The sequence below is a fragment of the Megalops cyprinoides genome, chromosome 14 (genome assembly GCF_013368585.1).
Source record: "Megalops cyprinoides isolate fMegCyp1 chromosome 14, fMegCyp1.pri, whole genome shotgun sequence".
In the NCBI taxonomy this organism is placed as follows: Eukaryota; Metazoa; Chordata; class Actinopteri; order Elopiformes; family Megalopidae; genus Megalops; species Megalops cyprinoides.
In genome coordinates, this window is record NC_050596.1 from 21,798,053 (window position 1) to 21,859,000 (window position 60,948).

The 60,948-nt window shown below is 40.7% G+C and overlaps 1 protein-coding gene across 1 annotated transcript; it reads right to left on the reverse strand.

Annotated features, from left to right (window-relative positions):
- Positions 1–12,192: 12,192 nt before the first annotated feature.
- gtdc1 (glycosyltransferase-like domain containing 1) lies at positions 12,193–60,472 on the reverse strand. Its single transcript, XM_036545581.1, has 9 exons — positions 60,287–60,472; positions 50,971–51,138; positions 48,490–48,663; positions 35,392–35,751; positions 25,693–25,802; positions 23,811–23,955; positions 18,023–18,093; positions 17,345–17,436; positions 12,193–12,582 (listed from the first exon to the last, which is right to left on the reverse strand). The coding sequence occupies exons 1-9, from the start codon at positions 60,463–60,465 to the stop codon at positions 12,499–12,501; spliced, it is 1,383 nt and encodes a 460-aa protein (XP_036401474.1). The 5' UTR covers positions 60,466–60,472; the 3' UTR covers positions 12,193–12,498.
- Positions 60,473–60,948: the final 476 nt, after the last annotated feature.

Sequence of the window (60,948 nt, forward strand, 5' to 3'; positions counted from 1 at the left end):
CAGCTAATCTCTGGCTCGCAGCCAGACAAGGGTGCACCTCTGAGCCAGGGAGAAGGTGAGGGCAGTGATGAAAGCTATCCTTCCTTTCTGCTCAGATCAATACCCGGCTCTCCTTCTCGCCTATGGGGGATCAGGACCGTGAATCACAAAGGCCTTTTCTGCATAAAGATCCAAACAATGGCTCACAAGAATATTCCTACTTTACATAAACCCCGACTCCCCTTCTCTCCCTCCCCCCCGCCTCTTTTCCGGGAGTCTCGCCACAATAAGAAACGGGAGTTTAATGAAACCGGGGCGCTTTGATGAAGTTTTCATGCGAGCATTACCGCACATTTCCAAAGTTGGAATCAATTAGAGGAGATCAATGGAGGCACCTGCGGCTCGCCATTACCGCCTCATCGCTCTTAACCCCCGACGGCACGGGGGGAAACTCGAGCACATCACGGTGCAAGGCTCCTTACGCCCCTGCCAAAGCAAGGAGCTCTCCTAGTCGGGGAATAGGTGGAACAGCGCACCACCGGAGTCCTAATAATTCGTCTCATAATCTTGAATCACCAAACTCTTTACAGATATTTGAGTGAAGCTGAAATGCCCTTTGGCACAGGACCATGTTTGAAGTGTGGAATTAAAAGAGTTGTAATGTCACATTGTGCTGGAGAGCTGCTGAGATGTTGATCTCTATTTCAGAATGTTTCATGGTGCTTTGTTTCAGGCAGTCTCCCTACCTGAAACAGTCATTACAAGTGCCTGTAGGCCTACAGGCATATTCCATTTAATGAACCTGGATGAACTCAGGACTTACCTAAAACACAGTGAACCATCTAACTTAACCTATCAACTGTGTTTTTTTCCGTAATGCCTTTAAGCAAGAACTGTCTTTTAATGATTAATTAAATATTACTTTTTTCTTTAATTTCTATGAAGGTTGAGCCTGTGATGACACGGATGAATGACAACTTCAGGACAAAATGCACTGCAGTTAAACTGAATTTCCCATAGGAAGAAATAGATAATTATGACAAGAAAACAAATCGCATTTCTACCGCTTCCATTACACTCAAAATGTCTGTTCAGTCTCAGCAATAATACTTAATGAGGGCATAAAAGGAATCACCGCAGATGGGGAAAGTTCTCATACCGGTTTCCTTCTAGGAGGCCCTGATTCAGCTTTCCTCACTTTCATGAGTCTTTTCACCTCAGGCTTTTAATACATCAGGTCCAGCTTCAGTAAATACACACATCAAGCCAACATACATTAAGTGGGATCCATTAAACCCTTCAGAACCTATTAAAGGCCTATTTCTAAATAATGTAATAAAAAGTGTAAAGGAAACACATTTCCAAGCCACGCCCTCCAATCTGAGCTCAATGCACAACACGGCATCTGCTTCAATATGACAGTACAATGGAGGATACTGCTCACAACAGCTCAGATAAATAAATGAAACCAGGGACTCTCCAGTGAGGAATTTGCATTAAAAACCATACACAACCTGCCATTGACTTAAAAATACATCATGTGATTTACACTTCTTTCTCTGATCCATAAAACACAACCTGTTTTAAAGTTGGGGGTACAGCTATATGCACACACATCTGACAGCACTGCTCCCACTTGCTTCCATAAGACACTGGACGGTGCCTTTCACAGTCTCTTTCCACATTCAGCCCCCCACCCCCCTCCACAACACAGGGTGGGTGGGGAGCGACTAAAGGATATATCCGGAGAGCGACAGAGAGTGTGAGAGGATCATACAAGCTGAAACATGGCAGGCTCACCAGAGAAATGAAAAGGAATTCACTTTCCTGTCACTCTCACACTCTTTGCAGTGATTACACGGCCCTTTTCTGCAAGTAATTTCCCTGGATTAGACAAAGCAATCAGTCCAATGAGGAAGGAGAAAAAAAAAGACAGAATATGAATATCTCTGCAGAGGTGCAGAAGTTCAGGGGGTTTTCAGGAAAAAGGAGAAAGCCGCATACTTAAGAGGACAGATACAGTTCCCTCTCAAGCTACTAGTTCAACTCTTCAACACCACTTCAGAGAAGTACTATGCTGTGTCTTTGTTGCACTTAGAAGACTTATCCCATCCTTAGGCCTGCCATAAAGGTTATGACAGCACATTATAAAAAAAAGTGAGTGGCACCATTCATAATGATTAGCAAATGAAGACACTGACCTACGGGTCAGATTAATGGCAATCGCGGTGCCCTGGCTTCAAAAGTAATAAACGTTCTCTAAACGTCCCGGAAGCACTGACGGGCTGTGTGAGGCCAGAGATGACAAAACACTGTTGTTTTTTTATTTGTATGCAAATTCACCTGTTACACAAATTAACCTTTTAACCCAGAGTCAATTCTCATCTGCTGGTAGCCTCCCCCCGGCCTTCCAATCCCTCCACACTCCTTGAGCCAGCCTCCATGTTGTGAATCCCCCCCAGATCATCCCGGGCTCTCCCGCCTTGTTTAAGAGGAGGGCTGAAGTCACAATGCCAGCTCTTTGTTTTCCCCTGGTTGTGGGAGTGTGGGTGGTGCTGGGGGGGGGGTCAACCAAATAAATCCCTGAAAGTCATAAAACGCACATCTCAGCTGTGCCCCTCGTACATGCAGGCGGCCATTGAAATGCAAAGTGCGACTGTATCTCCTTAAAGGAGCAACCACCACTAATCACTTCCAGTAGCTTTAAGGTCACCCTCCGGGACAATATACAAATCCTGTAACTTGTTTCTCTCCGCTAAGAAGTCCCCCACATCCTTTAAAAACAGTCTCTTTGTAGCTTGTCACCTCAGACAAATGCCACTATCTGCATGAGAAGGCAATGAAAGGGGTAGTGATTGAGCGTTCTAATTGATGTGGATTTAATTATGCTAATGAGAGCTCCAGTGTTTCTCTTTGGCCTCATTCACTGTGTTCTCTGTGGGAGATGCAAAGTGGAACCCGCACACACAGGTGTTTCTTTAATAAGTCTCTTGTTATTTTCCCCTTTCTTTCACAGCCAATGACCGTCAACCAGACAAGGACCATGTATTTGAGCAGTTTTCATGAAAACGAACAGCTGTATGAGAATTTAATGGGGGGAAAACACTTTCCAAGGGAACACACTTTTAATAAGACTCCAAAAGCAATGCCGAAGAAAAAGACCCAGGTGGGGGCAGGTTTGTGGGTGGACTTTCGAGGGCGCTTTTGAGTGTTGAACAGGAAGCAATAAACGCCAAGCTCTAAACGGCATTGAGAAAGAAGCACCGGCACCAAACTGTGAGTGAATGAAACTGCCACGGACAAACACACGGAACACACGCCCAACGGCTGCAGGTTTCCTTCAAAGGTCTCTCCCAGTGTGCACTGCATGGGAACATAAACCAGCCTGCTTTGAAGAAAACACCCAGAACATCCTCTAGCTTCATGACCGCAAGTGACACCTGGCAGCTCTGAGTACTGCACACTAAAGAACAGCATCCAGGCACTTTCTATCCTTCTATCCCTGACAACTGATCCAGGATCTGATCCTACTCCCAACAACCAACCATTGTATATTAAAAGGTGCACACTGATCAAGGAACAGCACCACTTGATAAGATGATAGAGCAGTGTTTCTCAGTCCTGCTCCTGGAGCCCCCATCCTTGCTGCTTGATTAAATCAGGTGGGCTCAGCTAATCAAAAGTGCCACTGATGGAGTTCAGTCAGGTAGGTAGAGCAGGGAAAGATGGAAAACGTGCAGAGCAGGGGGGCCCCAGGAGCAGGACTGAGAATCAGTGTGATACAGTATTAACAGCAGAGGAGCAACACGTAATTAAAAGGTTGACCCCAAAGGCATAGTAGTGACTTAACACATATGTAATATGATGCACTTCAAATCAGAACGAACCACTTTATCTTACATAGGATAATTGCTGATTGGCTACAGAGTTTTCTCTGGTCAGCAAGTCCAGAACATCTGACGGTTTCCACAGCATCAGCAGCAGTGAGAAGCAGCCAAAAGACAAACCATAATGATTCCTAATGTCACTGTTAGTCACATCTCACCCTTTCATATTGCCCTCGCAATCTATTATATTTCAAGAACAAGGGACAAATTTCCCGTTTTATCAACTCAGATACATAGTGCTCCCAGTAATACTCGATCCTCAGAGTATGGTCTGTGATTGCTTTAATAACTAGTATCCCTGATGTGAAATGAGCAGAATGTAGAAGTCTGACAGATGTATGCAAAGAATGCACAACAGAGCATGATGGGAAAGGTCACAGTTCTGGTTATGTGCAGATTTTATTTATGCTTTTTGCTTAACATATTATCCTTTTAAATGGCTGGATATTTACTGTGGTAATGCAGTTTCAGACTCACTCCAGGGTATACAAGAACAGTATCACCCAAGATTTGAACCTGCAACCTCTTTAACCACACCGCCCTCTTTCCAACCTCCCTAAAGAAATTGCTTGCAGCTTGCAGCGTGCAATGAGAAGTCTGACCAAAATGAGCTGTTTTTTAAAAGTGAACAGCACTTATTATTACTAAAACTCCCAAAAAAACTGCTCCCTGTGACACTAAGAGCAAGATTCTAATGACTTCTGATAATAACACACAGCCAAGAACTCCTCCCTTTGGTGAGGACGCAGATACGAATTACCAGTTCTAGAGATTAACGACCTCAAATGCACTGAGTGCATCGGTTGTCTCAAGCAGCCCGAATTGCTGAACGTCAGCCCAGAGTGGTTACCCATACGCTAAGGCTGTTGAGGCAAGCAAAAAACATGATTAGACCCAGCGTTTGAGCCAGGGCATGTATGCCACGGCAGGATCTGCATGCCTCAGGTACCCTGTAAACACATCCAGCCACCAAAACCCACAGAGGGAGGGGACACGGTTACATAAAAGCCAGACACAATGAGGCTGAATATGCGCTGCGCTTGTTTGGAGACACTGCGGTTACAGAGTTTATGAGTGGGATGGCGTTGGAGATGAAGAGCAGCGGGTACTATTTGAGTTTTATAGAGTCATTAGTTCATTGCCCAGCTCTGCTGCGGTACTCTTTTTTGAGTAACTTGAACAGAGGCCATGGAGAAGAGAGGGCGGTGGGTTGTGGGAAGGTGTCCCTCAATTAGGGGTCATGGGGTTCCTCTAAAGGGGCAAAAGCAGAGCACCACAGAGCAGATTGAAACTGTAGCCATGCCAATTGGCCAGGGGGTAAGCTGTGGGACCATGTGACCCATTCTGCTAAACACTGCTTTTTATAAATGTGCATGCTTTACCATAACAGGCAAGGAAAGATGGGGAAAACATGTGCATGTATGGTGTGTGAACAATCACATGATCACATGAGAGTGTGATGTCACAAAGATCAGAAGTGTTCAGCTATATCAGCGTATGACTCATCATAAAATGAGCTGTACCACAGATGCCTGCCACATTTACAAAATCGCATCAGTATCACTTTAGAAATCAGTGCAGTCTTGTAGGGTCCTGTGTTAAAGACATTTCTGCAGATAAATATGTGGCTAATTTGGAGTGAATTTTTGTCAGCAGAATTATGAATCCCAACTGCAATCTGTCAGGGAGATCGTTTTCTGAGCCATTGGAATGCTGCAGTATCTGGCTTTGTTTACGCTAATAGGTTTTATAGCCTGGGTGAGCGCACAGCTCATTTATGTAAGAGTGTGATTCATATTTTCAAAAAATGTTTAACATTGTTACATCACTGCAGTTTTGCTTGTGTGGCACCATGATCTGCTGTCAAATGGTGATACAAGACATACACAAATCTCCACTGTAGCCTGAATGGGTGGGTAGTAGATGTAATCTTTTGACACACACATAGGAGCACTTTAAAGGGGGCGGGGTGTGCGTAATGTTACTGAGGCATGTGTTGTTGGGTTTGATGATTCACCCTCTGTGACCTTTCCCATGAATGTTAAACCCCCGCCCCCCCCCCCTCAACTCTGACTAAAATATCTTTCCAGCTAACTCCTGTTATCCCAATACAAAAATGTGGCGGTACATGGGAATTTTGACCAAATGTTTTATCTTTAAAATTATCCAGACAGCAAGCGGGCAGCTCTTAATTCATCTCAACTGGCGAACGTAACGATGACTGCAGATGCAATATTTTTGACATTTTTCTGTGGAAAAGCATTTGAAGGACTCTATTTGATATGGAGTGTGCTAATTCCACAAATGATGGCAGTTGATGAGGAGCTTGATTTTGATTGCTGTGAACCAACACAGAAGGACCAGCAAATAAATAATAATTGATGATACAATGAATTCTTGGAAAATGAAGTATATGCGTAATTTAGCGAAAAGGTAGTGAAAAGATAACATATGAACTCAACATAGTGTAAAGCCCCCTTGGTAGAGACTGGTAGACAGAGGGTATAGTGACAGCAGTAGCTGTGGCATCAAGGGCGGGAAGCTAGTTGTGAAACACTGATTGTGCCATGGTCACATGACGGTTCAGAAATCTCAACACTCGGTTGTGAGGGAAAAAAAGAGACTGGGTGATCCAAAAGCACAGCTGAACATGGAAAGGGCATGTTGAATTGGAGGCGTACAGGTGTATCTTTAACGATGGCTGATAATACATGTGTGTGAAGCGCCAATTTATTGGAATTGGAGGATTTCAACCACAAATGAACAACTGCAAAGATCATCAGAAAAATAATTAGATGATGCCAGAGATCACTTCAAATGTTTCATCAATACAGCGATACATCAACAGAGCAATGTATGAATTACAGATGGAATTTCTGCAATAGATCAGCAAGACAACACCTTTACAAAATGACATTCAAGGGTAAAGCATTGTCATGTGTGTCTGCATACTCCACTATTCCAGGTTTCAAAAGGCACATATAATTGCTCTGTGAGAAAATAAAACCAAGGAAAAGTGCTGGGTTGGCCACACACTTATGAATCTGCCCAGCGAGTCTGTCTACTTCCTGACTTTCATCTAGAGGATGCTAATTTCAAGCTCCGGCTAAATACACAGGTTAAATTATAATCGTGTGGTACAACTGGAGAAAATTCTTCAGGGGACGGCCTGATGTGCTCTTTAACACACTTGATTTACCATAATGATACCTGTGTGATTTCAACTATCTTAACTACAGTCAAATTTTGTGCTAATGCTTTTAATTTAATGCTCGAGGTTGCCATAATTGCTGTTATGGAGCAGTTTAATGTGTTATATGTAACCCTGGCATTGGCATTAAATTGAAATTTTAAATCAAATAGTAAAAGATGACTGTGGGGGAAATAAGCCTGTATTAAATCTAATATCTAATATACTAAGCAGGGAAGTGGTGGAAATGGATGCACTGGAAGTTTCTTTATTAAGTTCTCATGTCCAAGAGGCATTTAAATACCATGGTGCATTAGGTTCTCCCCCTATTGTGTGCTTTTTTTCTCTCTCTTTCCTCTCTCTCTGACAGTAGCAGGAAATAAGGTCCAAATGTTACTATACCCTTTTTATAACCATTTCCTTTCAAGAATGGCGGGTGCCTTAACTCCCCCTCCCCATAGTAGGCTGCCAGCCCGGTCTAACCACGGTTTCTCCCCAGCAGTCAGGCTATGGCAAAGGTCTAGATCAGATGAGCCTCAGCTGAATTTTTGGAGCAGGACCCTCGCCAGGTGGGGCTCCCTATTCTCCCCGGAGTGTTACTGCCGGGAAGGCAGCGACGCTTCTCTCAGAAACATCCAGCAGGCCTGTGGGCCGCTGGGCAGAGCCTCATGCAGGGAACTCACTCGGGAGGGTGTCAGTGTGCTTCGGCCGTAGGAAGGAATTCAATCTCACCGCCACATCGTAACATGTCCTCCTTGAGTTGCAAAAAAAAGCAAGCTTTATTTTTTTTTTAAAAGTTGTACAGCACATTTGTAGTTGATCTTGATGGGCACTGTGATGACAGGACAAAACAAATAATGTACCGTAGGAACAGTTGCTTAAACTGTTGTCTTAAAACATATGATGTGGTAGTTAGACAGACCGGAGCGTCAGTTACAGCATGCAATGAGAGGAGAGCCACATGAGATTGGTGGGGTGGGGAGGTGGTGGGTATATTCAGTGCAGTAACACTTTCAATATTTGGACAGTCTCTTTTCTTTGGTTTACAGGTCAAACAGAATCCGGGTTTGTCTTTTTATGGATCTGTTTGAGTTTCAACGCCTGATGAAGCTGGCTCCTGTTCAGGCTTAACAATGTCTGTTTTGTCAAGAATTTAATTGCCTCTGTGAGTGTTCTGGCAGCCCTGCGCAGTGAGTACAGCACCCAGCTCTGCGGAGGCCAGGGTCTGGCCTGGGTTCGATCCGCTGGGGGGGGTGCATGTCTGATGAGCAAAAAAAGCCAGCAGATATAAGACCGAGGGGTTGAATTTCTGTCAGAAAAAAATATGAAATATTAATAAAACTTTAACTTTCTACAGCTTCCAGGTTCACCAGTGCATATTTCATATATCGTTGCTTTCCTGTCAAGACCCACTTTCGTAGCTTTTTCATCATCAAGAACACATCGGTCACAAGTTTCACTCTGGGTAAAAATCAAGATGCCAATGGAATTTTATCACAACCAAAGTGTATGCATTTAATAATGTTTTAGTACAGCTTTTCATTTCAATGTATTACCCTTGACTGGAAATTATAATATAAGCTGTATCAAAGTCAGTCCCATTAAAGAAAAAAAAAAAACAGGAATCGGAAATCTAATGCCCCATCCAAAATGCACTCTGCATTCCAGCAAGCTTCCCTTATAATTTTAACACTTCTTAAATTTCAATGAAGCTTTAACGTCTCTAAAAAGTCCCATACATAACTGATAAACACTGGCATCGAGTGCAATGATCTCAGCCTTCTTGCAGGAACATTAAAAGAAAGCAAATGGAAAATGGAAAAGAAACCCTGCAATTAAAGCCTGTGATTGCTATTAATAAGCACAGGCACAATCAAAGAGTTAAGTATCCTAAAATGACTAGAGTTGATCAAACAAACCTTTTCTCACATCTTTAACAGACACACATGCCCACTCTCACACACGCACACAGACAAGCACACACACGAATATACGCGCGCGCGCACACACACAAACCTGATGCTAAGAAAAAATCACCAGCTTGTGTAAACTCTGCATGGTGTTTGGAGGGATATGGAGTCATTTTAGTATAACACATGATCTGATTTTTATGTTTTTTTCCCCTTCTGGAATAGCAAGATGTACATTTGGCCTGCCTCACTGCAACATTCTCTACATTCACTTAAGAGTGCTTGGGTACAGCAAACACAATCCTCAATACATTCACAGGCAAACAATGACTACTTTTCACACTGCAAGTCTCACACTACACCATCACAGCAAATGGCAAACAGAGGATAGGTGCATCTCCCTGACATCATCTAAGGAGCTTGATGAATTTCAGGGTGTCAAGAGCAGTGTTATGAAGCCACCCGGGACAATGAGACCCACCTAACCCTGGCAGAACGAGCACAATCATGTTCCACTGTTGTGGATTCCTGGTCTTTGTCGGCAGATGACACAGCTCAGGCTTGAACTTGAAATATCTGGATATTTCCTTCAACAGAATTATTCTGCTACAATATAGCATGATTATCTACATGAAAATACAATTTAAATTCAAACTAGAACTAAATAACAAAACATTATTCCTACAATTACAGAAACCTTATTAAGAAATCACACAGAATTATTATCGATACCAGTGCTGCTAGCAGATAGTTTTTTTTTTTTTTTTCTTCACAATTTACCATCATGTACTTAAATCGTTTCTAAAACTTTTTGGCAGAGGTACAACTTGAACTCCACGGGTTGTGAAAAAAAAGAGAAACTGGAATTTGCCAGTCTCCCCCAAGACAAAAGCTCAAAGGGACAATGGCAGGGTTCAAATCTGGGCTGTTTATCATTCGAATGACGCCGAAAAGCGCCTTAGTAACATAATTATTCTGGCTTCGGCGGTGAGCGACCACGATCCCTTACTAATATTTGTCAATTGGAAAGGCAGCCACAATGCAGAGGCCCAGTACACAGAATCCCTAATTACAGATTAGAGGCAAACAAAACCCTGCACTACAGTTTCCATGTGTCAGCTGACACAGGGTACAAAGGGAACAAAGATAGCAAAGACCCCCTCTCCCCTCCGCCCCCCTCCCTCCCTCCCTCCGCCTTTTTCATCTGGGAAAATGTAAAATACATTAGATAGTGACTGTGGGTAGGTGTGCCTGGGGCTAAACTGCAGCTGCGCTCAGCTGTGTAGGAGGACAGTTTTTTTGCAATGTACCCAGCTGCCCACGTAACCTCAGCAAAGTCTATAAATATCACCACTAAACAACCCCCCCCCACCAGACCCCACATCCCCCACCTTCCAACAAAGTGTTACACATAAATATTAACATTTTTTAAATGACTTGAACTGAAGTAAATCATTATGTTGTATCAAGCCAAGATTCTGCCTTTCACTCATTCTCTCTTGACTGGCCTTATATTGCTTATATTGCTTATATTTTCCTGGCCTGGTGTCACACTATTAGCGGTCCGAGCAGGAAAACAGACAAGTGTAAAAGAAAGCAAGACAGGACAGCAGCAAGCGACAAGGAGATTAGGTGCTGAGAGCAGAGCTAAGCCTCACACAACAATGTCAACTGACTCGTCTCTCCTTAAAATGACACCCCAGTGAAGTATTCAGCAACGCCCTGTCTCGATTGTGGCTCGCTGTAGAGTCCCGTGTTAATTAGTCCTAAAAATGGTGCAGCGCAGGTCCTGGACCCAGACCCAACAGCCACAGTGACACACCTTTGTGCCCTGATTCAGCTGGGTAGATTGGAAACCCAGCATTTCAGATCAGCTGTTGTTCACAGTTACAAAAGGACACAACACCTCCTGTCAGAAATAAAAAAGACAAGAACTCTGTATTTGGGATTATCTTTCTGAGGTAGCACTGTGATTTCAATCAGTCTACATAAAAAACAACACATATATCCATCTTTGGAGGCAAGTATTTTATAAACACCATTTATACAAAATTAGACATTTGAAAATAGGCATTATTAAATCTCTCCATAATCTTGAAAATAAATATGGAGCATCAATTCCATCCTGCTTGGAAAAACTGGGGACATTTACGGTCTTACACGGTGACATCATAAGTTTGAGTTTTTCTTAAGATGGAACTTGTAGGGCTGACACAAACGGGCAAAATTAACTGACTGCTGGAAACGAATTGAGAAGTGTTTGGTTCCCTCTGTCCAGTTAGCAACATAACAAACGACAAGGTAATAAACAGGGTGTAGTCAAATTTTGCAGCGTGTCACTTCTGTCATGACTGCCGCAGCCTTGCGTTAAATGAAATGCCACACAGTGATTTACTTTCGCAGTCTGAATTACCTCATGAAGCGTGTATTTAATTTCAAGATTGTAATTACGCTAGTTCATTAATCCTCCGACTTTCACGAAAAGGCCTCACGGTGTTAATAGTAAATAAATTATGAATCATTACTTGCTTGTTGTGGTGACTGTGTTTCTTTTTTTATTATTATTATTATTATTGACTTCCCAACAGTAAGAGGGAGGGGGCAGCAGAAAAAATGGCAAACACGTTGGATCTGATTTCATCAGATAGGCGGCCCTGTGCACCATATTCCCAGCCCCTATCTGCATTACAGCTGTTTATCTTGCCGCTTTCTTCAGAGTTAATTAAATGCTAATGTTACACTGCGGAGCGAGGGAATACCTGCCAAAGTCCTTATTATTAATACCTCCCCTTAAAGCCCTCTCTGCAGTCATTCATTCATAAAAGAGGGTGTGTGCCAGCACACCTGAAAAACAACTGGTGCAGGTTTACCCAATAAATGCGGAGGTGCTCTTGTCCTCCCCAAGGCCCCTGTGGTCCTTCGAGGACGCAGCGGTGACCTGGCAACCTGGGCGGCATGGCGGCCAAGCGCGCAAGCCTCTGAAGCTGCGAGTTTGGCCGCCGTTGAGTCGGGAAGGAGAGAGAGAGAGAGAGAGATTCCAGCACCGTGGCATCCGGCGCAAAGGATAAAAACAGATTCAACCGGAAATTCGATGTGGCACCACATGTGGGATACATGAGTGTGGTTATGCCTTTTCTATTTTTTTCCCCTGCCGTGTACCAAAAAAAAAAAAAAAAGAATAAAAAAAAAAAAAATAGAAAAATGTCTCCTGCATGGGAATCTGGGGACATGTGCAGGCAGGGTAACGTCTGCGTGAGTATGGGTTTAATTTAGGCCGGGGTGGTGGCAGGGAGGGGAGATCTGAGGCCACCACAGGTTTGTGGCAGCTGGCTCGGTGTCAGCTATGACAGCTATGGCAGCCAGGCAATGGCTTCCTCCACGGTTTTTCCCTCCTGTCCCCATTCTGTCCCCCTCCTTGCCCCAGCCCACTCCACCCCACCATGCTCCTCTCTGATCAGGTAAATATGGGCCTGCTATGGAACGTTCTGTAGATTCCACTGCGGGCAGCAAGTTTGTGACTTCACCCCATCTGTCACAAAACCTCGCTGGCCTCGGCTGCCAGAAGAGACCCGAATTTCCTCCTCAGAGCGTCCCAGGAAAACGCAGCTGTATCAACCTATAAAGGAGTGAGAGAAGGAGGGAAAGGCAGAGAGACAGACAGACAGAGAAGGACAAAGAAAGAGAGAGAGACAGACAGAGAGAGAGTTGGGGTGGGGTGGTGGGGAGGTGAAGAGAACAGCACATTTGTACAGTCCTTAGGTGGCATAAATGATTCAAGGAATTTTTCTTAAGGCTAGAAGGCTGGAATATTCCCTTCATTACTGGCAAAGCTCACCACTTTCACAACCTTAAAATCAAACCTCTGGTCTTTAACAAAGTCATTTTCAATTTTTGTCAAAGAAATGTTTTAGTTATCTGAGGATTTTAAAAAACGTTTTGCTGTGGGCAGAATATGCCTACAATGGGGTGTGAATCTTAACTGCAAGCATCCCAAACCCTTTCTCCGGGATTAGGTTTCAAATTATTATTGACTTGTTTCCCCTGAAAACAGCAGACAAAACCTTACATGAAAATTGTAAAATAGTGAAGTTAACCCCTGGCCACTTTAAAAGAATGAGAGCACCTGAAAAGACACCTCAGGTGGCTATACGAGAAAATAAAACCCCAGGTAAATTTTTGGTTGAGAGTACACAGTAATTGTGAATCTGCCTTGTAGGGGCCCTTCAGTGTGCGCTGTGAACAACCAACTAAGCAATTTCCCTGGGGCTAATTTTCAAGTACATAAATATTTTTCCAAAGAGCCATAAGCTCTATCTCAATACATGTTGAACAATAACTGTAAGATACACTACGGTGAGTTAATATTTCCCAAAGAGCAGCCCTCAGTTTCCTTTAATACAAAATATTGCCTACTGCAGAAACCTATGTCCTGGGGGCCCTTGACAAAAATGCTGTCAATACCTCTGTTTTGTATTCAGGTCAGTGCAAACACCAAACACTTCAAAGAGGAGATCTCAACATTGAAATCCAAACTTAAAGCTCAGAAGCTGAGCATATGCTGAGAAGATCTGTTTTTCTATGTACAGAGTAGGAGAGGTGATGTTTCCCTCTAAACTGGCATGAATAACACTGCTAAAATCGAACAGTGCCTGACTGACAATCCAAAAAGAACAGATATACAATATATCATATACACAGCAGCATACAAGATCTTGCAGGTTACACAACACTACACAGGGCATAGACCTGAGTTCTGTAAAAGACAACTGTCTTGTAAGGACCATGGACTTGCATGCTTGCGCTTAAGTAAACTTCATAACAACTTTTTATCCAAGTTAACTCTTTCCATGACATTCATCTTTCCATGACAAAAAATCTTGACTTCCTCCAGAAAGCTTGTTTTGACTACTTATATTATTTTTAAGGGAACATATTGATCATTTTTAAGAGAACAGCCTTTTAAAATATACAGGACAGCAGAGATTGTAATCACTTGTCTTTCCTAAGAAATCTATGATCTGAGGACCTTTGGTCACAATGCACAATTTAAAAAGGGAGAGTGTGCTGGGTTCAATGAAAAAAATACATTTGTTTTCAATATGCTACACAATCAAAATAAAGCGGCAAACCTGCTGGCAATGCATAGCAATGGATCTTGTAGCAACGGATCTTAAGAAAGTGAACAACTCCAATTCGTAATTCATTCACAAGACCTAATTAATATACAAGTTCAAAAAACACATTTAAGCAGAAAGACATGAGAGTGGATGAAGCCAATGGGAAAGCTGGAAAGGTTCACAGGAAATACCTGTGGAAAGACTTCTTTCTCTAAAGCTTTTGTTCTGTCCAAAGCTATTTCCCGTTCTGAAACTATGCAGTCAGAAGTCATCCTTCTTGTTACTGCGTGATATGCATCTAAAAGACCAAATCTCTTTGTAAAGGCAAATTAAGACAAGAAAAAAAGTTGAAAATCAATACTTTGAGAATGACCACAAAAAAACTAAAAGTAATACAGGGCTTCAGGATTGTGTATTCTGCTCACACGGCAATCTGTATTTTTTTGAATGGGAGAAGAAAATGTTCAATGCAGTGCAGGAATGGTATTTGTAAAATATAACATATCAGACGCATGGTTACCAAGTGAATGATGGATGCTTACAAGGTTTGCTGGCATGTATTTCAATCAATTAATGAGAGCCAGGATAAAGGGGACTTTACAGCCCTGGCACAGCATACGGGATTGGTTAAGTTCTTGTTACCTTTAATGGAAATCACGCGGCTTCAATAGAAGTTCAAGAGCTGCCATAAACACGTTACACCCCCCCTCATTAAGCATCGTTTCATCGCCGTGGCAAGGCTGAAACATTCTAGAACGCGCAGAGTCAAGATGGAATCAATATTCGTTTGTCTCATAAGATTCTCACATTTCAAATCCAATGTCTGCAAAAAAATAGCCTTTGAATGGAACACGCAAGGGTCTGTTTTGTTTCGTATGGGTTGGGTGGTGGTGGTGGGGGTGTCTTTTTAAATACAAAACGTAAAACAAAAATATCGGACGCGTTTCAAGAGTAGGAAACGGTTGTCAGCAGGGAGCAGTTTGGCCCACTTTTGGAAGATACAAATTTCATAAACCTGACAATACTCACGCTCAATAGAAAAACTTTTGTCAGCAAACATCTCCCTCGGACTTTGGGTTGAGAGAGTGTGTGGGTGGACTGGTGATGTGCATGATTAATTAGTGGGTGGCTTTTCACTTTCAACAGTCTTCTTTTCATTATCAGTTAAAAAGCAGCAGTTGTCTCTAAGGTGGGCTCGCTTCTCTCTGCCTATCCTGTATCACCAAGGAGGGGCCCTGAAATGAGGAGATCCCCTTTAAATATCAATCAGGTTAAAGTGCTGATGCATATTTACATGTGTTTAATAGTATTGGACAAATTATTTTTCCTCTTAACTGAAGACAAAAAAAACTGGTTATATAACAAGGGCCTACAATGCCTTTATGCTACAATGGAAAATTCCAGCATTTGGTGTTCATGTGCATGCGGCAAGCTGCTCGGTGCGAATTATCTAACGTGTGGGATTTACTTACAGCTGGATATATTTACCGAAGCAATTCAGGTCAAGCACACAACTCAAGAGTACAACGGCAGTACCCCACCATGGCTTTGAACCTGCAGCCCTCAGGTTAGAAGCCCGGTTTCCAGACCTCTAGCCGCTTCTGCGTATGTATTTCTCCTTGCTGACATTTCTTGTATCTGCTTTCTGAAAGCAATCAATTATTCAGTCCCAGAAGCCAGCTGAAGGGTTGAGCTGTTTCCTTCATTTACCTCCCTCCACCTCCCTCTTGGCCAGACCATTTTAAAGCTCTTTAGTGAATTCAAATATAATGCTTGCATGCATATATCAATGAATCTGTATTTCCTTTAGTACAGCCCCCCCCACACACACAGAGTGGAATTAGAAATGCCATGAAACCTTAACCAAGAACGATCCTGACTGAATCTCCCTTTACCGTTCTCTCTCCTGTCAGTGAGCACTATGCTCTCATGCCCCATGAATTAAACACAACATTTAGGAATACAATTTCTGTGCAACCTTTTCATTTTGCAGTGTCAGTAAACTACAAAATATCAGCTGAGTATTTATTTGATTTTATTTACACACACACACTCACACACACACACACACACACATAAAGACTGTGTTGATTTAATTTCACCCCCTTTTTTATTTCCACATTTCAATAATGAAAAAAATCACAATAATTTAAGAGATTAGACTGAAGTCTTGTCAAAGTTGCAGCTCAGCCTGCAATGTTCTTTGAAGTGAAAGCCTAGAAAAACAAGCCTGCTGTACAGACACAGGGTTACAGGGACGTGCTGGGGGCTTTTTGAACTGTTATGGTCCCTTTTGTGTGGCAGTACATAGTGAAACACAGTGATACTATTTAAACAGTAAAACTGACACTAAAACATTTTTTTTTGTTTTGTTCATCTTGATTTGGCAACTTTAATGGTTACCACAGATTTAAAAAAAAAAATCATTAAGGCATTATTACGTATGAAATAACAAAAAAAACAAAAAGTGTGAAACAAAAGGTGTGTTGGGACATAATGCGACTGACACATCACAAGCTTACTGAATATAACTGTGCCTTGGAATACATCATCTTTTAATTTTTTTTTTTTTTTTTGCTCAAATATTATCGTATTGTTTGCAATGCATCATGAAATTGCTTTCAAACATTGAATTATTTCATGGTTCTAATGATGGAGCTGACAGTAAACGGGGTCAGTGAATAATCTGGGCCACCGAAAGGGGACCCAGATGTGAATATTAGCTGTGCGCTAATCATTGGAATATTGGAGATTACATGGTGTCACTGGCATTTGACACTGGCACTCTCACTCTGGCTTTTCAACAGCTGTATTTATCACTCTTCCCTCTTAAGGTCAGACAGATCATTTCTGTTTTGTACTCTGGAAAAGTGTTAGAAACAAATTCATTTTTTCAGGTCCTAAATGATACTCCTACGAGTGTTTGTTTGACATTTTGGAACACGACCACAATGTTGACAAGGGAAAATAATGCCCACAATGAACGATCTGTCATTTTTACATTCGACTGCATGTAGACTTTGGTGATTATACGCATTTATTACTCTTTGCATAGCCATTTCAACAATCAGCAGAAAGAGAGAGGAATTGCTATAACTCCTTTCCTATCAGCTCACTTCATCTGTTTCCCTTCACTTTACAAAGAAGCATTGTTCACCTAATTTACAGAAAGAGCAGCGACCTTATTTGTTTCCTTTAAATATTAACCTCCTCTATTACTGTAATATGAAAGAGATGCATATGTTTTTGTGCAATAGTTACCTTGACAGAATGTCTTCGTGCGACATCTGGCCTCCTGCAAAAAGCCTGTAGTCTCTTAAAGAGCTGCTCAGGTGTCGAGTACAGATATTCAGCTGCCGGGAAAAAAGTAACCAAATACATATTTAATGAAACAAAACCTCAAAGCAGAACCTAGATATTAGTCACTTTAGCAATTAAAAATGCACATTGCTCTGCGCCGTCTCGTGTTGTACATTATTAAAGCGTGATTTTTTCGCAGTTACCTCGACTCAAAAGGATTTTTTAATGCAAAACAGTCCAGCGCCGTGTCAGTTAGTATTCTGCTTATTTCCTTCGGATAAATTAACAGTCTTGTATCGAATGGAAAACACAGAAATCCTATACGTGCAAAATATAATGATCAGTTCTTTAGACTGAAAATAACAGCAAGAAATAAATTTCAGTGAATCCAAACAGGCAGATGCTTTCCCTGACAACTGGTGCTCAGGTTTTTTGTTTTGACTGGGATCCATTTGGAACGCCTTGGTCAAAATATCTAGCATTTCTAAAACAGTTTACTCATTCCCTCTAGATAAACATGTAAAACACCATCTCTTGGATATGACATTACATGCATTTACAGCATGTCAACAAATTTAGACAGATAACAGTGTGATGTACTGACAATCAACTTATATAACTTATCAACAAAATATTCACCAGGAAATATTTCAGGATAAACCAAAGTCTTTGGGCACAGTGGATAGCAGCCACAATGAACAGCTTCCAACCTGAAACGAAACAAAATATTAATGCTCCCTCAGATTACCATTTAAAGCAAACTGCACCCCAACATCAGAGACATACAGCCTCTAGTTTTAACAAATGTAAAAACAGAAGGTTACAGCTAACCCTTTTCATAAGTGCATGAAACCACCTGGGGCTTCTGAGGCATGCTCTTACCTTCTTACCTTCTCTGAAAAATCAGATAAGAATTGCATCAAGAATAAAAGGAGTGATGTTCCCTTTTCTATCCCATACAGTGAAATGCAAAGTTAGTCTGAGTACTGCTTTCAGGAAGGCATCCATGTTTACACTGAGGGAAAAGATTTAAAGGCAAAGGTCTGGTCTCCATTACCAGCTGTTTTTAGGAAAAATGCTCAGATCTTACTCCCATAACAGAGATTACAAACTGTGAAAAAAAGAGTTCTCCTCTGTCAACTGGATTGACAATTACCAGACTTCCCATAGTGGCAAAAATGATCTCCCAAACATTTCATATGTTAATACTAGTACTTTCTTGTTTAAATGTGTACCTTGATATTATTTTGTTCTCCTCCCATGCTCATACACAAAGCAATATGAATGCTTTACTTATCTATGACTACAAACGGTCATCATGAAATACAACATTTATAAGCTGCAAAGATATTTAGAAAACTATTCCAAGAACTCAGTCTTGATTGGTTGCGCTGATTTTCAACCCGTTTGCTGTTGCAAATCAGCCATTTAAATATTTTACCTTTTACATCATACATTTCAATATCCAAAATTACAATCATTTTATCTCTTGCGGATATTAACTCCACTGACATTAAACGACTGATTCTGCTTGTCAAAAGAATACTGGTTGCTGTCACGACTGTGCTATCTGAGCAATGCAGGTCAATTCAATAAATGATCGCTGGTTTAAAATAAGCATGAGACATACTAGATAAAACATGTGACTGTCTATTTACATCGTGAAAAGTGTGATAGCTGAGAGGCATGGCATTCCCGGATGCTTGGAATGCTTTACATTATCAATAGTAAAAAAAGAAAAAAAACCACCACAGCAATATGCAGTGGCTTGAGGACCTGTATGGTGTATGGCGCATCTGTTAATAAATTAAGCTTGTAACAGCATTTCAGAGACTGCTGTTGGACCCTTGAAAATAATGTACTGAACCAGGTTTATTTCAGCAAATACACTTTGAGTAGATCAGAACGGTATAACATACATGTGTAAAACTGTAAGAGATACAGGTGTCAAGCAAACAATAATAACAGTGATCACAAAAAAAAAAAAAAAAAAAACATTTCATGAAAATGTTGGCACACCATTCAGCGAAGTCACATTTACACCCCGATCACATCAGTATCAGTAAGGTGCCTGTTCATTTTGTCAGTAATTGTGGGTAATGTCTTTGGTGTATTTTAAGCTGTCCACAGCTTTGGATAATTTCAATAGACTGAGAAGGTATTTTGATGAAAAAAAAATACTACTTCAACCTACTGTTACTGATCTAAAACTAAATCTCTCAGCTTGAAATCAAACTTGATTGGCTCCCTGGAATAATTCAGCGATCATGAGAAAATGAAACTTGAGCAATGGGCTTGGCTGGATGCACCAAGCTGATGGCCTTTAAAAGTCTGATTTATAAAATGCAAGCTACATCCAACTAATCACCTTAGTCACTGAAGTTTCTTCAGTGCACCTTTTTCCTCACTGTGGACCTTGGGTGACAAAGGGTTAATAACCGAATACAAGAGTCTTTTTTTGTCTGTATATGTGTGTGTTGTGCACAGCCAATAGTCTGCAGTTACATACGTACTGACTGTCTTGCAAGGGAAGAACAGAGATAAAATATAGTCCTTCATTAAACCGGCATAAAAATAGATTTTAATACCAACGTTCTCACATACTCACATCATTGTACACTACAATTGTTATCATTTTCAATATGTCCTTTGTGCCTGTTAATTGCACAGTATATAATGAAATTCAATTAAAACGCATAACAGCAAATGACTAGAAGGCATATAAAATTCTAAAAATATGAATAAGAAGACAGAACTACAAGGTGGCAGATTTCTAATTATTTTTAAATGCACAAATGCAAATATCTACACAAACTATCACAATCTGGATTTCTGCGTATAACGGAGGGAAAATAGTAGAATTTAAACTGTGAATTCCTATGGTTTGCTTTTAAAAGGAGAGGTCTATTTTGTCCCATTAAGCTCACACATAAAGGAGTCCCTGCATTATCTACTGAGGTACATAGGATTCTAAGTGATCTAGTGTCAAAATGAAAAGACAATGACTCTGCTATTCTAATTAAGGCATTGTGACAGAATCTATGAAGCTTAATATTAAGGGCCATTCAGTTCACTATTCAAGTTGCATAATGTGTATGCAAATAGTTACTGGGCCTTTGATTCAAAACATAATTAGCCGATAATTTTGTCTGGCTGAATTACGTTTCTCTCCTGCAAGGCATGTATGGAAGGTTTTACAAATATTATTCAACAAGACTGAATCAGATTCCATTTGGTTGTAATGAGAACAGGGCGCAACGTGACACCTTTGCTGAAGCTATACAAGTGAGCCGTTTGTTCTCGACAGCAACCTGTCTCCTGTTGAGATGCAGTGGGAAAACATTCTACTTTTCAAAATAAGAAAAGGGTAAGTTGTATCCATTGGCTCTAAAGGAGAGCACATACAATGATCTGATTAAACCACAGCTGCTTTAAGCATTTTGTCAATTAAGAAGATATGCTAACTTTTTGCATACTTAGATGGAATTGAAGTGGCTTTCTGTAATGGAGGTGTAACAACATTATTCACATGGCATGATAAGGACTGTCACTGTTTTATTAGACACAGATAATAGTTTTTTTTTTTTGTTTTTTTTGTTTTTTTGCCAAACACTGCAGTTTTTTTCCCCTTCATTGGGTAGGATGAAAAATCAGTTTTAGGGCTCTTTCTTACCACCAAGGTATTCAGTGTCTGATTTTTGCCGGAGGGTGGGGGAGGTGGGGGTGGTGCAGGGGGTGGTGAGGGGGCAGGGCAAAAACATCAGACCGCTGCTAGACCCTTTCAACTCCAATCGTTATTTTTGTACATTTTTCCACTCTTTCTGCGCCCCTCACCAGAACCAAAGGCAGCTGAGGGCAAGGCTTGGTGGGGGGCATGGGGGTGGGATTTAGTGCGGAGTGGGTGGCCGCCAATCTTCCCCCCATCAGAGGGTGGCCACCATCAAAGGTGACTCTAGCGAGCACTCTTTTTGAAGGAATGCCACTATTCTCAAACTCATACGGGGACCACATTTTCCTCTGGAATACGGCATGCGCAGTAACCTCACTTCTGCTGGGGGCCGCCACTTTATTCTTATATTAAACCCAGGTTCCCTTTATTCTCATTGCAAGGCAGATTCCACCAGGCAGTATGCACCACTTTTTTGTGTTCAGACACTGTTGCCGGCAGCAAACGCACAGACAGACAGACTGGGGGGGGAGGGGGGGTGTAAGATCAGATTTTGAAATACCCCCTACAGCCGCCCCAGACGGACTCTGTGAGCAGCCTCCTTGAAGCCTCCCTCCAGTTTTGCTGGGTCTTGCCGAAGACACAGTGCAGGACAAGCTGATCAAACACAAGTCTCAACTGACTTGAGTTTCTGGTTTAAGCCGTAGTGGTCCAGTCGATGAATATGTCTTCATGTTTCTCCTCAAACACATTTCTCTCAGATTTTCCCAGGAGTTTATCTTTTTCCACTAGGTTTGGAATTAGATGCACACACTTACTCTACAGGTAACTTTCATAATTAGTTCAGAAGCACAGACAGGAAGAGGAATCTTACCACACAATCCTCTCATTCTCAATCAAAATAACAAGGTTATCTTTTAGTTTGAACAATATATTTCTGATTAATAATTTATAAGCAAACACCATGCTTTTTGTTCTTTCCATACCATTGTGTATTAATTTTGATTTAACAGCTACTGTAATGTTGTTTGAAGAAACAAAAAATTGACTTAAATGCATTGCTCAAGGACAAAGTACATTGTGATCATCTTGAATTGAAGCCTAAATATGTCATTAAAGCCTTATAATATTATTTTTGCAATTACAGGAGAGGTCCTGTCCAACAGGGGAAATAGATCTTTAGCCATTTCTTCATTGCAGGTGAAATAATGTGAGACGGTTAGAAAATTACACACACCTTAATGTCGATCTCCAACTACACAGAGTCACCATATCACATTTAATCAATCAACTTTAATTTGGTATACAGTCCTTTAGTCACTGGTTGCTTTACAGAGCACTATTTCCCAAGGGAATCATTTAAAAAAAAAAGAAAACCCAGAAGTTTCTCTGACCCCTTTCAGAAAGCAATGAATGGTAGCCTCGATTGGCCACTGCCCGTGGCTCCCTTGGCAATGAGTGTCAGTAATGATATTTCACCACTAGAGGGAGAAAAAGACAGACAACCTTGTCACAGCCATTGAGCAGTACCTATTCAGGTATTCTCCCTTTTTGAAGAAACCTTAAACCTGTTGGTCAAAATGATGATCTAAACATTTACTGGAGTAAAAGAAGGACTCTGTCCAAGCGATTACTATATTTGGTTGATTCTTATAGAAGTAATTTTTATAAATGGAGTATACTATACATAAAAGACCAGATTTCAGGAATACCCAATATAAATACAAGCACGGCGCACACAACGCGTAGGTTCTGTCTGTAGAAAAACTAGCTTTGTAGCTTGCCTCAGGTTGTTACATTTGAGGTGTCTCTCCATAGGGAAGAGACTGTGGTAAAGCTTCCAATCCCACTGTGTAGACTGCTAATTATGTTTCGCCATGCAATAGGGTTTGGGCCACAGTCCACTGGGAATGATGTTTCAATGCCTTTACCATTGTTCCTTCATGTGGATTTTGAGTCGGTAGGTGTGGGTGGGGAAAGGAGGGAAGGGGAGGGGAGGTCTCTTCTTCAAAAACTGGGGATTCCCACCTAGACCTCCCCACCATGCACACACAGACACAGACACACACACACACACACACACACGCACACACACACACACACACACACACACATCCTGTCTGAGCTGTGCACCGCTGGGTGTCTTGGGAGAGGGACTTCTTAGCCTCACCGCTAATTAAACACTGAGATGAGCCACAGTGAGGGGAACACTGGGTGATTCACAGGGGACGATAATCTTGCTGTACGTCACTTCTGGGGCTCTCCACAGCCCTCTGTCTGTCAGTAGTCACAGGGGACACTCTTGGCAAGCGGACAGACCACCAGGACACCTGACTTTCTACTCCACTTCCACTCTGTTTAATCTGTTGATTCTAACCTAGACTTCTTATTGAGCTTGTCTTTTCAGTTTTTAATGCTTTTGATTACTGCAGGACAGTGTGAAATGCAGGAGAGGTATTTGAAACAAACAAGAACATTGGGGCCCAAATGCCTTTCACAAAGTGTGTGTGTGTGTGTGTGTGTGTGTGTGTGTGTGTCCAACCACCTGTGAGGACACAATTCCACTATGTGACACGACCTGACGTTACACCATCCCGGGCTCTGCCATTTTTGGTGTGGTCATGTTGAGGATCGTGGTTGTGGCTGCAGTGTCTGTTTAAACAAATGCCCCTGAAAAAAGCCAGCCATCACAGAATGTCTGTGCTCCTCTGATCTTCTTACTATAGTACCTAGTGAAGCAAAAACGTAGGGTAAACTCACGTGGCCACTCCAAAGAACTCGTGCTTGGCTGTGGAAACGACAACATCTGCTTGGCAGAGCACTTTGATGTAGTCCTCTTTGCTGGGTACATAGCCCCAATGAGAGATGTAGGGATCTAAGTCCTCTCTGGCTTTGGTGAAGATGTCTTGAAAGAGAAGCAGAGAGAGAGGGAGAGATTGAGTCAGATAGAAGGGAAATCTTTAACAATTTAATATGCTTAAAACTGATCCTGGATGATAGCGCTGGTTTGTCAAAAGTTCAGGTTAATTAGCTGCTGCATATTTTTAATGAACTTCTTGCAGTTGTTTTCTTGTGCAATCAAGGCACAGAGGCAGAACCACAAACCAGGGCGCCAAAGCTGCTGAAAACAGGGTGCCCGCCTCACCCTCCCCCTTGCCTTGCCCCCCGCCACGGCACATGCACACACACACACAAACACGCGCACACACACACAAACACGCGCGCACACACACACACACACACACACACACACACAAACACAAAACAGCCCACTTCCTGCTTCATAAACCTCACTTAGCAGACACTGAAACAAAATGGACTGTAAAGTTTGTGAGATGAAAATATAAAAAAAAAATAATTAAGTTAATGGAGATAGAATTAAAAGAAATGAGGCAACAAAACACATTGTGCCAAAAACAGCACCTTTGTGACAGCTAAGATTCCTCATGACGGACAATGCTGGGAAAAATTAAATGCCATTCCATGCTTAAATTTCTCTGAGAAGTAATGATCCTTGAAAGATGCTCACTTCAATCTCTTACTGCAAGGACAGGAGGAGGAAAAAAATCACAGAATAACAAGGAAGGACGTCTCATAGACAGGTGGCATTGCAGGAAATCCTTAGCGTACAGGAACAGCATACGAGGCAGGCAGCTACAAAAACAGACACTTACAGCCAATCAGGTGATACCACATAAGGAATAAAAAAGGCGGAAATAATCAATATGAAACCTCTATTAAGAAAATCAAACTAGATTAAAATGGTTTCAATGTAATTGCTTTCAGAGCAGTCCTGAAGGTAATTCTTAAATATGAGGCAAATTTATTGTCAGTTTTTCTTTCAGTTTATGCTACTATAAAACCCAATATCCCAATATAAGAGTACCTTTCCTGTGGGATGTTTTTATACAGTGTGGGGTGGGGGAGATACAACCACCCAGTGTTGGCTGTGGGAGATTAATTAATGAATGCTCCCTCACAAACATCCTTACGTGTCCAAAAACATTAAAACACTATCATACACTCTAATGGAGAGTGTATTTTATTGATAACATCAGCCTCTAATGCTGAGTGCTCCAGTCTGCCAAGTGAACTTAACCCTCATCTACGTATTAAACGCCAAGTTGTTCAATAAATCACACGACACTCCAATTTCAATGAAAACAAGGTTAGAGTACACACTCCAGCAGAGGTTTTTGTCTCTTCCTGTAGCTACAGAATAGCTTTGCAATAATTAGTAAAAACATTGCAGTAGATTAGTATAACAACTTGGATCTTTCAAGTTCTCTGCTGTCAGAGAGTGTAAATGGAGATTTTTGGTCTGGTCTAAAAGCAGAGGAATCACAGACCAAGAAAAAAAAATCATTTCAGGCAGACTGTAGAATGAACAAAATCCTGGATACTGCAAGGACTTTTCAGTGCGGGGAGTCAAACTCTTCAAGGAGAAACACGGGATGACAATGGCAAATAATTGGGTCCAACAGGCTTATCGTACAACCTGAAATGACTTCTCTCCCCTTTTAAGTGTGATCCATTATTTCAGTCCAGTGTAAAAAAAATCTGTCTTTCAGAATATTAATAAACCCCAAACACTCGACATCAAAAACACACACCCCTTGCATGCTGGTGTCTCATATAGTACCTGGCACTTCGGTAAAGGTCTCGCCAAGGACGGACACTTGAAAGTGCAGTCCTTTCTCTTTCAGCTTCAGTAACGTCTTGAAGAAGACCTCCGGGTCTTTGTCGTGTTCCCTTGAAACAAAAACAAATAGAATTCAGGTCTTTTGATTGGGTAATTCAAGCAGGCGAAGGCAGACATCTCTTTCCCTACTGTAAGCCCGGGCCTTGGCTTCACAGCCGAAGTCGTCTTTTCTAAACCTGCATTGAAGTGTTTAAACATCTAAGGCAACCCAGGTCTTAAGAGGTTCCAGTCAAACTTTCTTTTCCCCAAATTTGTAACAAACACTGAAGAATTTACAGAATAATTCATCAACCTACCAGCCTCTCCCTTGTCTCTCCACCATCACTGTTTTATGGCAGGTGCTGTGTTACTGTGGAAAGCAGTTCTACGAAACATGTGACATACTGTTTTTCAGTCTTTTTTTACAGCATTTTTCCCCTTATCGGCACCTGCTGTATTTTCTGGCACCTCAAACTTTCTTTACGCTGAAATTGTACAATCTATTTCCAGTGTCCTTATAAAATGTTTCCTTTTGGGGCTTTCTAATGACTACCTCTATTGCACATTAAGGTTCTGTCTAACAAAGGGTAAAAAGACGTGGTAAAAGGCACCGCTGTGGTTTATGCGATTGGACAGCAGCATCCGTGAGCAGTGTGCATGTTGGGTTGTGACGAGAGGAAGCACCCACACACATGGCAGCAGTGTGGCATAGCGGTTAGGCAGCTGCACTTCTGCTTACTTGCTTATGCCGGCTCAGTACGTTTGTATCTAGGTAGTTTGAAGGTCAATTCCCTGGTGGGATGCTACCGATGCAAACCTGAGCGTGGTACTTGACTTGAATGGCTTTAGTATACACTGTATTATCTCACTGTATTAACGGTCATTTTGTACAGTGTGAGCTATTAGTTAGCCTGTATAAAGGTGTCTGCTCAGCAAACAAACAACACAGAGTGGGGACAGGCCAGTGAGCAAATCTGGTCACAGTTCACTGGTCTTCTTTAAGGCAGGGGAACCTGGGTGGGAGGGATGCTGAGTCTTCCCTCCATGCGATGTCAAAGTGTGTGGGTGTCCATGTGTGGGCGACAATGCATACCTTGTAATAACCACATCCAAGCACTGAGAATTCAATGTCCACGATGCACTCCCTTAAAGCACACGGATGGCTGCTCCGCATAACTATCAGCATTCTAGCTTTTAAATAAGCATTATTTAAAAGGTTTTTTAATAAGCATTATTGAACATGTATTGAACATGTTGTTCTGTCTTTTTTGCACAGACTTGCATCATATTGTTTGTGTATGGCCTATTGTACTTGCCAGGCATATGAAATAAACCCTACAAAAAGCTCCTGAGTGCTTTGGGTAAGTCCGATAGACTGATAAGCTCTCCTCTTAATCAGTAAAGTAGTGATGATGGGAGATGCCAGTATGCATTAAAAACTGTACAAAGTATTCAACACACTATGCAGTAAGAACAAATTGTCTAATGTTATTAAAAATTAGAGACAAATGAGCTCTTTGCCCAGCTGTCAAGAAATAACATTCTCTGTTTATCCTGCATTTAATCTAAAACTATCAAGATAAAAACAAATAAATAAACAAACAAAATTAGCTTTAATGAACAGATATACCGACTAGCTTTGTGCCTACCATTTAAAGATTAGTTATTAAATCAACTTGGAGCTTTAGAGCATTCTCGGTCTAGAACTAATTCTCTCAATCTAAACAATTAGATTGATTAAAATACTCCTATTTTACCATCAAGGAAAGATCACTTGAACAAACAATGTAGAGTGACCCCACAAATTTTTCAAATCATTACATCAAACACTAAGAAAATACACTCCATACACTCCGAGTCTGTTCAGTCCCACATGCAGCATTTAAATGAGACACAGTGTTCCATGGTTTTGCTCCTGCATTCCAGGTAAGGGATGTAAGAGACAAACTAAGACCACTGTGCACTCCAGAGGGTAATCAGCCATGATATTTATTATGCTGCCGCAGGGGGAACATCCAGTTTGGACTTCGTACTTCTCTGATATGGTGCTAGAGAAAATGACCTAAAATGATTGCCAAAGCACAGATAGTCCATGTTGGAAAATTTTCCTATACAGGAGAAAAAAAGTCTTATATAAACACAGTGGAAAATTTTCCATATGGTATTCCTGAAAGTACACATAAATAATCAATAAGTAAAAAGCAAACATCTCCAGAAGATAGGGGCCTGCTGTCTTCCACATACATGCTGGCCCAACTCATTGGCTGCTCGGTTACATTAGGATATCATGAAAGAAAGATAATCCCTTAGATTAAATATGTATCAGGGAAATTAGGATATCTCAAGCATTTCATCATTTAAATTCAAATCACACTGTCAGAGGATATTTAGTCATTCAAGCGCTGGGGGGAAAATGTGTAGATTAAAAGCACTATCATATTTGTAGGTAATATGGATAATCTAGCTCTTGAATATCCAAAAGATTTAAACAGTGGATCTGAGGTATGTATAGACCACATGCAACAATATGGAAGCTCATTAATCTATGACAAGAGCCGTGTTTTACGCCTTTGTACAAGGCCTGAGTAGGCTGTCAGCCATTGCGTTCAATCACCAAGGACTTGTCACCTCATTTATTTACTTAATTATTCCTACATGTATGCATTTTAATAAATGTAATTAATGACCTTCCTTTGTTTAAGGAGGAACAGGAGTGAGGGATTCTATTAGCATCTATACATACACCAAAGGTTTTATTAGATAAGAGTCAATATTCACCTTTATGAGGATGAATTTATGGTAAACGTTATGGTTTCATTTTTTTTTTTTTACCAGGGAATTTTATTATCTTTTCTGTATTGGACTGCCAGCAAGGGAGGGTCAAAATGATGCATCTACATTTCGCATGCTGAAAACAGATCTGTGAGTAGTTAGTGTGACTCAGTCTTTCATATAGCTATGCACTGAGCAGGTGTTACGGTTGCTGTCCTTTCATTGCAAAACATGAAAATCTGGGCATCAGCTCAAAACCCTTCTCAATACGTTTCCATGGGGGGAAAACTTACATATCACTGAACTCATTATACCTGTTTAAAAATACAATGCTGCCGCACGGCGCATATTTCTGTTATATTGCTAACCTGTTGCAGGTTTCACCCTCATACCTGTGGGGTTACTGTCCACGACTGTTGTACTGAGTTAGGCCAGCTATGGACCCAGTTTCTATTACCCAGAGTTCATGTTGATCAGGTGACTGCATACACCTCAGTACATTATTTCCGCAGGAAATGCAGGATTTGTTCTACAAAGGCCCTCTTTGTTGAAGGTCAAAAAGCCTGTGCGACAGCATAATCATTTTGCAAAGAAGTGCCCCCCCCAACTCCTCCACCCCCAAATCAGCTGGGTTCAGAAAAGACTCCTAAGGTGAGGTTTTAGCAAAGCTTATTTATTTTCATTTCCGTGGCTTGCATTTGGTCCATTTCCCTTGTGGTAAGGCTGATCTCTGCCACGATTCCCCTTCTTAATTTTAATACCCTTTCTCTTGCTCATCACAGAAACATTCAACCACCCCCCCTACACCCCCACACCCCGTCACCCCCCTGCCTGCCCCTGAAATAAGACAGCTCCCACACAGGAAGACAAGGCCACCACTGGGATGGCGTTAAACCAGCTTCTTTTTCTCGCAATTAATTGGGGTACGGCCATGTGTGTATATGATAACAGATTTTTTCCCCAGCAAGGAAGAGAGAGGTTAATTAATGTAAGATCTGTGTTCGTTGAGATGCTGAATTTACAATGCCACCACCCCCCACCCTCCTTCCTTTCCAACACCCCCCCACCTCCACCCCGCCCTCCCCATGATGCCTTAAGAGTCTTGATTCTGTACTAATGACCTAGTTCTTTTAATGAGGAACATTAACCCCTGGCTACAGTTGCCCAGGTCTTAATTGTCATCTGAGGCTGAGAACAGGAGAGATGGCCATTCAGCAGGTATGTGGTACATTAACACTTGTCATCCAGGGTCCGAATAAATAAACCTGTCACCAAGGAAACCAGGGACTGTTATCACAGTTTCTCTCTTTTTTTGCCACATGAATGTGTCCAACGTGCTGTGACCACAGCGGCGAGTACAGATGCAGCCAAATAAAACAATAATTAGAAAACACATCTTCTTAAGAACCTGAGAACTCATTAGAATAGTCTTTTTTAAAGTAAAAACACAAGGTCCTTTCATTTCAAAATCCATGATTAAAAATTCTCCTTTATGTAGCACCCAAGAGGTGTGTTTTAAAATTCAAACAGTATTTACTATAAAGTACAATATAAAATACATTCATTAATGAGATACAGAAATATAGACACCTAATTAAAAGGACACTTAAAAGCCAGATAAATCGCTATTGGCTTTAATAAGGAGAGTCCAAAGTAGCAAGGGAATGGGTGCTTCTTTAAAGTTTAAAGAAAATTCATGTCACAGAGTGGCTGATAGTGTTGTTCACATTAGCATTTATCTGAGATGACAGCAATATGTGGAAAAATAACTCTACATTCAAAGTATCCATACATACTGAGTGATAACTGTAAAGTAAAATACATATATTTTTCAGAGAACAGACCTTGAGAAAAGGATTACATATTTATCCATCCCATAAGACTCAATACATTCTCATGTACTAACAGTGTTGCGACCTGTTTTTCAGTGTTCTCAAAGACATGTATGGTTGATACTGGCACTGTATGGGAGCTTGTCTGCATTCAGAATAAGATGAGCATCAGAATTCTATTATTATATAATAATACATGCTATTACTAATATGTTTTTATACCCAGTTGTCAGAATGTTGAATGAGGATAGGCAGAGAGTACACGGCAGTAAACATGGCTGGCCAAATTAGTCCTCTTCTTACTTTCTGCTTCAAGGTTCTGCCTTGTCCCCCAAAATGATAGCATGCTGCAGTTTATAAAATGACCCCCTAGTGTTACTCTTACAAACGGGGACTCCCGAACGCTCTGTACCACCTACAGAGGTTTCATTACCATCTAGCTGTCTTTTATTGCTTAAGCTTGTATCTCAACACACATTACGGTAATTTGATCATAAAAATGTCCCTATTCCATTTATCATTTCAAGTCCGCCATTTATTTCCAGGGGCACGGGAATGTCTTCCTCTGGGTGATACTGGCATGAAAGCATTTTGCGATGTGCAGGTAATAAGGTTCAAATTCTAAAACCCAGCATAATTTTACAATAACTGTTGAACTTAGACATCACATTTTGCCTGGCTTTGTGAGACAAAATCACTCTGATTTATTTAACATGTGTAGTTGATTTAACTAAATGTTTCCATAGGCTACCCACAAACACATTTGAACGAAATTAAATTAACTCCTTGCCAAATAACATAAAATTTTCAAGCTAAATGAATTGCCAAAAAATGGTACGTTTCTGTTAAACTTTTTCTTTCACATTAAGACAGCCTGATGGACACTGTGATGTCTTTCATTTTATTAGAGATGATCATCTGACTGCCATTTAATGAATCCACTACTTACAAAAGTGGGGAAGAAAAAGCAAGAATCACAAAGAAAAAGACATTATTAAGTGACGGCAAACCCCCTGACAGCCTATGTAATTTTGCATAAAATGTCAGGCAAGATGCCAAACCCCACAGCATAGCATACCGTGTTGTGAAAAAGTTAAATAGAAATTCAGTGTCTAATGCATATACATATTAAGAGCATACAGCATATCCATATATACTAGCAAACACGGACAAATACATGTGAACACATGTTGGATGTGTATGGCACTTATTTATTTGTTTAAACACGGTCCTCCTGGTGCTTCCACGTCTATCTTTTCACAGATACCACAGCGAAAGTAACGGCCACGTTCACGGCTAGATGAGTCAGAGGGATCTGATGCAGAAAGACCCTGGGCTCTCAGATTCCACTGTGGCTGTGGAAAACACGGGTTTGGTCGCAGAGTTAAATTAAAGCCGGAACGAGGGAGGACCAGGGGATGCCCCATGATGAGCCAAAGCCAGTACCGACTTGGGATGCTGCCTCGGAACAATGATCCGTCACTAGCCAGTGGTCTGGAACCATGGCGACAGAGCTGGTCCGCCCCGCCCTGCTCAGTTGAGGACACAGGCCATTTGTCATCTCCCTCTGGTGCGACTCCTCCTCTTGTCCGCCCCCCCCCCCCCCCCCCACCGCCCCACCCTCCCCATGGGATTTAGGACTGGGAGTGCTGCAGTTGTTTACCGCTCTCAGCTAAATCTCCCCCCGGAAACATCCCCCGGCTCTAGTATTACACGGCCCATACAGACACACCCTGATGGGCACAATGCCTCTGTGACACGCCCTAAGATATGATGACAGCCACATTCTCCAGCCATGTACCTTTAATACCCCGAGGACCACTGTCCCTTTCAGAAGCCACGCTGTGTAGCTACACATGAGTAATTCCAACAAGGACTACAGCCTTGTAATACTCCCACCTCTTTTTCACTACAGCTATGATTTGGTAAGCTGTTTAACATACATGTTTCAGGTTATAATTTCCACAAAAGTATGCTTTTGAAATGTCTTAATGAGGTATTTATAACATGTTCATTATTATGACGTAACATCTTCATAAATCATTCATAAGCAAGTGCAATTTTTAATGCTATTCTCAAATGTGACATAACACATGATGGCAGCTGACTTAAGATCAGCCCTCTTACAAAAGTTCTTGCTGTGGTAATGAAGGCGTTATGCATGCTAAATGAAGGGTTTAGGAACACATACATTGTGCAAAGTGTGACTAGCAACATGCCTTGCATAGCACCCCAGTTTATCGTATAGGCCTTACCACTGATTCATCTCTTTTACTGTGAAGTGCCAAGCAGAGTGGCCACATGACTCGGCTGCGGACAGAACCTACAACATTCCAGGTACAGGGCAGATGTTCTAACCAAAAGGCCACTGAACCAATTAGACCTTCATTATAAAATAAACCAATGGCGAGGTGCTGAGTGTCTCAGGGAAGCATCAAACAAATCAGAGGGAACGCGGTGAGCTCGTGACCTCACACCTCAGAAGCGTCCTGCACTGCTCCAGGAAGCAGAGCACGAGGTGAGGTGAATTACAGAGGCACACGCCGTATGGACAATCTGGCCACACACACCGAGGGCAAATTTCAGTCACTATCCGTTACTTCATTTTTTCTCCCTTTTGCGTTGTTTATTTTGCGTTGTGTTTTTACGTTTTTTTTGTTCCTACATTTCCAGCGAAAAGATGAAAATCCCTTTAGGCAGCAGCTGCTCGCGATCAGCGGGCAGGGCTTCGGGAGATTTAATCTGCCGGGACTCAAATCCTCCGCAAAGGCGATTTTGCCCCAGCGGTGTGGCACACACACATACGCATCTTCACCTGTAAACAGCCGCCCTCTGGAAAGTGATATTGACCTTCCGATCCCCCACCCCCCTCTGCTCCCCCCTGCCCCCAAGCCAGACCCGCCAATAAGTGAGGCTCGTAATCTGGGGGGATGAAGCCGACCTCTAATCAGGCCACACGCAGATTAAAAAACCTAGAGGAATAATCACGAAAAAGAGGCAGAAAAACAGGGTGGGGGGGTAATGAAACGAAATGCAAGCGCTGCCACATGAGGAGATTACGGGACCGTTTTACCTCTTTAAATCCCAATTTAGCTCAGAATAAAGCCAAAGTTTATGAGCATGTTAGCAGTGCTAATCCATCTTTGTTTGGCTCTGTTTAGAAGATTACAAAATGTGTTGTTTTTTTTTTTTTGGTTATTGATATTAGAGCAGGTGGGCGAGAAAGCTGTGGAAATGTAGAGACAAAATGAATAGGGGGATTCCAACACAAACTCTGTTGACAGTACCGACCTCCAGTGTTCTAAGCAGTCTTCCTTAACTGGATCAGACTGGACTACTTGAATGTCCCTCTAAAGTTATCTGCACACTCTAATTCCATATACCATACCAATACAGACAGCATTTACAGCTTTGAATTTGTCAAAGATTTAATTAATTAATGTCATACGAAAGGCTGGACATTAAATGTAAATGGATAGATAGATACTCAAAAGCCAATGCATTTGGGACGGCAGTGTAGTATAATGGTACGGAGAAGGACTTGTAACTGAAAGATTGCTGGTTCAACTTCCCATTGGGGGCACTGCTGCTGTACCCTTGGGCAACGTACTTAACCCAAAACTCAGTAAATATCCTGAATGAACGGATAACATGTAAAAATTGTGACCTACGCAAGTCTCTCTGGATAGGAGCATCTTCTAAATGCCAATAATGTCATGTAATGCATTTACAGACTCGTCTTCTTGCTGTTGCTGTCTGTGATTGTTATTTACTTTTTTGTATCATTGTTCCATCTTGTAAAATCTGACTCCTGTCCTCTCAGTTAGAAGCCTGCACAGCTTTCCTGTCGTGCGATTCGAGAAGGCCCCGATATGCAGCAGATTTTGACTGATTGATTGCGCAGAGACATAGGTGGTCTTTGTGGCTGTTGACCTGATTTATTGATAGTCTTTGGTGGGGGAACAGTATCTTGCCGCCTTGCTGTCGAGTCTGGAATCACAGAAGAAGAATGCGTTTTCAGCTGAGGGGGCAGATTTTCTGTCAACAGCTTTTTGGCAGAAGGGGGAAGGATAATGTTGGCGCACACAGGTGCCAAATGGCTCTTCGCCCCAGCAGATTGGGAATTTAGACTTTTTTATTCTGCACAGAAACTCCCTCACTTGGGCCTCATGATGTGCGCAGGTTTTTTTTTTTTTTACACTGCCCATCAACTAATGAATTTATCCATACACTCAGCAATTACAAAATGCTCAGTCATGGTACAATAGCCAATAAGAGGCAATGCAGCACTGGTCATGATTACTCGGGTCAAACAGGTAAAATGTACCATCATGAATGCAACTGATATTATGAGACGCTGATTAAAAACAGTTAGCATAAGGGCCCTATTGTTGAGGATGTTGTTTTTTGTGTGTAATTTCAACCAGCCTTGAGAATCCAAAACACTATGAGCTATGGAAAACTACCTGGCATCTAGCTGTCCAAATTGCTATCTGTCATCACTTTACCAAGAAGACAATTATACTGATACAGTGTCCTCCACAATTATTCGTAACCCTGTTCAACAAAACCACAATTTGGTAAATGATCTTTTAAAAAAATCTTTTTAAAATTTTTTATCAAAAAACCTCTGAGTATCAACCAACAAAAGCCATTCAGAAGAATTCCCACATTTTGCTATCTGAACATTCATGGGAATCTTCTAGAACTTGTGTAACTTGTGAACTAAGATGTGAACTAGAACTAGAACTTGTGAACTTTTTTTCTCAACACTAACTCAACATTCGGTAATCACTGACTCCATAAAATATACATTTTCTAAGACTCGGAAATGAATGCAGACCAGGAGTGAAAACCATACAGTGGAGTCAGTTACTTGTTTGAACCAATCAGAAGACTTTGCTCTCCACAGCAAAAAATTGATTGGTTCAAATCAGTGAGTCACTGATAATGCACAGTTTCAGGATTCATGATGTCTCACTCTCTCATAGTTACAAAGCCAGCCATACTTAGACTGAACATGGAAACAGAAAGCGACAGAAACACCATTACTTACCACCTGTGTGGCCAGACGATGTGCAGTGGCCTTTGCTGACTGGTGCCCTTGTCACATGTCTCCATCATCTCACAGGGTTTAAATTCCCCATCATCCCCTTGATAAGGCACTGGGACCCCTTGCTCTGTGCTGCTGCAGTTCTCCGTATTGTCCCGAGACGCAACATGGGGTCCTTGCTTCCCCAAGTCGGAGGGCTCTTTCTGGGGTCCTGGCCTGGGTTCTGAGTGACGGTTTTGGGGTGAACGATTTCCCTCAGTAGCCCCCCCAGGATTGCACCTGCCGCCGAGGGGTTGAGAGCTTCTGCTCTCCTCAGAGCAGGCCTGTCCCAGGCTGCGGAGACGTTTGTGCTCTGGAAGAAGCCTGGGAGGGAAAAAAAACAGTGCCAGAAAGTCCACTTTATCACTAAATCCTCCACTTCACATGAGCACGACAGAGTAGGACTGTATATCACCCTGTACCAGCAGACAAGCAATTCTAAACAGTCTGTCAATGTTCTGTAAGCTCTTTACTTATTTAGTGGTGACAGTTACAGCTTACAGAGAGAGATCACTGTGGGATTGTAATAGAGCATTTTACCTGCAAGTTGTCATGGCAGTGATTTTGAAAGTACAATCTCCCAGAACAATAGCTAGACTCTTTTCTTCTCTTTGTAACTGAAACTGTGGGTGACAGACCTTCTTCATTCATCTTATGCATCAAGAGGGCTTCTATGCTACTTACAATTTCACTTTCAACCAAAAAAATCAGTTTCTAATATGAAATTTCTGGTTACGTGAAACCATGACAGAACAACATCCTTACTATGGATAGTCATATTTGTGTACTATTCCCATGCACATGCTAAACCCATCTTAATCTGGAAAACAGAATCTTTTATGATAAAACAGAACAGGAGGCACCATGAATATTGAAGCGCCTCTGACATCTCCCGCCTTTTGTACATTCATTTTAGGGGGGGACAAAAACACGGGAAGAGAAAGAAAGAGTGAGAGTGGAAACACTCAGATGTCAAAGTCAAAGGAATAGAAACCACATTTGAAGCGCTGGCACCGAAGCTGGTGTTTAAGGCCAGATGAATTTATGACAGAGAGGGCTCTGGATCCAGCGTCGTCGAGCATCGCGGATAGCTTTTATCCCCTCACTCGTAAAGAGATGTGCGCTCTGCTCCCCTGAAGAGCCAGCGCAGGTTGGATCTATTAGGATGGCTTAGTAATTTAAGAAACAGCAATTTAAACAAGGCGGAGGGAGAAAGAAAAAAAAAAGGAAAACAAGAAAAGTGACTGACGTCACTGCCAAAACGGCACTTTGAAAAGAACGTGCAGCACATGACACGGGGTGGGGTATGGGACGTCGTTGAAAATGCAGCCGATAACTGCATAACCCATCACATTCTATCACAGACACCTTTTCTGTCCCACTGAAGCAACATTAAAAAGGCAACGCATGTCAATGCTGCACGCTCTTGGTCCTTGAGATACATGCTACTTAGTGTTTGAGTTGAGTTTGAGGCCCTTTAACATGCCTTTTAACCAAGCATCTGACACCTGATTCTCTCAAACAATCAATGGCTTAAGTTTAGCCTGGAACTTGCCCAGAGGCCTATATATTTCCATTGATTTGTACTGGAATGGACATTTAGCAGGATTCCAGCACTTTTTCTGTTCATGTCATTGCTGCAGTTTCACAGGGCTTGTTTGCTATATACACAATAAGCACAATATATACACAATAAGCATGGTTCACTCATTTGCATCTGTCGGTATCATAACCATTACATTACATGCATTTAACAGACACTCTTATCCAGAGCAACTTCCAGCGAAATAGAACATAAGTGTATCAGTTCAAGTCAAATGAGCAACACCACAGCAGAGAATAGTCCATAGAATCAGGTTCAACAAGCTCTCCACTTATAGTATGACCGTTGTAGGGCTCATTTAGGCTGAATCAGCATGGTGGAACCAATCATGATAAAATAAAATAAAAGTTCAAGTTTTCAAGTATCACTTTAATTCAAATATTATTTTCATCCTCAGTTGAAAAAAACATTATTGGACAGATTTTTAAACTATAAAAAGCTAAAAGTAACAAAAAATGAATGCTGCCATTAGAGCAACAGGAACATAAACCATACAAGGAAACAGTATCCTAAAACTTTAATAGTTAAGTATTTTATGAGAAAAACACTTCCAAATGTTTCTCAAAAACTTTCCAAAACCACACCAAAGACATGCTATAGTAATATTATGTTTCCCTCAAAAGTCTCCATCATGGTAGCTTGACTTCACAGTAATTGCATCAGAAACTTGGTCTTAAGTCTCTCTATGACATAGTAGGCTATTTATGTTCGCCTAAACTGTGTGTAATTTTGTATGGGAAGAAAGCAGCAAGGCTGTCTACTCCAGCCAGCTTCCTTTTTTTCAGAGAGTTTAGGATGGACTGCATCACCTCTCACCTCCCGTCTTTTGAAACAATGATCTCAGTGAACCAACAGCAGAAATGATTTTAGAGATTCATCACTTTGAGCTGCATTCTTTTTGTTTATGAGGGAAGATACACCCATGCGGAGCTTTGTGGTTTTGTTCTAACAAGGTAAAGCAGTGAGGAGCACAGGAGCACTTACAGGTTTACATGACTTACCATTTTTTTAATAAACCTGTAAAAGTTTTCACATTATTTGGATGCAGAGTGCTAAATCAAAATGCTTTTCTCTGTGTTAGAGTCAAAGCATTTCGTTTACAATCAAGAAAGCACAACCGAAGACTGGCATCAAGTACTGCGAATCAGCACAATGTGAAATGAATGTTGAAAGACGAGAGCAATTTTGATATCCCACCCCCAGTCTGTTTGGCAGCAATATCTCCTAAAGATTACAAATTACTACCGTAAAACAGACATTCCCTATAAGTAATCCCCCCGCCTGGCCCCTCCTCCACCCCACATACACAGACACACACACACACACCCAAGAAAAGCTGCACCAAAGACATTCCTTCTAGTTATGTCTGACTGTATTTTAAACAGTTCTAATCACATACCTTTGTGGACACTTAATTAAAATTACAAAACCAATTTTAATCTGTCGTCCAATTAATATGCAAATGAATGCAAATGCGGTAAAACAAGGTGGTGATTAAGTTAAGGACACTATTTCATGTCTCCTTTAAGTATGAAAACAAACCATCTTTTTCTTCAGTACTCACGCTGATTGATAGTGATGTTTACCGATTGCATGCTGGGCTGAACAAAATAACCTTTTTAGCATAATTAAAAAAAGATGTTTAAAGGAAGCCGAGGTGAAGTTCGTCACTGACTGCATGTATGGTCAGGACATCAATGCGTCATTTCACACAAATGATTCGACTAAGATCCCAACAAAGTAGAAGTAAAATATTAATGATTTACTGGGCTATTTGAAAATGCGATAATCCAGTTTTCAAGGCTTAAGGTGAGAAGTTCACAACTCTAAAGAAAAGATTTCTGATTTCTAATTATGCCTTGGAGACAGCCTTTCAGTGTCACATCTACCAGGAAGAATGACCAAGGAAGATAAGCAATGGAACTGAGAATCAAACAACTTTTGATCAGCAAAAAAGAGAATTTGATTACTGGAAAGGAACAGATACTTTGCACAGACCAAAAGGCATGGATGCCATTCTTTCTCTTATGTTTACTTTCCACATCTTCCACTGATCACATCCACAGACAAAATGAGCCAAGATTCAATGAAGAATAAAGCAGTACAGAAACCTGTATTAGTTAAAAAGAACAATGAGAAAGGAGGTTACTTAGGTAAACCATGGGGACAACTGTCAAAGAAGCCTTAAACGGTAAGAGAAAAAGGTAGTTAACAGTAGTCCTGAGTGTCTGTTTCTCTTCCTCTCTCCATACACTGAGTAAAAGTCCCAGCACTGCTGAGGTAATGTAATTGCGGGTTGTGTGGTAGATTTGGTCCAATTAGCTCTGGTCGAGAGCGGGAGTCATGCTTGCTTACTTCTTCCTATTATTTTTCTCAACAGAGCAGAACAAAAGCAAGCACTCAGAACTGGGCATCACATCTTAAAACATACCGACCACAGCCTAAAGCAGTCTACCAGCTGTAAATAAAGTGTCCTTCCAAAATGTATGTGTACGGATGGCTTTCTCCCTCATACTTCTAGAAGAACAAGCGAAAAGGTCATTCTCGTGTAAAACTTCAGCAACAAAAAGTGTGGATTATAAACGCAAAATGGCACTTTATTTCTATTACATCAAAAGGCACAAGTTACATACTGAATTTATGGGCATTTGATGATGGGAAAAAAACCAGGGAATGATTTGTTGGATGGAAGTACTGAGCACTTATCAATCAGTTTCATAAAGAGTATTGACTTGTGCCTCATATAGCTAACTAAGCATTTTCTCCTGTTCGTTTTTTAAACTCATTATGTTTTTCCCCCCAGAAAACTAAGAATTAATTTCAAGTTCTGGTTTGATATGCATGCTAAATAATAATTACAGCGTAAACTGCTAATCATTTTCACAAAGAACTGCCCTTGGCTTCCTCTGACACACACAGTAATAAATCAAAGTTTTTTCCAACTTGTTTTTCAGACTCACTGTAAAATACAGCTCAAGCTTTGGTACCAGGCTGTGGTACCAGCAATGCCTCATCACCACTACAGATAAGCGTCACAACTTATTGGTTCTGAAGGGGGTTTTGGAAGGTGTCTGTGTCACTTCGAGCTGCTGGAGACCACTAACCCCCACATGGGACCGCAGCATGTGGGCCCTCGTCGACGAGACACTTCCAATTATCACCGTCATCATGAGCGCAATGAGGTGACGCCAACCCACAAGCGTTGGGGGGGTTCAGACTAGCAGGGGGCGCAGGGGGGTGTCAAAGAACATTTCAATCATTTCCCCTCAAGGGAGGACCACGAAAGCTTTGTAAAAATGAAGGAAAAGAGAAACGCATAAGATCCATGAGAGGTTGTTGATGTTTGCAGACCACCACCAGATCTGTAGAATCATCCCAGACAGAGATGGGGTTTTGCTAAAAACACACACACACACACATTGAAGAATCCAGGTTTTCATTCATGCATGCGGAGGGCTCAGCGCCTTTGCAAAAAAAATTCCATCATGAGAATGACATCACCATGTGAGGCATCACACAGCCAAAAGTTTAAGCACCGTTCACAGATGCAGTTTTCATAGTCTTTTCTTTTCCTGTGAAATACTAATCATCTTTTTAAAAAAACACTGGTCTGAGAGCAACCAGATAGATAGCTGCTTCTAATACTGCACTGCAGCAGATCTACCAAAAATGCATTTGCAATGCAATAATTAAGTCTAGCAACACCAAAAATTAACCAGATAAATTAGCCTGTCTTCTCTTAAAATAATGAAACCAGTCCACCCTACTCTGAACCTTTACATTTAACATGCAAGTTGTAGCAGGGTCTTGAAAAAAATGGTGTTCTCAAAAATACAACTACAGTACAATTAGAAAACAAAACGTAGGCAGAATGTTTGGGAAACCAAGTTTTCCAAACACTTTCCCAAACTAAGTAGGTGAATTCAAAGGCTTAATTCAGAACGCCTGTCACATCATACCAAAGGCTTTCCCTTGGTTTTTATTTTCTCACAGAACCCCCTAAAGTGCCCTTTTAACAGCAACAGACATATGTGTTATATCAATCAGTCAAATTTAATTCAAGTATCAAACACACACTACAGACCACTTCACAATGTGTTACATAGGAACAATGCAAGTTAAAACTACAACAGAATGACATCAGAGGACATCACACACTGATCTAATTATATATTAAATAAATAATAATGTAACACATTACAGTTTTATACAGTACACACAACCTACATAGATACTGTATTGTGCATAATACATATTTGGCCCTGACGGCAACACCAGAGACCACAGACACCCACTGCTTTCATCTGCCACGTCCTTAAGTGTCATTTCTGCAGCCCATACGGACCACTGCTACAAGAGCCTGCAAGCACGTGCAACTCTGAGCCATGTTTCACAATGCCAGCGTGTGATGGAGGAATGGGAAGTGTTACTGCCTGTGCCACTGCTCTCCTACACTCAGTGCAGACGTGGGCCAGCCATCTGAGCATGCACAAGCAACGAGCTTGATTTGTACAGGGAGAGAACAGGAGAGAGAGAGACAGAGAGAGAGAGAGAGAGAAAGATGGAGATGAGGCTGACATTTTTGTTGCTGCTGCCGCCGTTGTTGAGGGTTTACTGAATCTGCATATCTGCATATCTAGGGATATTAAAAAGCAGTGGAGGTCGGGGTCAAATCTGAATAGAGGACAAATACATAATATGGTTATGTGAATGTGTTACGTCCAATGAATGACCTGCAAACTTGACATAAAGTAAACGCCAAGCAGACCTGAACTGCTTGGAGCAGTGTTATATTGGGTTTTCCCCATTTTAAATGTCTGCAGTTCATTCCGGTACATATTACAAAGGGGATAAAGTGCAGGTCATCCATGAAATATGCTTTGAGGAGCCATGAAATCCTATGTCAATGCGTTTGATTGCATGGCACTTATGGAGAGGTATTACTGATAGCAGCATCTGGCAGATCCAGGATTCCAGAATTCTGGAAGAATTCCATTCAATATTTGATTTTAAAACTGGTTTGACTGGGTGATAAAATCCAGTCTCAGCATGAGAGGAATGTACTCAAGGGAAATGCCACCAATAATCTTATGTATAACTCATAACAGCAATTTCATCAATCACGTTGTCTTAAATTTGATTAAAAATAAATGCAAAAGGAAGTGAAATAAAGAAATACATCCGTAATATTCAGAAAACAAAATCAACACCACATCCAGCCTTATTATGACAGTCACTCTGCATAGGTGAAAAAATCTTGTCTAAGAGTGATGTTTCACTGCAAAAAAAGTACCAAGGGTCTCCTCACATGCATTTAAAACTGCATGTTTACAGTCATTAAAGCGTATTAAAATCCACATTACAGGACTACACAGCCAATACACTCATGGTTCAGCATTTACTATAAGGTTTATTTATTTATTTAACAATAAATTCTAGCAATTTCAGCATGTGAACAGGACACAGAATCTCACAGCCAGCTGTGGGCAAACTGAAGGATCATTGCGACAAGTTGTCAGATTCGAATTTAACAGACCTCTGATAAGACTCAGTGAACTCATTTGCCTTTGGTTCACCCACCGGGGGGGTGGGGGGGTTGCTGACAATGCAACACTTTGAAAAGTAGGAAACCATCGTACTTAAAACTCCCAAGATGATTCAGAATTTTTTTTTATTATATTTTGTTCACAGTACTCTCAGGAGAAAATCATGGGATTATGAAATATGTATATGGTCCTTAAAAATTTAATACCTTACATAGTTTAAATGACCAAACATAAGGAAGTTGCGGATTGTACAGCAACTGCATGAGAGTGTACCACTTTTGCATATGGCATGCTTGTTATACCATCTGTAAGATGTGCTGCAAAAGAAAGGTGTGACCTTTCAAAGTGGTCAAATGGGCTATCAAATGTATCTATTTCTGTCAACCACATGACATTAAAATACACGTACAGAAATATGTCTCCACTTGGGAACTTCTTTATCAGGAGATTAAAACATACAAATGTATATATTCAGTTTTTTAAAGAAATGTATCCACTTTACTGAAATGTACCACACCATGTCATGCAAACATTTAACTTCATAAAAACACCCAAAATGTTATTTTTTTTCTGCAAGAACCAAAAAAGTAATAGAAATAGTAGTGATCCTTAGCAGACGTTAACCAGCCACATCTTTTCTTCTGTATTTATATGCCTCTGGCAACACAGAGAAATGTGAAAGTTTTACTGTGTTGGAACATTTAATAAATACGGTGTTTTCATTCTACAGGCGAAGCCAATGAATTGCAGTTGGGAAAGCACAATCTCTCAAGTCATTTTTAATGCCTCTTCCCTTTTTGGAATCGGCAATTGTACATTATGCTTATCTCACTGTAACATTCTGGACGCAAGGGTGTGGTGAATGCAATCCTCAGATAAGCTTGCACACCAAAAACTCGTTTTCACACTACAAGCCCCACAGTGCACTAGGAGCAGGAATGTTGCATGGAGGATAGGCACAACTTCCTAAAGTCATCTGAGCTCATGCTGGGACGCAGGATGCCAAGAGTAGTGCATAGTGCACTGTAGTGTACAGCAACTTTTATCACTCCTTTTCAGGACTTTTTATTAAAGTCAACACTGTATTAAACTCCAATCACAATCACAACAGTGCTATCAGTGCTTAGTTTTCATCAGAAGACCCATTTAGATACAATCAAGAACAACAAGCTGATAAACACATTTCAAGACTCTACTTCAGTTCCAACCACTGAAGCAAAGTTTATTCTGTATTGTCCTCTGCATGAGGTATGGTGAAGTCTTTCAAACACTGTATCGGGCTATAATAACCTGCAGATGGGAGGGTACTGTAGGTGAGCACAACCTAACTCCATCAAAGGGAAACTGTTTTGTAAACATCGGTTTCGTGTAATTCCTTGATCCCATTCAATTTCGTAGAAAGGTTTGCTATTTAGATCGAATCACCAGCACGCTTTTTGATCCTTAATTCATGCCCACTTGATCATGCTTATTTCTCTGAACTTCCAAAGACCATATGGACTCCATTGAAGCTGATTCTGGCACAGGGAATATGCAGCTTAAGAACGGAGGAAATACCTTTCGATAGCCTTTCAGTGTTATTTATTTATATTCCACTGCATCGGCTAAATGAATGAGCAGAGGATCCCTTTGAAATAACAGAGGACTAGGGCAGGAATGATGCAAACCAACAAATAAATGAAAGGTAACCAACAGCTGTTTTCATTAGTTTCTCCCAAAGTGCTTAAATCACGTCAATCTGATTAAGCACGGCCTCTTCCTCTTGGCCGAGTCGCTGCGGATGTGACCGGCAAGTAATCAAAGTGTTTGTGAAATGAGCTGTGGGTCGTGCGATGATGAAGAGCTTGGTCTAAGCTGTGGATGAAACCTTTAGAAAGACTGCCATCGTTGCCGTTTACGTGTTAAAGGGACAGTCACTACAGAAGACCTTGATGACAGAGCCCAAACTGAAACACACCAGGTTCTGCATTAAAAGTAGCACTGAAAGGGCTGTCAAACTGAAATAAGGATGTTGGTTTAATCAATTCTGTGGTTAATGATCTTGTGGATAAGGGTTTTGACAATCTTTTCCCTCCTGTTATAAAGCAATCACAGATGGCGTATGTGAAGATCAGTTTGAAAGGGAAGAGTCATTCCAGTATCAGGCTTCTGTGCAATGCCAGGAGGAAATAGGTTGTGGATTCAAACTTATTGCCATCCTCATAGTCTAATTTACTAATTTATTCACATATTGCAGAGACCACGTGGAGCGCTCTCCATTTCAGATAGACAGCCACAATCTGAAAAAGAAAAAAACTTTCGACGCTCCTCTGCTTTTCTTTCTTCCTTCTCTCTTTCATGAGGACTCGCCAGTTCCTCTTTCGTTATCACACACCCCCCCCCCCCCCCCCTCCAGTGCCTTCAGACGGAAATGAAAACCCAGTGGTATTCTCCCGCTCTTGATTTACTAAATTATTCACCAAAAAAATTAATATCAAATGCACAAAGTACCTTGCTGTACCTTTGTGCTTCTCTCAGGAAAAGGTTTCAAGCAGGATTTCCTGCCAGCTGCCATGGTTACAGAAACGTTCCAATATTTAACTCAGTCATCTGTGGGCCCCTCCGGTCCCCGGAGTGGCACATCAATGTAATGGAAGCCATGCCTGTTCGAGGTAGCCAAACGTTTTTCCTGGGCCGTCTTCCGCCCATTATCTTCTACTGAGGACAGTTCAGCTGGAGCTGGTGCAGTGAGAATGTGCACACAGACTCATCGCTGCATCTAAATCAGCGCTGACTTCAAAGCCTCCGCATTTTTCCTCCCACCTGAAAGAGCGCCACCGTGCTTTTGGCACACTCCGTCAAACAGGATCCCCCTCGTCCCAAAACGGAACAGGAGGGCTCTGATCTCAGCCGTTCTCAGGTTCGCTCGACAGTACGGAGAGGTTTTTTTGTTTTTGTTTTAACGATGCAAAAGAGACCGATCAACGTCTAATCTCGCGACCTCGTTCTTGGCCGCAGCCCTCTCTCCGTTAACACCCTGCTGCATCCGACTGTCATCTAAAAAGGCGCACACTTTAGCTGAGGGCGAAATGTAATTGATGCCATTTTCAAAAGCGCAGCCTTGTCCGTTTGGGGACTGCACCATTTCCAGGCTGCTGTAGAGCTCTTTGTGGTTCTTCCTCTGAATTTAGCACCTGCTGGTCACATGTGTGCTGATTCGGTTAGCACAGCCGTTCCGATGCACGGCTCCCGCAGCACCATGCCTCAGCCCCCCTACAGTGAATTGAGGAGCTACAAAAAGCAGAAAGCCACCGTGCCAGCACCCCGCGGTGATGAATGAGTTTGTATTGTGTGTCAGCCCTCCGCTAACTGGGGTCAGTTTTTATTAAACCACGGCTCGTCAACGTCTCAGATACTGATTGATGAATGAGTGTGCTAAATGAGAGAGCAGTGTTTCTTTTATGTGACACCTGTACCAGCAACTCATATATTGTACATAGGTATACTATATACATATGCAATTGATTTACATGTCATGGGAAAGTGCACTTTTCTGCAAAAAGCTTTTACTTTCTTAATCACTACAAACTCAATCCACTTCACTTTTTTTCTCCCTACATCTTTATATTATGTCCTTGAGTTCAACAAAAATGTTTTCACAGAAACTTCTGCCACCAGAGAAAAAGATAATGCTCTCAGGGAACACGGCTCTTGTTTTGGAGGGGGAATAAGCCTGCATCTTCCCCTGTGTGCCAGAGATTAAAAAAGATGCTAAATGATATTGCTTAACTAAGTACAACTGCCCCAGTTTCCAATCTATGGCTTTATTGTAACACCACTGAGGCTCACTAAATACTGACTGCCATTTTCCCCATGTCTTTATATGAAAGGCAATACAGCAGCCATGTGCTGCACTTACTGCCATACCGCACAGTACATCCGGCTTTCTAACTCGCATTTTCAATAATAAAACCTCAATGCTTTTTTCACTTCAAGTTACAACCCAATTCGAACCAGTTTTTAAACCCTGCAAAACTAAAATGTGTGTTCCATTGTTAGGAAATATTTTGCTTTTGCTTTTTCTATATAACTATCAATATGTGACATTGATTTATCACAAGTTACCACAATTTCCCCAAACAAAAGGTATACATAATCATTACAAAAAAAATACTTTCAAAGGCAAGACAATTAATATCACCTCACATTTTCACCTTTAGTCTATCTGTGCATTTTTTTCTGAGGACTGGACAAACAAGGGCATTTTTGAAACAGACCGCAGGGTGTGTTGAACGATTGTCAGCCATGCAAATAATCACTTACTTACACTCCGTGAGTTTGCTTTGGACGGGGCGAATCAGCATTTGAAAATGATCTGAAAAACACTCTGGGCTACCAGCATGCACCATGAACCTCAGCCCTTTAACAGCTTTTTTCCTCTCCTTTTGAGCATATACACACATGCATAAACATACACACACACACACACACACACACACGCACATACACGCACGCACACACACATGCACATCTCAGACACACATCTGGACATCTCAGAAATAAGATCTAAAGATAGGCTCATGCTTGTGTGTGGGCCTGGTGGGACTACAATGAAGAAATCTCTAGTGAGTAATCTGAATGTAAATCTTGTTTTAGGTCACTGACCAAACCTATAAATGAATGTGAAAGCACTGGCACTGCACCTTAAATTTGCCAAAAAAGAATTAGTGAATTACTTCAAGGCATTTTGGACTCACTATTTTCTATGGACATTTCCATATAAATATCATCCCTAACTACATCATGACACACACTACATATGAATTTATTTAACAGATATAATGCATTACAGCACAAAAATTCAAAATGACACAAGTCACACTCTTCCACTAATTGGAAAAAAACAAAGTCCTTATGACACAATTACCACAGGCAAGGATTCTCTCAGAACCCTTCTTTCATGAACAATCACTCCTCAAGGACCAAGCTTTAATAATTCTATATTATATTGCTGTTTGTGTTTGCTTAAAATAATATTTTGACTTGAGCACAAAGCACTGATTTCCTTAATCTTTCTGTTGTGTTTGGGTATCCTACAGAATGGCAGAAGTGTCCAGTACAGCTACAAAACTAAAACTGATACCAAATTCTCGTATCTGGATTTTTCCCTCTGTAAATTCCCCACATAATGAAATGAATGTAATTAAAATATTGTGCATTTTAGTTAATTCAGATTCTTCAAAATTAATTTAATCAAATGTATTTTCTCTGAAAATACAGTTATTTGGCTCAAACAGTACGTTTTTTTTCTGCCACTCTTATTTTATTTCAATTGTGATGTCATCACATTTATGTCAAGAAAAGGCTGGTGTTGATTTGCACTTTAATGAAAAGCACACCAGCTCTGTGGAAATGCGTCTGTAGCATTTTGCATTGTGCACTGTTTGGGAGGTAACATTCAGAAAGGGGAAAAATGCACCTTGCTTCTCTGTTCAGCCACGAGCCACATTTGTAAATAAACTGTTCTATTGTGGTGCCTCTTTTGTACTTCTGCTCTACTGGAAAAAAAAAACACACAAAATATAAAATACAAAAAAAAAAAAAAACATTCTTCACACTATTTTTGATACTGTAGCAATTGTAACAGCCAAATGAAGAAACAAGATACAATGGTAAAACCCTGTTTAATGAAAGAGTGGACAGACAGCTGAAGAGCCCTGACCTCAAATGAGTTATGAACATCTGTGCAGGACTTAAAAGTGCCGTGCCTGTCGTGCTCTTACGTGACTTCGCTTTGGATCGCTGTTTACTGTGTACCTAAACTCTACCAGCTTGCCGGGGACAGATTAGAAGCAAAATACGCTGCTTTTTAATCAACATGCGGTTATCCCTGGAAGGCAAATTACTGTCTCTGCAAGGGATGAAAAAACCAACCTTTTGACATCGGGAAATTTGATAGGAAAGTAGAGGACTTGGCACTTGGGTCGGATGAGCGCTTCCAGATCTTCGGGTCTGTGGTCGGGGATCAGCCTCATGAACGTTGCGATAGAAGTGAGAAAAGACTCCATGTTGAAAGAGGAGTTAAACACCACTACATCTGCCACCAAGCTGGAAAATAAAGGAGAAGAAGGAAAAAAAAAAGATAAGGAGAACTCTCATGTGTGTTCATTTAGTGAATCTGGTGTACAAATCGCAACTGTGATATTTAATCTATTAAAAAAAAAGACATTTCACTAAATAAATCTGCAAAACTTGTGTGCAGAAAAAGTACATCACCAGTTTCAATATACGGTATGATGACACTGAGCGTGTTTAGAGAAGCTGTCACTAAAAATAGATTTACTCGTGGAACATTTCTAAAGCTTTCCAGTGTTGATATTTATTTTATTCAGATTTTCTGTAACCATGTACAGAGGGGAATGCATAAACAGTTGGTTTTAACTGGAACACAGTCAAATTTGGTTTCTTTGTGTACATAATAAGCGTGGCTTGATTGATTTTTTTTCTTTTGTCCCACTGGCGTGTCAGTAGGTATGAGACTGAACTGAATTCAACTGTATACAAATGAATAGGTTACAGAGAAAAAATCTTTTTGATCATTTAACTTGAGTCCCTGGATAATAGTTAATAAAGACAAAATGAGGTCTCTGTATGAATGCAATCTCATATTAGATACACACGTCAAATGCTAATTGAGGTAATCTATTGATTAATCTTCCAAATGATAAAACAGGTTTCCCTGTAAACCATATGCTTAAACGGTGATACACTTTTATGTGGGGTGTATGGCTTTATTAAACGTGGTATCTTTCAGATCTCCAAGGTGTACTTTTGGGGAGCTATGTATAAAAAGAGACACAATATTTGGACCTCTAAATAAGTTTATCTATTTCTTGAATTAAACCATGTTTTAGAGTGGTGAAACATGGTGATTTTAATCCAATAAAACATTTCTTAATGAACAATTTACTTGTTAATTAATTTACTTGTTTCTTAATGAACAATTCACTTCAGAAGTTTACTTTCTAAGGTCAGGCTGTTGCCATCTCTGTCTGAGTTTAATGAATTAAATCTTGATTGAATGGGTAATTTGGAAAATTAAAGTTATTGACATTTCGCCCGATGGAAATCAACAATAATTTTTCTGAAGTGCCCCTCTTTCTTGCATATTAATTTTGCATTATTGTGATTAATTATGTCGCTGCTTCTGCAGAATTGCTGAACTCCCAGACAGACTGCACCATTTCGGGCTGCCGTAATTAACCGTCTTTGACAGCAAAGGGCTGCCTGATTGTGCTTCCCGAAACAAACATTACATTTTAAAAAACACATCTTTAGAAAACACAAACATTCATTTACATTACATTTACATGATTTGCATAAGAGCATGACTTGTTTTTAGTTTTCCGTTTCATTTAGATGGATTTGATGAAGACTTTGTTAAAAAGGGTGGAGTCTGTCCCTAACCAAGTTAAAATTACAGCTGGGCCTCATCTCATAGATCCCTTTTCATCTACATCTGTCTACAGTCTTCCTCTGCTTCTACCGAGGGAATGTACACCTCCTCACTAAACATGGAGTGACCCTTGACTGGGCATGTGAAAGATACGGGACCCCTCACAACTTCACTTGTTGTGTGTTCACTTCACTGTGTTTTTGACTCCCTAACGCAGGACACAATCGCAGCTTGCCCACACCTCTACCATTTCTTCAGCATTTGATGCAGTCAGAGTGAACAGTTACGGGTATAAAAAAATTCTAAAACACGAACATGCATAATTGTATGTGGTGCTCCTTCAAGGGCTTTGAGTGGATACACCACCTGAGAACAAAGCCAAAACTGAAACACAATAAGACTGCATCAAGAGTGCACCCTCCTCCTTTTTTTCCCCAGTTCCAAGATGTAGCTTTTTCATATGGTTCCCCTTAAATAACAACCTCATCTTTTTCGTTTTTCTTAATTAGTTGCTTAGAGGGGGTTTGGTGCAGTAACTGTTAAGCAGTTTCTCCAGCTCACAGACATGCTTCCCATGAAGTTTGTGCAGTTTGTACAATCAACATGTATGTTGATTCTATGGCTTGCTTATCCACTTTCTTTAAAGACACAGTAACTCTTCTCCACAGGATTCCAAGGATGGACAGAGGGGAAACCCTGGATGAGCGTGCCAATGCTTATTTGATACAATGCGCAGAATTTACGAGGATCCCTGCATGTTTTCTCATTAAATCGGATTTATACGACGTGAATATAATACGCTTAGCAAACATGACCTCATGATTCGTAGTAAGAGAGGAATAAATAAGTGGTTTAACTCCATAAATCAACTCTAATTACAGGCTTTGATTTTCGGCAAAGGTGATGTAGGAGGCTTCACAATGCTATACAATACACATATGAGACAGACAGATGTTTACCATGAGAGGACCTGGTTGTATCCGTACTGAAAATCCCTCTCCTGGTTCTTCCTTACTGGGTACACCAGCTGGTTCTCATGGAAGTACAGGACCTTCTTCAGTCGGGCCAGGTCTGGTCGGAGGGCTGTCAGTTCCGCCAGGTTAAGGACAGAACTAGTGAAAAGTACCCTAAGGTACAACATAGGTTAAGTCAAAAGGCTGTACCGCATATATATTCTCAGCAAATATTACAAGCCTCTCTGATTCTTTTGACAAATCTTCAAAATATGAAAAAAGTATTACAGTATTGTAGGTGCAGGCAGGTCTATCTGGCTATTCTCTCACACAAGATAAACATGGCTATTTCCTCTTCAGGCATCCAGGCTCTGGTCCAACCAAGTAAACCCGGCCCACACACCACTGTCCTGAGTCAAGGTGCAGTTTTAACTACAAAACAAAACTTGTTGAATGGATTAGATCACTTCCAGTGAGTAAATCACTTCCAGTGTTTAAATTGTGAATTGCCAATTCTAATGCCAGGCCTCATAACAAATGAAGGCAATGGATATACTTTAAATGGAAAGTGAAGTTCTAAGTATGCTCCAGATATTACTTAACTCCCAGATAGTTTCACTGCCACATCGGAGACATCATCTCCACAACTAAAATCACACTGAATTAGCAGACTCCCATTTTTTCAATAAGCCTTAAAACAGTTGACCTGATTTAAGATGTTTAACTATATTTAAAAATGAATGATGTGAGTGAGAAAAAAAACAAAAAAAAAAATTCACTTTCACTGCATCACAGACCGTATTCACTTTAGCTGCATCTTTTCAGCGGGTTTCACATAATCTCTTCTCCAGCAGAATTAAAATAAATTATTTGAAAAGAGATTAAACAGCAATGTTCTTTCATATGAATAAATAAACGTAAAATAAAATTATGAGCACGAACAAATGTCATTTTCCTAGCATCAAATGAACTCTACAACTTTGTGACTTTGCAACAAACAATGAAATCCCTGAATGACAATCAATTGTCAGGTAATTACCCCTTAGTTAACTCTTCAGGGACTAAATCCTTTAATGTTTGGCCCTTTGTTTGGTTAAAGGGCTTAGCACTGTCTAAATACTGTGGTCAGCATTCAGCATTTTACATACTGTACATCCAGATTATTTCTTGAGAATGGTTTAATATCCACCAACTCCTGTGCAACGCAAAGATAAAACATTCTTCTTTCATATGGTTTTGTTGCAAATGCATAAGATGAGTTTAAATAGCAAAGTTTAAAGAGGTTGGAAGTTCATTAACATTTGTGCCCCCTAACAAAGGGCCTGGCACCTGCCAAAGCAGATTATGTCTTCAAATCAAGCCAGAACTGACGATAAAGTCTCTATATAGAGTCAGTTATTGCTTTTTAATTATGGACTTTCATGACTGGTTATTTGTTAGTTTAATAAAAATGGAACAATGAGTTTGGATTGACATGCATTTATGGTGGATTGTGTTCTTCACAACAGCCAGCTGCCTTCCAATGGGTTTTAAGGCTGGCTGAAACACAGTTTTGAAGACAGATTTAGAGTTAAATTGTGAGTTTCTGAAAGGGAGACTGAGAGAAAATCTTGGTATATTATATGTGGAGTAGAATGATGGGCACCACTTACATCATAATAATATGCTAATCAGGCTCTGAAATGCTGATGAACTTGTGTGTCACAGAGGATGAAAATGAGGACTTGAAAGCCACAATAATGCTATGATAATTGAGTGTTTTCATGTTCTTAAAATAACTGTGAATAGAGGATTATTATAAACTGGAGAAATTAATGTATTTTTCTTCCTCTGTTGGAATTTTAGTCAATAATTCTATAAATCTCTTGTAGGCCCTTGCTGATGATTCAAGGTGCTGCAATAGGCATTTCTGATCATGAGTTCAGGACATGGTATTTCTAATCCTTAGTACGGATCCTTTCAAGGATTTCTGGTCATACCTTTAATTTGCCATAATGAACAACAGGTACAAAACATAACCTTGATAACTAAGACTAATTCTCGAAAGGCACCCAGAGTGCATTTATTCCACAGCCCCTCTTCTGACTGCCAACACTGTAACTGGAACTAAAGACAGCTCTAAACTGTTAACGAAGGTCAGTGGGAAGAAGCAGTAGGTTATCGGCAAAAAGAAATATTTCAAAACAGTTTAATATTCGCCATGCACTAAACGCACCTCTTTACAGCTTCTTAAAGCACTTTGAACTGCATCCGACTAAATTCTCTCCTTCCCTGCCTCTTCTAATCCCTAACCATGTAATGCAAATGGTCACATCCTAGGACTGACAAGCCATAAAACTGCATTTCCAGGGTATGAAATCAATGGATTACCTATGGCGCTTTAGTTTTAAGATGGTTTCACACTCCCTCTCCTCTCTTCAGTCACCGCGATGAGCTAAAAAAAAATCCTAAACAAGATGACGAACGCCATCAATAAAGGGATATCTCTCCGTTTTGTGATGTGGAAGGCCCAACCTGCGGGGGGGGGGCGTTTGGAAGCTCTGCGCTTTGCTAACTTAACCCAGCCCCTGGTCATCTGCTGCAGCGCAGGCCCCTTTCATGTGGCGACGCCGCAACTCGTTCACACCGCCGCAGAGTTCGCGTCACCGCACATCTTCAGATGAGGGGATTATTTGCATTTCCTGGCCCCGTCTGAGCTCCGATCAAAAAAAAAAAAAAAAAAAAAAAACCCCAGGAACCATGTAAAAAAGAAACCACGTTCCCCGGCAATAAAGCGGCCTGACTCAAACCAGATGAGCGCTCTCTATTTTTACCTTTTCCTGCCAAGTGCAACCTCAGACACATCCTGAGTAGGTGAGGTTTAGACCGACAGCCTTTTGTCACTTTATTTCTCTTTGTAAATGAAATAAAAGTATGTTTTTTACCCCATCAAATAACATTGAAAATATCTGGTATAAGTGCAGAAAAAAAATTCATGCAACACATATCAATTTCCTTTAATATATTTACCTCTTTTGGCTATATGTGTCAACTAAAACATATTCCACTATGTCATCATATCTTCAAGACACCTATTAGAACATAAACTAATAATTCTAATAATAGTCAGGGCATTTTTTTAGATAGTAATGACAGTTTGTCATGTCAGTCTCTTTCCAAGGAGCCAAAACTTTAAAGTGAAAAAAAAAAATCTGAAAACTGTTTCAATACTCAGAATGAATGTCTCTATTAAAAGTTGCGATAAGGCCCATGTAATTGGCTTTGTGGATAATGAAAGCACCATTCTGCTCTACGCTCCACATTCCTTAGTACTTTAGCAGCTTAACAAGCGGTGCCTCCCTAAAACATCAACTGCACACCTGTGAGCGTGCTTGAGGAAGGCTTTTTAAATGACTGTAAATCATAAATTGCACTCCTACTTAATTCGGAACAGACAGAGGGTGTGAGCCAAGCTGATACATATCGGCTTCCTCGTCTTTCATCTGATGACAATGTGTCTCTCCGGGGAAAAAATTAAGAAAAAAAAAAATGATCAAAAGGATTGCCACGTAACACCATGAAATGTACTTAGTGAGTTTTCATTTTATGCAAGGGGTTTGTTTTCTTTCTCTTTTTCCTACATACTTTTTAAGCAATACATTGGAACAAGTGATTTCACAATAAAATTTTCTTAGCTTAATGCCAAAGGAGATCTTAAATTTCAATGGCTGGTTCAGCCACACTTTTAGGTGACAAGTCAGTCCCCACTCAAAACAGCCAATAGCAGCTCTGCACTTTGTTTGCCCACTACGTCTCAAGAACATGAGAATGTTCTACTCTTCTTTTCAGGTTCAGAACTAAGCGACAGAGCTCTGTTTAAAAACGAAGACAAGCAGCATTTATACGTGATACTAGTGTTTGCTTGGACATGCCAAGCCTTTACAAATAAGCCTTGTTAGGGCCAATGGCTTGACTTCATCCTTATAAATGAACCCTGTCCACGGACATACTTATGAACTTTATACAGACTGCATAACTAATTTCTCCAACTAGATATTTTGATTAAATCATAAATAGAGACCAGCCATAGGCTTTTTTTCCAAAACGTTTCATGATAATCCACACCTAGTTGGCTGAGTTAGAGCCAAACCTTTCTCAGGAGTCTTTCTCATGTTGACCTTTGACTTGGTGCCTATCAAATTTGATAGGGGTCTGGGGACTGTAAGGAGAGCATTTCTGTCATGTGTCATCAAAATGCTTGCACAACAGGCCATGTCAAAGATTGGAAACAACATTAGTGATGTAAGGTATTGTATTTGCCCTGGGGCTGCCTGCTTCAAATGTGGAAATACCTCTGATCCATATGTACCATTCTATATATGATTTTTAGAATGAACCATGCACAATACAACTGCAATGCACTGCATGACTCATGTTTGTGAAACAAAAAATTGACAAATAAAAGTACAAGAGTTCACAATTCATGGGACATTTTATGCTTTTAGAATGCTGAATGAATAAATTACATAATACAAGGTTTCTTTTTTAAAAACAAAAGGTAATACAATTTCCAGTTTAGATGCCTGTAGAGAAGAGAAGAGACTATTTTGTAACAGTTAGTAAGTAATTATTCAAATTACTTCAAACAGCATAAGGGCTTCTAAAAGCCCTTAAAATACTTTGAATATAAAATATACTTCATGATGCTAATATTCTGTCTACCAAGTGTGGCCTTGTGCCTTGGCAATCTGCTCCATGCAATACCACAGACCTAAGAATAGGACTGAACCTTTGATACGTCTACATAAACTGCCTTATATCTGACATGAATTTCCTCCAAATGTGTACCATCTGTTTTCTAAACACTTAATGGACACAATCAACCTGGAAACTAACACTAACAGCATGTACTTAATTTCAGATTTTCTACAAGTTAAGGCCTATTATTTATGATTTACAGAAATGTAATCTTTACCAGATATCAGTATTCAAATGCTAACACCATGTAATCATAATGTGATACAATTTGCGACATGACGTAGCAAGGAGGCAAGGTTTTATATCTACTTCTAGTTTCCCAGTATATTGCTTTTGGACAGTAGGATAAAAAACTGGCTTTTGTATGAAATCAGTAACTGGAAACCAAAAATCTCATTTGTTTCATTTTTATTCTTTGTGTAAGCAAGTGTATACCCTTGAAGTGCACCTTAATAAGGTCTTCTGTGTCCATTTATAATTTCTACAACTCTTTATGTTATTGAAGGCATTATAATGCTTGTAGTCTCACTACATCAAGAAAGGTTTGTTATGATGTCACTGTCTGCTGTCATGACCTGTTATAGAATGCTAATTCCAAGCACTTTAAAGTGTTCTAAAGCATTATGTAACTGTCATGATCCACATCATAATGCTTTATGACAATCATTCATTGTTGGTCAAATTTTAACATAGCGCCCATAGCACAAATAAATTAAAAGTACTGCAGAAGCAAACACAATCCTCTTCAAGTAAAGTGTAAGCCAAGCGTTCATAATCTTATGTTGACTACAAAAGAGAAACCTCACAGTCTAGCACAGTCAAAAACTTAGTTACTTTTTTCATTGACATGAATAATCTCAACCCTTAATTTCAGCTAAAAACAGCCCCCATGTTCATAATATCTACACAGGAATAGAGAGGAGTTACCTCCCATGCCCATATAAAATCTTATTGTACATACTGCATACCTGGAGGAAAAAAAAAAAACATTTGTGGACAGTGAAGAAGAGATAGGCTATTGATCTCAGTCCCCATGCCTAATACTGTTCACACAGAATCACAGAGTTTGACATTTTGTGGTTAGAATAGGTGTTCTCTGGCCTAGGGGTGTTGCAAATAAAGTGGAACCTTCAGCTCTCACATAATTCATCGGGTTTTGTCTAGTTAAGGCTACAGGGTGTGGCAGCCACTTGCCACACAGCTGGAGACAAAACATCAATTTCTTTTGCTTCCTTGCTCAACTACAGAGAGAATATGACATGGAAATTCAGGTACAAATCAAAATAACCACAGGGCAAGGAAAACAACCGACTCACACTCAAAAGAAAGATAGACTGAATGCGTCAATAAATTTTATCTGCTGCCGTTAATAATAATCACTTCCTGCTCTATGAAACACTGAGACTTTTTCCAAGCACAAATGAAACTTCCACACTAGTGGTGTGAATGCCTGCCTTAACTTACCCTAATATTCCTCTGAGTTTCTTATAAGCAACCCACTTTAAACCTTTTTTGAAGTCTGCATACTGCCCTGTCTGTTTGCTGTAACTGCAGGTGACTGTTTTCTAGGTCACGGCTCACTTCTCGCCAACCTTTAACGAGTCACAGTGTGGTAGCAGGTGTTCATTATTTAAAAATGCATGCATTTCCTGGCCATTTGTGGCACTTATATGAAGTTCCCAGCAAAGGCAGACCATATGATGTCCTTTCTTCAGGTGCCTTTCACAGAGCAGTGAGAATCTGCAAGTTAACTTAAATCATCACCCAGCAGCATGTCTTGGGAGAATGAGTAGATAACAAGAACGATAGTTTATTTCCGTTCAGGTCACAGCACAGGCCATTTTCTTTTCAATGATCCCCCCACGTGCATATCAGGTCATCAATTCTAAAACTTCAAGTGAAGAGGTTCAAACAAGAAGGCAAATGAGACAGTGAAAATGTTTAAGTGAGAATCATCTGCTTGCCTCAGATTTAACATTTTAAAGGCCACTGCACTCCAGTGCTCATCTGTTGACAACATAAAAAGTTTTGTTCCACACACAAACACTGCGGTTTGCATTATAATTGAGGAAATCCCATTCACGGTTAAATGGCACTAGTTCCTCAATGTACACAGGCCATTTACCAGAATATCACCACAAACTGACACATCCGCACAGAGCATTAAGTCTTTAAATGATGACACCCTCGTTCCAGTCTTTCAACCCTCTACTTTAAATTGGATTACAAAGAATACCTCCACACAATGGTTTTTCCCCCTCCTACTGTAACTCGACATGAATGATGAGGAGAAAAAACCCCTGAAAGTGTACAGTAAGTGTGTAGTCAGGCCTGTCAGTGTTGTATGTGCAAAACTCTCACTTCAGAATACCACTGGGTTGACAGGTGAAATCCAAGCTTACGGCCAATCCTCAAGGCCTGACATAAAAAAAGGTGAGCTTTGATCAGATCGCCCTGACTAAACAACTCCTTCTATTGCCGGCAGAGATGCCTGATTAGGCTTTGATCACGTCACAGTAGTTACGGACAATGGTACACAACCTCTGCCACTCAATGGTAAACATCTGTTGCTGCTAGTGTGGTAGAATCCTATTAAATGCTGGGAAAGCCCATTACTGAGGTAGGGAAAATTTAGTTCTCTTTAATATACAGGTGAGATATACATACACAAATGCACAATATTCCATCAACATTCCCCATAATTATTGTCAACATAGTCCTTCGATCACCCATGACTCAGGCACTGTCCGTACTGTGAATGTTTCATGGCAAAGCAAAAACCATCATGAGTACTAGCACCCGTTATAATTTTATATTGAATTAATAGTTCATGGTTCAACACTGCTTTTCAAAATATCAACCTCCTCACAACCAGCAGCACATTTAAACAGCACAGAAAAGTGTTCTGCTATTTTTGGAAAGCTTTTTGCAAAGATGGTAGGAAGAGATCCGATCCACCAGCCAAAATGTTTAAAACGTTTGCAAGGGCCATTTCCCTCATTTAAAGGGAATGCTCCCATCAGCCTGACCCAACATATTCATATCCATTTTGCAGAATTAAAGAACTTAATCTCATCTCATCATAATAACATCCCAAGGGAACGTTCGAAACCGAGTTCAGTCATCAGCGTTTTACTTTAATTCGACTTGGCACGTATTTCTCCGAATACCGTCAGTCTCTGGGGAAACCACAGAGCCGGTTTCAGTTGTTAGCGCACTTTTCTGCACGGGAAGGGATTAGGTGATGTTGAGGGAAAGGGAGGCCGTCTTGCAAGGTATTGACACGGGAGAAATCGCAGAACAAAATGGATCCGTGTGAAAGGAGAGCACGGAGACAGAGAAAGATTATCTTAATTATCATTCAGAAGGAGCTCAGAGCAGCACCTGTGCCTGAATAATATCATTTAGGCCAACACCGAGATGTGGATAATACCCCTTAAATCACAGACATTAGTGGAACAACAAGGGATGAACGACAAGTCCTCGGAGGCTAAGCGTGGAGCGGGATAAATGACATCAGCTCTCAACTCCCTTGGTGTACAATGGTCTGTACACCAATGTAGTACAATGTTCTGTACACCAAAGAACGTTACCACAAAAAAAAGGTTTTAAAAAATCCACAGAAATTCAGTTCATCTCAGAGTATGATGTCTGTAGAAATCATATCTGCAACTTGTCAATTTGATAGGGTTTCAGTGCCTCCCAGTATTTTGAGGACTACTGTCTTGATGTGTAAACCATCTGACTGAACAAACTTTGAAAGAGAAACTTGCCTAATACCATGTTAAACGCAATCAGTTTCATTCACGTCATAGGCACAGCAAATGATGCATCATCATGTCCATTTAGATTAAGCAAACAGGTCTGAATCAATCTTAATTCTAAATATCTAAGATAAAAAAGATAAAAAAACACATGTCAGCAATGCATTTGATCACCAACATACAGCAAGAAAAAAAGTTGACATTTTAAATTGAAAGCATGACAAGTAATTTTGTAGTGCAACTGGTTCAATGCAAAGCTTGGGTTTTTTCCCCTCTACGTCATGTGTGAAACAGATCACCAACCCACCTATCCCCCACAACGGAGAACCTCCGCTCTCGCTCACCCTGTTTCCATCTGCCGCATTTCTTAGTAATCAGGTGAAAACCATCAGCTTGTGCTATTAAAACCAGGGAGGGCTGCAGAGGTTGCACAGGACAAAATGGCCACCTAGCATGTGGTTCACAACAAAATAAAGACTCAAAATTCCCCTTCCGGAAATGCACCCCGTATTATCTGTGGCCAAGATCAAATGTATGAACAAAACAAAACAAAAAAAGAAAAACCTGATGGTACATGGAAAACGACAAGGCTTGAACCTTGAAGCTGCAGCTTGTAACCAAATTTTTTCAGGATCTAAGGCTACGTGTAGTACCCTTCAGCAAGCTGCATAACCTGAACAGCTTTACTTATGATCAAGTAATATGAATGGATAAGGTGCAGCATGATAGCTATTCAGGTTGTCCAACATCAGGGCATAGGCCAACCGAATCAATAATGACATGAAGAATGTCGAGTGAAAGTGGAGCCTGAGGGCACTAACCTGTAAGAGGAACTAGCTGCGATGGTCTGCATGAAGTAGATGGCGGCCGTTCTGGCTCTCCAGTGCCATTTCTTGGCCGGAAGTGTGTATAGAACACAGCCGTCCACACCTTCTTGCAGCAGGTCTATCAGCTGCTTGTGGGAGCCCCCGTAGAAGGCCTCAACCAGTAGCACACTCATGGATGGCAATTCTGCAAGGGGCAACAGAGACAAGAAATGCACCAATGCAAACCACAGAGTGAAATATCAAATTGAGAAAATATCAATGCACAATGAGTTTGGGGATGCTGGCTCTATGAGACAAATGAATATCAGTCTTCTGGAGGAAACTGGAATGGAGGGAGGGCCAGTACAATCTGCTATCTCCTGGGTACACAATGTAGAGGCTAACCACCAATCCCATTCCTCTTTTATTTAGAAATTGTCCAATTATCCAAGAACCAGATAAACTGACCAGGCTGTTTGCACATACACTGAAATGCTATGCTACATACACAAAACGTTTAACACACTTTAATCTCCATATTTTTAGACAGAATATTCACTGTGCCACAGGAGGAAGCAAAATCCAAGCTCTAGTTACTCTATAGTTATATATATTATGTAAACATAAAACTGCATTGAAAAAACTGCCAAAAAAGAGAGAGATGTATTTATATAAAA

Excerpts from the sequence above, each read along its gene's own strand:
- gtdc1 (XM_036545581.1), bottom strand. The coding sequence starts at position 60,465 with ATGAGTGTGCTACTGGTTGAGGCCTTCTACGGGGGCTCCCACAAGCAG. Across the intron at positions 48,664-50,970 it reads TACAACCAGGTCCTCTCATG|CTTGGTGGCAGATGTAGTGG; the intron begins GTAAACATCTGT and ends TTTATTTTCCAG. Across the intron at positions 35,752-48,489 it reads AAATTTCCCGATGTCAAAAG|GCTTCTTCCAGAGCACAAAC; the intron begins GTTGGTTTTTTC and ends TTTCCCTCCCAG.